At 43.2% G+C, this 72,089-nt stretch overlaps 1 protein-coding gene across 2 annotated transcripts; it reads left to right on the forward strand.

The window, feature by feature from the left end:
- Positions 1 to 17,856: 17,856 nt before the first annotated feature.
- GATM (glycine amidinotransferase) lies at positions 17,857 to 39,441 on the forward strand. Of its 2 annotated transcripts, XM_084641865.1 has the most exons (10): positions 17,857 to 18,008; positions 19,921 to 20,139; positions 27,647 to 27,842; positions 29,500 to 29,690; positions 31,403 to 31,540; positions 31,831 to 31,995; positions 34,072 to 34,135; positions 34,255 to 34,371; positions 34,892 to 34,981; positions 38,395 to 39,441. In XM_084641865.1, the coding sequence occupies exons 1-9, from the start codon at positions 17,940 to 17,942 to the stop codon at positions 34,948 to 34,950; spliced, it is 1,218 nt and encodes a 405-aa protein (XP_084497991.1). In that variant the 5' UTR covers positions 17,857 to 17,939; the 3' UTR covers positions 34,951 to 34,981; positions 38,395 to 39,441. The 2 variants fall into 2 exon arrangements, with proteins under 2 accessions (XP_084497991.1, XP_084497990.1); XM_084641864.1 differs by lacking the exon at positions 34,892 to 34,981.
- Positions 39,442 to 72,089: the final 32,648 nt, after the last annotated feature.

Consider the following 72,089-nt stretch of genomic DNA (forward strand, 5'->3'; position numbering starts at 1 on the left):
AGTGTTGTAGGTCTGGGACGATTCCCAGTGGCTGCGAAACTTTCACATGCTTAAGGGCAGTTTCATGGAACTTTGTGACTTGCTTTCCCCTGCCCTGAAGCGCATGAATACCAAGATGAGAGCAGCCCTCACAGTTGAGAAGCGAGTGGCGATAGCCCTGTGGAAGCTTGCGACGCTAGACAGCTACCGGTCAGTTGGGAATCAATTTGGAGTGGGCAAATCTATTGTGGGGGCTGCTGTGATACAAGTAGCCCACGCAATCAAGGATCTGCTGATATCAAGGGTAGTGACCCTGGGAAATGTGCAGGTCATAGTGGATGGCTTTGCTGCAATGGGATTCCCTAACTGTGGTGGGGCCATAGACGGAACCCATATCCCTATCTTGGCACTGGAGCACCAAGCCGGCGAGGACATAAACTGCAAGGGATACTTTTCAATAGTGCTGAAAGCTCTGGTGGACCACAAGGGACGTTTCACCAGCATCAACATGGGATGGCCGGGAAAGGTACATGACGCTCGCATCTTCAGGAACTCTGGTCTGTTTCAAAAGCTGCAGGAAGGGACTTTATTCCCAGACCAGAAAATAACTGTTGGGGATGTTGAAATGCCTATATGTATCCTTGGGGACCCAGCCTACCCCTTAATGCCATGGCTCATGAAGCCATACACAGGCAGCCTGGACAGTAGTCAGGAGCTGTTCAACTACAGGCTGAGCAAGTGCAGAATGGTGGTAGAATGTGCATTTGGACGTTTAAAGGCACGCTGGCGCAGTTTACTGACTTGCTTAGACCTCAGCGAAACCAATATTCCCACTGTTATTACTGCTTGCTGTGTGCTCCACAATATCTGTGAGAGTAAGGGGGAGACATTTATGGCGGGGTGGGAGGTTGAGGCAAATCGCCTGGCTGCTGATTACGCGCAGCCAGACACCAGGGCGGTTAGAAGAGCACAGGAGGGCACGGTACGCATCAGAGAAGCTTTGAAAACCAGTTTCGTGACTGGCCAGGCTACGGTGTGAAAGTTCTGTTTGTTTCTCCTTGATGAAATCCCCTGCCCCTTGGTTCACTCTACTTCCCTGTAAGCTAACCACCCTCCCCTCCTCCCTTTGATCACCACTTGCAGAGGCAATAAAGTCATTGTTGCTTCACATTCATGCATTCTTTATTCATTCATCGCACAAATAGGGGGATGACTACCAAGGTAGCCCAGGAGGGGTGGTGGAAGAGGGAAGGAAAATGCCACACAGCACTTTAAAAGTTTACAACTTTAAAATTTATTGAATGCCAGCCTTCTGTTTTTTGGGCAATCCAAAAAAATACAAAAGGCTGTGAAAATAAGGCATCTGGGAAAGTCTATGAAGACAATGAGGACTTGTCTATAGAGGGGAAGCACACTACCTAGGCCACAGGACATCAGCCGCAGCAATAGTGTACACACAGGACAGCTGTGTCCTATTTCAATTCACACCATTGTGTACACATGATGGGGGCCTGGTGGGCACAAAGGGCATAGCATTGTGGGTGAGTATCCCATGGTCCTTTGTTTGGATGCTGAGCTGTGGGCACTCTGAAATTTTTCTTGCTGTGCATGGTAGGATACATAGTAGAGGCCAGTGGAATTTTAAGACGTGGGGTCAAACTCCAAAAGTCCAATGACTCTGCTCCCTCTGGGCCGTGGTTCCTCTCTTTCCGGGCAGACAAGCGCCGCTCTGAGCAAAATCATCATTTTTGTATTTGCGGTCAGGCTGACTCTGATTTCTGTTACACTGATGGCCTGATTCTAACTTCACACTGCTGTTACACTTGGCCAACCCCAGTGATTTCATTAGCGTTACCCCTGAGTTGCACCAGTGTCAGAATCAGGGCCAGAGTTTGCAGCCATGTTACTTCATTGATTTCAGGCATTACTGCTGATTTGCATTGCTCTAAGGAGACCAGGTTTACGATGGTTAGCAGAAAGTTGATAAAAATGTTAGTGTGAGAGAGCAGAAGAGGGCAAAGGGTGGGATTGGAGAAGGAATTTTGTGTTTCAGAATACTTACAGAGTAAAGGATTCAGGGACATGAAGGTATATTGCTGAATTGCTCCAATACCATAATTTGAAAATTAAGATCTTGCTTTTTGAGCACAGTCTAATGTACATGCCAACTGTAGGGGCTCAGACAAGGCCAAGTGAAGCTTCTATAGCAATCAGGCAGATTCTCTCTTCCTTTCTGGAACCCCAAAGGAAAAGTGACTGCAAATTCATTCAACCTGACTTCAGCTGTGCTTACAGCGTGTCTGGCCACTCCTTCTGAAGGGTAGCCAAGTACAGTAGCTAGTTCTGCCCTCGAGCTTAGAGACTGCTAGTGTCAGCAGTGTGCTTGGATACTGCACAGGTGTGTTGGAAGAGCCACCCTCCCCAAGCACGCCCAGGCACAGGCAACCCAAAGTTAGCGCTAGTCCTTACAGATAATAATAATCAGCTGTCTAGAAAACGGAAAGCCTCCGTCAGCTCATTCATTGGCAAATCCACCAAGAAACTCCCCAAATAACTCTAGTAATAGTTACAGGAGTGCATGGCCAAACTGCCACAAACTACAATTTCTGGAACTGCTTTGGTGTCAAGGAAAATCCAACACTATTTCTTAGTCTCCATTCCTGTTCAATAATTTTGTTTGGGATATGGGGGTGGGGGGGAGGGATTTGTCAGATAGTTGCTCAGTGCATATCGTTGAAGCTGTATGTAGATTAATTGCTAGGACAGAACTATGCACTGCATCCAGCCAGGGAACAGCAGTCCAGACTAGCACAAGGATTATGCACCACCTAAACCTATGTAATCTCTCAAAATAAGGCTCACATGGGATCATAGGTGCTGGAACTAGGAATGCTGGGGGTGAAAAACAATTAGCAAATGAGAAATGAAACAGTGTCTGGTCCACACATGATTTTGGAAAGGGCAGCCAGGATCAGGGGAGAAGGGTTCCAGGTAACCAGGCATATGGCAAAGCATGAACAGAGGTAAGCCATGGGGTCTGAGGAGTTTCCCCGGGACTCATTGCAAATGCAGGGGATAGGGAATTGTTTGGCAAACGTGTGCATGTTAGAAGCAGAAAGCCAACAGACAGCGAGAGGAGCAGTCTTAAGTGTGGCCCTGAAAGGGTGCAGAGAGGGAGAGAGCTCCTTGGGGCACAGGACTGACTGGAGAGGCAGGCTATGGAATTGTGAGCCTGGTGCTGTTTGTTTCTACTGTGTTCTACTGTGTTCAGGGAAACAGGATTTTATTTACAAAGAATGTACAGAAACAGGATTGCATCAAAGAAGTACTTGACTCATATCATCAGTTTCTTCTCTTGAAGGAAACAACTTGGCAAGGCTCTCACTACTGGCTTACTGCTCAGGTCAAAGGGACAATATAATGCAGAAGAAACATTGACACTAAGAATACTAAAATATAAGGACTGCAGAGTTTAAAGACAGTACATTCTCTAGTTCATCCTAAGCTCTCATGCATGCATAAAAAATTAATGAAAATCACATGCCTCCTTGTTTTATATTTTTTTCTATCAGGAAGAAAGTGAAAAATGGACTTTTGTCTCATTCTCCATAGCAGAACACATAGGTATCTCAAGTGGGGTACCCCAGAAATGGGTGCTCCCAAAATTAGTGAGCATTTTTGAAAATATGATCCCTAACCTATTGGTCTCTTAGGGTATGTCTACACTGCAATGAAAAACCTCCGGCACCGAGCCTCAGAGCCCAGGACAGCTGCGTGGGGCTCGGGCTGTGGGGCTAAAAATTGCCATGTAGACACAGGCTCCGCCTGGAGCCCGGACTCTGAGATCGTCTCCCATCATGGGGTCCCACAGCCCAAGCTCCAGCCTGAGCCAACTGCACTGCAGTTTTATAGCCTCACAGCTGGAGCCCCAGGAGCCCAAGTCAGCTAACCCATACCAGTAGGACTTCTATTGGAGTGTAGACATATCCCGAGGGCCCAGTCCTACTCCCCATGAATTTTGCTATTGATTTTAATAGAAGCAGGACTGAACCTTTAGTTTCCCCCTCTGCAAATTAGCCTAAGTATATTAGCTTACCACGGGGTGCTAGGGCAAGGATTAGTTAATAACATTTGCACTGTACTTGGAAGAGGCAGAGTGCTAAGTACAGTATTATGGTTATGTGACAGTGATTATCAGCCTGATCCAATGCCCGTTGAAGTCACTGCAGATTCTCACTGACTTCAGTGGGAGTGGGATTAGGTGGTAAGAGCTCAACCCTTATTTGTACTCAACCTTGGACATTAGAACCTGCCTTATTGACAGAGGACGCATTGTCTAGGTAGTTTATTCACTGCCCTTCCGTACTCTGCTCTAGTGCAGGACTCGCTCTGTTTTTACTTCAGGGGGTGATTTTAGTTATTACTAATTTCAATGATCCGTAGAGGGCTTGTTGTGTTAGCACTCAGGTGTTTATTTACAGAGTTAGTTACATTATCCACATATAACTAGGATAGGAAAAAATGAAAGAAAAGCTAAACCAATGAATTAACCCTTGCATCATGCCCCAAAGTTTGCTCTGGTGAACTGCTCACTGTTTTATCACAAATAAAATTACTGTTCTTTGCATAAAGCACCATGTCATATTTAACTTCCAGCAGAATGGTCACCAGAGTGGGGCAAATAGTGCTTTAGTCAATACTGTACTTGAAGGGCTCTGTGTCCAGCAGTGGAGCTGCCCTTTCATATTGCTCTCCTGTGTTAGAGCCTTGGTGGGAATTAAACTCAAATCCTACAGGCCCAGAAGTGAAAATGCTGCCAGCTAAGCGGTACAGATAACCCCTAGGCCCAAAGTAATGCAGTTATTTAATATAGTAATGATCCGCCAGGGGTCGCTAGAGGGCAATTTATGCTAGGCAGGTGTCAGAGTAGCAGCCCTGTTAATCTGTATCCGCAAAAAGAACAGGAGGACTTGTGGCACCTTAGAGACTAACAAATTTATTTGAGCATGAGCTTTCATGAGCGACAGCTCCTCACTGTATTTTCCACTGCATGCATCCGATGAAGTGAGCTGTTGCTCACGAATGCTTATGCTCAAATAAATTTGTTAGTCTCTAAGGTGCCATAAGTACTCCTTTTCTTTATGCTAGGCAGTTTATGTTAAGGTAGAATTCAGGACATATGCAATTAAGGGGATGGTGTGGGGACAGAGAGCCCCGGGAAGCTATAAATTCCCTACATCTACTTACCACATGAAGCTCTTGGCTGGAACTTTCTGTGGAAACTCCTAAGTGGAAGAAAGCTGTGGTGTCAGCCTTCTCTCTTGTATTTCTTTCCTTAACTGGCTTGGTCAGGGGTCCTTACATTTGCCTGTAGATTGATCAAAGGTTAAATCAATTTCAAGTTATTTTTAATGTCCAGTTTGGAATTGGCTTTCAGATAATTTATGACTGCGAGTAGTTCTTCCTAAGAGAAACTATGTTAGCCATAATGAAGTTCATCTCAGAAACCTTAGAGGTAACTGATATGAAACCCTAGCAGCCCAGTGATAGTGTTCTCACTGCCATATGAGAGGTGCCAGCTTTAACCCCTGGCACTGGACTAAGACTGCATTCCTGGCACAGAGCCTCTTGTGCCTTGGATGGGCAGGAGTGAGATTGCTGCAGAATTGGTGAGCTCCTCTAGAAAGGGGAGGGGAGTTTCCTTCCCCCGAAGAGAGTGATCACAATACAAGGTGATAAATTGTGGGAACCTTGTTTGAAGCCACAGGACAGCCAGGGAGAAAATATGATACTGGCATTATCGGATATCTCTTGTGCTAATTTAGTGTAATGTTACAGCTTGAGCACACTGCAGTTTTAGCTTGGTCTACCTGTTGTGGCACTAATTCACCTTGCAGAATTCCCCCTATTGTTGCAAGATGGTGGCCTTGCTTTGCTACATGTGTCTGATTCTGGGAGTACAATTTTTTTTATGAATCAGGAGATGTTAATCATTTAGACAGAACATTGAAAAGAGGATTGCCCAAACTGATCCTTTCAGCAAGATTCCACTGTACTATGACAGTTTGAAATAGCTATTGAAATTGGTGGGGCCAGGTTTTTAAAACAGCTCAGCTCATTTAGACACCAAAATAAAGGTCTAGATACTCAAAAGAGCTCAGCACACCAGTTACTGAGTTCTTTGAAAATCTGCCCATAAATGTCACAGTCAGAGGCGCTGCATGCTGAGCACTTTTGAACAGCTGTCCCCAATGTGGACAATGACCTCTTTTGAAAATCAGGCCTCATTCTGTGTGGTATAAACATATCATTAAGATAGTTTGACAGTCGTTGCTTTAGAGAATGTGTATTACCCAAATCTTAGCAACAATTCTTGGTTGACTATGTTAAAAAAAGATCCTACCTAGGCAGGCCTACCAGTATTTTTCTTATAAAGATATTTTCATTAGGTTAATTAGGGTTTGAAACTGTAATTTTGTTATAGATACAGAGCCAGAGTCACTCCAGGATTATACCAACAGGCACTAGGCTACATACAGGTGTAGGAACCCCAGTGGTAAAAAGTCCCACCATAGAGTCTATGGTAATGCAAGGCACTTGCAACTGTCTCCGGACCTTCATGTGTCTGGAGAAGCCCCAAATGTGGTAGACTGGGGAGGTCTAGGTCATCCTTGTCACTTTTTCCATTGCTGTCAATGAAGGCAGATGACATCTGACACGTGTCCAGTACAATGTTATTTTTGAACTGAGACCAATGTTAGGGCCTAATTCTGAGCTTCTTACTCAGGCAGAACGCCTACTGAAGCTAATGAAAGTTGTGGCCCAGCAAAGTGTTCCGGATCAGACCATGTGTATAATTTGTTTCCAGCCTACAATCAAAGCAGGCTTCTATTTTAGCTTAGGTAACTTTTGCAAGGAGCAGTAATATTAACCATAGTCACAGAGGCTGCCAGCAGATCATCAAATAATGGAACTGACTTATCAAAGTACAGTATTTTCTAAGAAAAAGAAAGGTGGGGCGGAGAAGGCTTTAGTCTCACAGCCAGATTTACTGAGCTGTAGCAAACCCTATTGAGACAGCTTGTTATAATTCCAATTTAGTCATATTGGATGCATGTTCTGTGGCAATTAATGGGAGTAACAGGCCTGTGCATCATCAGAGAATAGTGCTAAAGTACCATGGGCTCCCATTCAAGGTAAAATTCCTTATCCTAACAAAGGAAGGAATTATTCAGATGAGTGTGTGTTACTGGCTCTGTTCCTTCTCAGGGCCCTATGCTCCCACCCACCACGAAGTGCAGAGTGGAGCAGAGATGAATAGATGAGGCAACAAAGCTGCCAGGAGTGGGAAGAGTGGTGGTGGCTCTGCCCTCCTAGAAGCCTGCAGTGGCCCCTTCTAGGGTACTGTGTGTGTTCAGTACTGACAGGGTATGTCTACACTGCAGTGTAAGTCCAGGGTTCGAGCTCAGGCTCAAGCCTACCTCCTCCTTCTGTCTACACACAAACCATGCTGATCCAGGGCTTGGACCCAGGGTCCCAAGTCTCCATGAGGGTGGAGGATCTGAGACTCAGTCAAGCTGGGACCCAGGGCTCAAGCCCTATTATTTTGCAGTGTAGACACAACCCCACTGGACTCGTGCTCCTGGAGTCTGCCAAAAGTATTCCACAGTCTCACGGGCTGACTTCCTTTGTCCTCCAGACAGTCAAATTTTGTGGACAGTCAAGTTTCCCACACTGCATCATGTAGAGAGGCCACATTTGGGGAGGGCACTAGGAAGTCTGGGCTATGAGTGGTTGAACTCAGGCCCACATAATTCAGCATAGGTACTTGAGCCACAGGTTGGGACCCAGGGTTCAACAATTCCTAACCTGGGATTACAAATAAGTGGAGAGGCTCAAGCCCTAGGTTAACAAGCACAGGTCTGCTAATGCTGGTCTTACATTGCAGTGTAGACCTACCCTGCGGCTCAGTATAAGGGAATCGTATCAGGATGGGAGGAGGAAGGAAAAAAGCTGCTCTTTGTAGCATGCTCCCCAGTGGAAATAGGGGAAATACTTCTGGTGCTTTGTGCTGTCCCCTCCCAGCAGGGGAGGAGTAGGTCTCGGGCTGAGTGGGGAGCCAATGGCAGCATGGTTCCTCAAGAAGGGAACATGTATTGCTCCTCTGCAGAGTAGTGCAGAGGTTGTGTTGCCAGAGCTGCAAACTCCTGCAAAGACTCTTCCAATAGGAGGGACGGTGATTTGCTTCCAGCTCACTGGTTAAAGGAAGATAATACCATTTTCCTGGACTCCAGTCGCTCTCAATGACACTGCTGTAATTCTGGACTAACTCCACTGACGTCATTCTGTATTTACTCATGAGTGAGAACAGAATTTGGTCCACTAGCCATATTCTTTACCCAGCGGCTCCCCAGCTTTATTGGCTCACATCCGACCTTCTTAAAAACTTGGTGTGCAGTGACTGGGTAGAACATCAAGCTCATTTCCCCCCAAGTGATACACGTGCTACAGTTTGGGAATCCTTGAGTCCACTTAATGGGCACATTATGGAGAGGCAAATAATTCCCATGAATACCCAGCAGAAAACAAATCTGAGCACTTTGCAAATTTTAGACCCAACCATGCTGCGGAGTATGTCAGAAAGAGGATATATATGAGATTTTATGGGATTTCAAATGTCCCCGCAGCCATGAAGTTCTCTTGGCAGCCCTGACAGAAAGTATTGTTGATACTGTACTGGCCACTGGAAAGTGTAGGCAGTTCATGTTACTGGGAGCATGGGAATGTTGGTATGAATGAAATATATCCCACTGAGTGACTTGCCTTCTGCTGTATGACCTGCCTGAACGTTTCAGCAGTCGGTACTGTAGTGTGGTAGAGGGTAAAATGTCACATATGACCACAAACTCTCTTCGTGTTGGAATACACTCCATCTCTGTCACCTCGCCCTGTGGTAGAAGCTAAAACAATATTTACATGTTTTTTAGAAATAATGTTTACATATATGCACATATATTAATATTGAAATTGATACACAAATTTGAAGTATACATCTTGAAATGTGCTTTATATGCATGCTTTGGTTATATTTAATAATGAAATTGAAGAGGCAATTATAAGGCAAAAAGGTCTGAAGAAGTAAAGCAATAATTGTATAAAATATAAAGTAATACAATTAGAGATATCTTTATCATACTACTGGGATGAGTTAAGAAAATTTTAACTTACTGCTACATAACTTGTATGTAAAACACCTGCAAAGGAGTCATCCCCTATAAGACAGGAGAAGATTTAACTAGTTTTTCTCCTTTTTACTTCTTAAAGATAAGAAGGAAATTATAGTTTTTTCTTTATATAATTTAAACCTTCTAGAATGCAAGGTGAGAAATATTTTGCCTTCTCCAACTGGTACACATGCTGGTTTGCCTTGAAAAAGTATGGTAAAGTTTTTCAGCTCTATTTTTCACTTGTATTTTTAATAAATTACAATAAAAGAAGAGCTCTTTTTCTCTGATTTTCCTTTTTATATGCAGGGTAGTTGTAACATGTCTGTCCCAGGAGATTAAACAGACAAGATGGGTGAGGTAATATCTTTTATTGGACCAACTTCTTCTTCAGAGCTCTGTGTGGCTCGAAAGCTTGTCTTTCTCACAGTAAAAGATGTTACCTCACCCACCTTTCATTTTTATGAGTGATTAAGAACAGGGAAGTAAAGAAGTTTCTCTTAAGGTCCCCGTGAAGCCTACATAGTATTATTTCCTATATGGCTTTTGAGCAAGGTTTTACATTACATAATGCTTGGATCAAATGGGAATCCCGTTCCATGGATTTTGAAACATTTAAATAGGAATGTTTTTTAAAGATTGTGTTTTCATAAGAGTCACAGATAAAATATATTAAATTAATATATTTGGTTTTAAATATTGCATAAAAGAATACATGCAGTGATTATTATTAAAATGTATCTTTACCTATTGAAATATGAGGCTACAAGGGAAAGTGCTTAAACTGCAATATTGAGATTCTGAGATACATTTTGTGCAAACTTGGGCACCCCAAAGAAACAATTAAGGATCTTCAGGAAATTTGAAACTAGATCTTAAATATACAAGTAATTAAAGCAAAAATATGTTATTGGTTTTTTTAACTGCTAATCCTGAAAATTCAACCTGGAATCTGAGAGTCAGGCAGAGTTCTTTCATCTTGCGCCATATCTCCAATAGTAAAGGTTCTGCAGGCCAAATTCTGTCCCAAGTGACATGCGTTCAAACCCTCAGGTATAATTGGCTGGAATTTAATAAACAATTACAGTGACTATGCACTAAAAAGACTTGAACCCCCTCACAGTGGTGCTGGCTCTGCAGGGCTAACAGAAGAAGAAAACTGTACAATATGATGGAATGCAGGTGGAGAAAAGTTCTGTTAAGTAAGTAGGTCCCATTTTCATAGTTAAGCATTTTTAAATTGTTCAGCAAAAGAGAGTGTTCTCAATCTTCTTGAATACTAAAAGCCACTTAGCTCAATTTAAACTTCTAAAATAAATGCATATAAAAACATGACTAGTTGAGACAAGACGATTTGACTCCAGGTTCTTTAAATTAGTAATACAGCAAAAATACTGGTCAGACAGGCTCATCTGTTGCTTGGCCTTTCACAGCAGGCGCCACAGGGCACATCAGGCATTGCAACTGTAAATGGTTACAGGTGTGCTCACCTGTTATGGTGCTGTGGAACATATGTGGGATAGATATTCTCATTAGCCAACAGTGCATTCCTTTAAGACTTCTGTTTCTCTAACAGGTATATCTTTAATGGAAGAGTCTACTGACTCCAGAGGGAAAGACCATACATGGTGATGGACAGCTTGAGTTTATACTTAGAGCTTCACTCACTGTGACTCTTGCAGTCAAGGCTAACACCAATATGATAAGTATCTGCAACTCTTTCATTACAAGGATATAATTCTGAAGCATCTTTTAACTGGAACTGTAGTATCACATCTGACTCACTATCTAAAATCCATCAAAGTCTGGTGAAATTTTTACTTCCAATTCTATCTTTCATTTTGGGAAGTAATATTACTTCATTTTCATTCATTTGTAAAATGCTACTATGAAAACTAAAACTTTTAACAAGGATAATTGCAATTTGATACAAGATCCTTGTTTTTAAAAAAATCATACAAACATGTTGATTTATATGTTAAATATTGTTAATATAATGTTAAGGTTGCAAACCAAGTACTCGTAAGTTAGGAATGCTAGAATTTAGATTCCACCTTTTGTGCACTAAATGAGGCATAAACCCTATAGAAAAAAATGTGATTATGTAATTGAAGACTACCATAATTCATACTTATCAGAGGGCTGAATTAAGTTTACATGGACAACCTTAATTCAGGCATTTTCTAACTGTTGAGAACTTGAATTTGCAATCTTACTAACATTATTTTAACATTTTTTTTGGTATGCAATTTCCTACCTCTATTAAGAAAGAGTTGCACGGGGTTTTGTTTTCTAACAACCCCATCACATATCATCAACAGGTTTTGAAGCCTGGACCTTCAGCATTGATCACTACTACTAGAGCTAAGAGACTAACAACAATGGAGGGCAGCAAGAGGAACCTGCCTTTAGAAGAGGATGAGTGGGTCAATATGGAGGAGTGTGCTACTTCTTTAAGGAACAGACTGGAACCTGCAACCAGAACAGCTTGGCTGTGATCAAAGAGGTCTCCTGCCCAGCCCTGGGCTATTAAGCAGGAAGAGGAAGCTAAGCAGGAGAGAGAGAGTGTTAACAGCTATATTGGTTGCTGTGGTCTCTTTTTTTCCAGACTTTAGGGAACTAGCCTGCCAAGCTTAGAGGGTTTGTTTGCTGACTCTAAGTTTAGGAGCTCTGAAGTGGGGGCCCTGAGGTAAGGGTCTAAAGAACCTTGTTAAGGCTGCTCTGTCCCTGAGATGTTCTTAAAGGGGATACATTTGTTTTGGTTTCCCCCTGTTTGGATCCTTTATAACTATATATTCCTGAATAGCTGCATTTTTACAGACCTCCTAACCAAGGACATAGGTTTGGTAGATTAAAAACAGCATGGCTGAGAGCTGGCTCTGCCCCTATAGAGATTTGGGTTCCAGTTGCTGCTTGTGTGACTGTTTAGTAATGCCTTTCTGAATAATGAGTGCTATGAAAAGTATAGCACTTATTAACAGTAGTGAGACTTATACTCATGACCTTCTGGTTCCCAATCCAGTGTACCTTTCCCTTGGCTAAAGCAACAGCAGTCTGATGATCAGTTTTGTCTGTAAGACTTTTGGCACCTGAGAGACTAACAATTTTATTTAAGCATAAGCTTTTGTGGGCTACAGCCCACTTCATCAGATGCATAGAATGGAACATATAGTAAGAAGATATGTATGCATATAGAGAACATGAAAAGGTGGAAGGTGCCATACCAACTATAAGAGGCTAATTAATTAAGATGAGCTATTAGCAGCATGAGGGGGGGAAAAAAACTTTTGTCTTGATAATCAAGATGGCCCATTTCAGACAGTTGACAAGAAGGTGTGAGGATACTTAACATGGGGAAATAGATTCAATTTGTGTATTGACCCAGTCTCCATTCAAGCCCAAGTTAATGGTATCTAGATTGCAAATTCTAGTTCAGCAGTTTCTGGTTGGAGTCTGTTCTTGAAGCTTTTCTGATGCAAAATTGCCACCTTTAAGTCTGTTATTGAGTGACCAGAGAGGTTGATGTGTTCTCCTACTGGTTTTTTAATGTTATCATTCCTGATGTCAGATTTGTGTCCATTTATTCTTTTGCATAGAGACTGTCCGGTTTGGCCAATGTACATGGCAGAGGGGCATTGCTGGCATTTGTCTGTGTTGCAATCTAAAACTCAGGTCTGTGTGGCATGCTGAAGTGAGATGCTATGGGGCATGCTAAGTGATGATAGAATATTCAAGGATTTTAGTGGTCAGCTTCTAGCAAGTTCTATGGAGCAAAACATGGTGGGGTGGCAATTTTTGACATCTTATAATTTGTCTAAATATCAACAGATTTATTTTTTTCATAGGGAAAAATCCCTGACCCCAGGATTATCCTGCTGCCAAACTTCAAGTTCATGCAAACCATGAAGGTGCTGAAAATCTTTTAGGAAACCTAAATATAGGGATGGCTACTAATTGCCCTTAGAAGCTTTTATTTTTGATAGAACTGGGGTGTGGAGCGGGGAAGTGATTTAGAATAGAACAAACCAAAACTTTGAGATAAAACAGTACAGATTTAGGACCTGAGCCTGCAAACGCTTTATGGATTAAATTGCAGAATTATAGGTAAGGAGCAACATCTGTAGCTCACAAGTCATAAGATCTGACCCTGCATTTGGGGGTGGAAAGAGGGATTAACCTGTCAAGTCCTAATAATAGTTATAGAAGTTGTTAGAAAAATACTGTAATATAATAGCTTCCACAGTAGACAGTTTTCAACCAGGAAAGAAGAAATGTTTCTTGTGCTAAAGAGCACACAGTCTGTAAGGCACTTGAGGGGAACATAAAGGTAAATAGAATTGAATCACCGAACTTCTTGTAAAATTCAAAAGTTCTAGAGCTGCTACCTTCAGTCTTATCCAGCTTCTGGTTACCTTTGTGATTTATAAAGCCAGTTTTATATATGGGTAAAGTCCTGCTTTTTGCTGTGTTCAGGCTCTATCTTGCTTCCAATGGAGTCAGTGGCAAAACTTCCATTCTCTTCAATGGTGTAGGATCAAGCCTTTATTGTGCAAGAGGCAGGGGAGGGAAGGAGGGTATAATCATACAAACGGGTAGAATCTCTCCTCTGTGCATAAGAGTATACTGGGAGGAATGGCCTACCATGATGTTAGTCACAGCTTCGCCCCTGCCAAATTACTGGGAGAGCTGCACACGCACCAAGTTGGGTTTTAAGGTATTGTTTATTAGGTGGCCATCTTGGTCTGGGATAAGAACAAGGTGATCTCCATGTTGTGACAGGTTCTTGTTCCCCTACACTAAGCAAAAGGCGGGAAAGTAGAAAGAGCGGGAATCTGTTGTTGGTAAGCAACCAGTTCCTATAAAGGCAGATGAGGGGAGGGGCCAGGGGCTCTTGAGTCTTTGGCGGCTCAGCTGTCCAACGTGCTCTCTCTGTAGTGTGGTACCCCGTTTCACACTGGTTACTGGCCTGTAGTAGCCACTCTCTAAACAGAACTGTAGTTTTGGGGTTTGCTTTTCTTTTGGGAAGCAGACTTGCATGCGTGGACTCGGTCCAATTAGTTCAGACTTGCAACCATAGAAGATGCAGCAAGGGATGGGGGCGGGGGTGGCCTGAGATAGGGTTACATACCTGTCTTCTACACCTGTGATCCACTGTTGGTGTCCATCGCTGACTTCACTGATCCAGATTCTGCAGCCTCTCCATCAGCATCACCTGTAGAAGGACACCTTTGCCTTATTGAGTGTTTGTGCATGTGTGTGTTTTTATTCCAAATCTCCTGAGTCTTAATCCATCCTCCCTCCCCTTCCTTCGCTCTCCTTTAGTAAATAAAGTGTTGTTGTGAGTTTACATTCACGTGGTGGTTTCTTTTGTTCCAGTTCTGACAGATGGACTTAAGGGGGGACCCAGTGGGAGGTATACTGTAAGGCTCTCCTAAGTTATCTTGTCAGATAGGCCCCCTAGAAATCCTTAAAATGAGCTTGATCCAATGCCCCCTGAAGTCAATAGAAGAATTACCATTGACTTTAACGAACATTAGATAAAGGCCCATGCTCTAATGGGGGTCTAGTCTCTTGGAAGAGGTATGAAGGAATGTAGGGAGTGATGAGCAAAGAAATACAAGAGTGACTGGTTCCCGTGTTAGCATTAAGTTGAAGAGTGAGATTTTTTTGAAGTGTCCTGGAAGCCAGTGAAGTGAAGGAAAGATTGGGGAGATAGCATTACAAGTATCAAGGCACAAGTGCATGGCCCAAAGAGGGCCCAATTCTGCAATCTTTAATATTTATTCATATGAGTAGTGCCATTTAGGACAGTGGGATTACTTCTGCAGGTAGATGCTATTCAGTGTGAATGTAAGGTTGCAAAGTTAAGACCTAAGAGAGACAATTGGGAAGGGAAATAAAAGATTTTTATCTTGGCTGCACTTAAATTAAGATTGGCTTTCATCCAAGAGGAGGGGAAGGCAAGACTGAATTATGAGGCATAGGCAAGAGAAAGCGCCATTACTACAGACTGTGAGTAGGAAAAAATGTCACTCAGCAGGAAAGTATATAGAGAAAAGTGTACAGGATTCAAAAAAGCACCCACTGCAAGAAGTTGGCCAGGATTGTCTTCCATTAAATACAAACACGGTAAGTAGGAGAAGAAATACTGCAGTGCTGAGTCAAGAAAAACTACCTATACCAAGTTGATAAAGAGTAATCCAAAGTTCCAAAAGTAGCTGATAAGTCAAGAAAGACATGAAAAGAAAAGAGACCTTTGGATTTAACTGCAAGCCAATCATTAGCCCTTTTTAAAGGAATTATCTGAGTAAAATGACCTTAGCAAAGACTGAATTGGGAAGGATGAAAAATCTAAAAACTTGAGAACACACAGGATAAACTTAGTTTCTAGAAATGAACTGGAGAAAGGAAATTGGTTGGTAACTGGGACAGAAAGCAAGAACAAGAAAAGGATTTTTTGAAGCTAGTGGGAAGAATAGCCTTTTGGAAGCAGAAAAGATAGAGACTGAGAAAAGGTGGGTATTGATGAATCGTGTTATAGAGTTAGATGAGATGCAGAATGCAGTTTTGCAGTTGGTATAGGGCAGGACAAAAGGTCAGCGTCATGTCAGCTAAATATGACTAAACCTTGGTCCAAGCAGTCTTGGATCTTATTTAGCTGGTGGAAAGCTGAATGTCATTTGCTCTCGTCTATACTGATCACTAAGGCCCCAATTCAGCACAGTATTTAAAATATGTGAAGGGAGCAATCCCACTGGCCCTTTCTTCACTAGGAAAAAGGTGTGATGTTAAAGTCCAAGTACTGACAAGGCAAATTGTAGCTTTAACACTCTATCTGGTAGAGGTTTCAGAGTAGCAGCCGTGTTAGTCTATATTTGTAAAAAGAAAAGGAGTACTTGTGGCACCTTAGAGATTAACAAATTTATTTGAGCATAAGCTTTTGTGAGCTACAGCTCACTTCATCGGATGCATTCACCAGCAGGAGAGCGGGTAGGGGGGGACCTTTTGCAGTGATGATCAAGGTGGGCCATTTCCAGCTGCTGGTAATAGCTCACCTTAAGTGATCACTCTCATTACAGTGTGTATGGTAACACCCATTGTTTCATGTTCTCTATGTATATAAATCTCCCCACTGTATTTTCCACTGAATGCATCTGATATGAAGTGAGCTGTAGCTCACAAAAGCTTATGCTCAAATAAATTGGTTAGTCTCTAAGGTGCCACAAGTACTCCTTTTCTATCTGGTGGAGGTAAATCATGTTACCTTGATTAGCTAACACATCTTAAAACTATAACTGACTTGTCTCTGCTAGGATTTTAGCATATTAGATTTATTTGTAATGTATGTAAACTTTTTTTCCTAGTGTTGACGTGGCCATTGATTTCAAGGGACTACTCATGTGGTTAAGTGCTCTGCTGAATTGGGGCCTACGTCATGTTCAGTATCACATCAGTAAACTCATTTGTTCAGAACCATGTCCGAACAAGGTAAAATTTTATAGTGTAGATGAGGCTTAGGAGAGACATGAGGGCATAGAGTGGAGGGAACATGTATTAGGTCATGCCCTGGTAAATAAGAGACACTGTCAAGGGATTAAGAGTGAGAGAAGGATGGAGATTCATAACTACTTTTGCAAAATAACATGGGGGGGGGGAAAAACCGTTTTTTGCCATATCTGATCTTTTCTTCTGGAAGGCAAAAACAAATAAGATTTAAAATTTAACTTGTCTTGTGTAAACTTGAAGAGTGAGGATCTGCAAAAGAATGTCATCAGGTCAGGTGAGAATTACAGGTGACAAGAGACGAAATGGAGAGCTGGAGGGAAAAACTTTGAGGTAACAGTTCTGTTGAAATCAAAAAACTTTGTGAAACTGTGTTGATTTTTCCACAACTTTGTTTTGGGGAGAGAGAGTTCTAATGGTGGCAAAACTTCCTGACACTCCTGGAATGAAACATTTCAAATTTTCCCTTTGAAACAACTTTTTGTTTTGAAATCATTTATTTTTGCATTGTTTATAGTATGATGTAAAGTAGAAATCAAAATAACATTTCAGTGTTGTAAAAATGAAAACTTTAGATCAATCCAAAATAGTTCTCTCCCCCCCCCCCGAATTTTCTTTTGCAGAGCATTCAGACCAAAAACAAATATATGTGAAATCTCAGAATCCTCCATTATAGGGGACAGCTCTAATTAAGAGCACTGGTATTAGCTGATCGGGCAGAGACTAGCATGAGAGACTTCTGGAAAGTGTATGAAATTGCAAAGAGGAGCAGCGTGAAAACAGACCAGAGGCCCGGACTCGCTAGTTGAAGTGAAACAGACCAATGTATTGTCAATCAAGCTGTGGGGAAGACACCCTAGAGAGCAACAATAAGGATCGTTAATGGGCTGGATGACATTGATCACAGGGGTTGCCTTTCATCTTGGGAGAGCACCAAGCACCCTAGTGACCAAGGAGACCAAGGTGGTGTTAGTGCTTGGGCCAAAGGGATGTGCCCTGGGGCTGGCAGGGAAGGTTGGAGGGGGCCCCTTCTGCGTCCCCTCCTGCAGCCCGGCTGCACAAAGGGAAGGAGCCGGCGGCCGCTCTGCTGACAGCGGCCCCGCGGCAGCCAATAGGGAGGGAGCGGGAGGCTGGAGGGTGTGGGAGCGGATATAAAGGCCGCGGGGAGCGGCTCGGTCCCTCGCTGGGCGCTGCACAAGGGCTGGGCTCGTTCCCGGGGCCAGCTGCGGAGCGATGCTGCGAGTGCGGTGCCTGCGCGGAGGGAGCAGGGGGGCCGAGGCGGCGCATTACATCGGGTCCCGGGTGGGTACCGAGCCCACCCCTGCTGCAGGGCAGAGCCCGGGGGGCGCGGGCGCGGGCGCTCGCTCTGGGGACCGCGGTGCTGGGGGTGCAGAGGCGGCTCTCTGGGTGGGCCGTGTGTGCAGAGTCAGACCGGGGGCTGTCGGGGGCTGCCCTGGAGATAGGTGGGGGTTATTGGAGGGAGGGTAGAAGGAGGTAGGGGCTTATTGCGGGGGCTCTGGTGGGGGTGCAAAAGGGGGCACTAGGAGGTTATTGAGGGTGCAGAAGGGGGCACTTGGGGTCACTGGAGCCGCCCTGGGGTTATTGGGGGTGCAGAAGGGGGCACTAGGGGTTACTGGGGGTGCGCTGGGATTCATTGGGGGTGCAGGATGGGGCACTAGGGAGTTATTGGGGGTGCTGAGGGGACACTTTGGGGGCTGTGGTGGGGGTGCAGAAGGGGGGCACTAGGGGTTACTGGAGCCACCCTGGGATTATTGGGGGTGCAGAAGAGGGGACTATGGGGTTACTGGGGGCTCTCTGGGAGTTATTTGGGGTGCAGGAGGGGTACTTTGGGGCCTCTGGTGGGGGTGCAGAAGGATGCACTGGGGTTACGGAGCCATCCTGGGGTTATTGGGGGTGCAGAAGGGAGCTCTGGGTGGGTCATTTGGGGTGCTAGCATGGTATGCATAGTAGGAGCAGTGAGCGCTCCCCTTGAACCCAGCTGGTTCACGGTTGTTATACAAGCCACATCTCTCTGGCTGGGAGGAAGCCTCCTTTCTCCCCTTAGCAGCTGGGCAGAGCCCCCCTGGTTATCACTGGGGCTCCCGGTCCTTGAGCAGAGCCCTGTTTCCATTCGCTGCCTGCGGGGGCCAAGCTGCTCAATTTAGGGAGAGAAGACCCTGGACCAGAGCCTTATGCTGAGCTAACCTGGTCTGGAGCAACCTGGCGTAACCAGCAGCAAGGCAATGACCCTGCTGAAGCTGGGAGCCTGATTCCCACCCTGCATGGTGCCTTGGGCTGAGGAGGGGTTGTGCTGACCCAGCAACCACTCAGACCCCCCACCCTGTAATGGGGTGTGTGTGAACATTAGCAGCTCCCTGCAGGCTCTGCCACATTTTGTGTGTTTGCTATGGCAGGAATAGACCGACTGGCTGGCTAGCAGCTGGTAAGCGAACAGCTGGGGCTCTGGGAATCCATCCAGGGGACTAGTTCAACTAGTGGGGTTTAGGTGGCTAGGGAATTGCTTAGAGCACTGTGAGAGTGGGGGAGAGGCAGTGAGAATCTAGGAAAGCCAGGTATACATAAACTTCAGTATGCAGGGTCCAGGCTAATGTGACTGAAGTTTCTATGTAAATCTTTGGAGGGTGGGGAGCTAGTTTTTCAGATTACACATTTTTCTTTCTGTTTTCGAGCTACAACAGTCTACGTTTTGATGTGGAAGAAACACAATTAATGGAATATGTTTAACTTGCTACAATTTCACTTCCAGCTTTGAAAAGCTTTATTTGTATTGTGCCCAAATCCCAGTACTTTACATTCCCATTCGTCCCCAGTTCTGCAGGGCACATACAATCCAAATTAGTGAAACAGGTACAATAGCAGCTGTTGCAAAAGTAACTTTGCCCCATTCATCACTCCTGTTCCTGCCTCTATGAATCTAGAGGGGGCCAAATTAGCTGTAACTGTTGAAGTTTGACCATTAAACAGTTAACCATTGTCTAACATGGGTGTTTTTTCCTTTAAAGGTGAAATGTCCTTTAAGATTACAGTGGTAATAAAGAACCTTTATGGTGTAAAAAGCCTTTTGGGTAAAGCAAAGTGCACTGAAAATATTCTGTAAAATACACTGCGTACTTAATCCTCCTCTTATTTTTGTAATAGAGTTGTGTGTTAGAGCTGATTTGTTCCTCTCTCCCTCCCTCCCCCCCCCCTTAAGCTTGGAAGATCCTTTACAGGATGGGTGCAGCGAACTTTCCAGAGCACCCAGGCAGCTGCCGCCTCCCAGAATTCCTGTGCTGTTGATGACAATAAGGCCACTGCCCCTGTTCCCGAGGACTGCCCTGTCTGCTCCTACAATGAATGGGACCCCCTGGAGGAAGTCATTGTGGGGAGAGCTGAAAATGCCTTTGTCCCTCCTTTTTCTGTGGAGGTTAAGGTAAAATTCTTATATTGAAAAAACTAAAATGCCTTTTTATGTATAACATCTTTTAGTTTTCAGGTATATGAGTACATACAGAGTTAACAAAAATAAGTTTAAAAGTAGAGTTCAAAATACCTTAATACCAGTGTTTAACCAACGTGCTGCTCCTAGAACAACTACATTTTTTAACTCAAATTCTAGAGTTGATAAAAATTGTGGCAATTATTAACTTGATTATTATGTGCATTATTCAAGTCTCTTGTGCACAGTCTGAAAATGAACTAAGGTTGCAGAAAGTTTGAAAGCTACCTTTTTCTTCTCTTCTACTGATGACCCTCATTTGCTCTTTGGCCAAAGGCATGTGCTAAGAATCAACACCTGTATTACCACTTGCTTGTTACTATAACCCAATGTAATTAGGTTCTCGTTTACTTCCTGATTCTGGACTAGCCAGGGCATCATACTGGAGTTATATGTACTGTCTTCAAAACAGCCATGTGATAAGGGTTCAGGCAGCATCCAGATCTGTGTACATAAAAGTTCAGTATTTTTCAGATTGTGGCTTTGGGTTTTGATCCTACTTCTGTTCTGACGTACTCCCTAGTAGAATTAGTAAAGCAGTTTCTACGGTATAAGTTAGGCCAGATGAAAACATAGAGGAGGAGGATTATTCTGGGCAGGTGCATCTGCCTTCTGTTGCTTCTGGCTGAGTGCATGGCTTATAGTCATAGCCAGTCTGGCCACTGACACTGTAGGCTTTGAGACAGAGTATAAAGTTCTATCTGCAAGTTAGGATGATTGTTTTATTTAAATAGAAAGCTCTTCACTGGAAATCCCAGACAGTAGATACAACAATGTATGGAAACGTCTGTTTTCCAAGTGTATTTTGAATTAAGGTTGCAGAACAAACATGATCTAACCCTTGGCTCTCAAATTTAGTTCTATTTTCAGGTGCTTTATTTCAACTTATTTTTTGGTGTATATGTTTAAAATCTTTCATTAATTACAAATGAACTGAAATGCTTTAAAAAGAGGAATTAAACTACTGCGATGCCAAACTTCTAACAGGATTTCTGCTCACTTACTTATTCTGAAAGTGGAATGAAAAGGTTTTTAATCTCCAGAAATGCAGTTTAGAGATTAGACCATCAGGTTTCAGGAGAACTGTAAAGAATGCTCCTCCCCACCTCCAAACGTAAGATTCATTCACTACCCCTGTCTCCTATCATGTGGACGCTTGGGGTAAAACCCTGGCGCCACTGACTGGTTAATGGAAATGTTGCCATTGGTTTGAATGGGGCCTGGATTTCATCCATGGAGAGCAGCAGCTTCCAGCTCTTCATCTTCCAGTTTTGATACCCCATTTCTGGCCCTCCAAAAGATTCCCAGTCTTCCAGGAAAAGAAGGAAATCAGAACATGCTATTTATAATGTAAAAGAAAAAGCAGACAACAGCGTATTTTAAAAACATCTGAGGTCATATCTATATGTCATGAAGGAACTCTAAAGGGCATGAAGAAAAGTTTTGTCTTGCTTTGTTGCTGATTTTTGATATTATGGGCAAAATTCTATCCTCTTAACGCTTGCCAAATCCCCTTAACTTCATTAAAACGACTGTATTTCTAAGGCTGGTAAACATTAAAATACGTGCTGCTGTTGCTACTACATTTTAATCCAGTTCTAGTGCTTGCTTGAGCATTTAATTTTAGTGAACAATTTCCCCCATGTGTCAGCTGCAATATCTATCGCATAGTGAGGTATGTCAAGTATAGAATTTCATCCATAACTCAAAAATTTCACATCTTTGGTTAAAGTACTAAATTCTCTGGAGGAAGTGCAGACATACATACTGTATGTTGTTGGAAGCATTCATTGGCCTGTTGTTCTGAAAAGCATCATAGTTCCATGTATTTAAACAAGTCCCCATAGAACATGGGCAACTTTCATAACACTGCTACCTTCAAGAAATTGAAAGTATAGTGTAATGAGTCTACTCTGCAAAGGAAAGACAGGGGGCTTATAACCCACTTGGGAAAACTCCAAGAGTATCTGGAACATGTCTAGTGAGTGAATACAGAACTCCCAAGTAAGACACATTTATGCACATGTATTTTGCTTCTATAGTTTTTCTTTCCTCACTGCAGTTCAGCTGCTGATATACTGTGTCTCATGCAAACTACTTATTTGAAATAGTTGTGCAGTAAACCCTGGCGGCAGTCACTGTATCCTATTGCAATTTGTGAGGCTTGCTTTTGGCATTCACGTCGGTCTTTTGGCTGTAATCTGTAAATGATGTGCATGGCCTAAGAAGGAGGAAAGAATGAATAGAACCATGGTACCGCTACGTGTCTGAGATGAATATAATTAGAGCTGGCACTGAATGAGCACCTGGGTGGTATAAAGCATGTGGAAGGATCTCCATAAGCATCAGTGCCATATTTGGGATAGCGTTAGAAGGGTAATACGACAGATTTGCTAATTCACACTAATAACAAGGAGATCCTTTGTGAACTTAAAAAAAACCAAAAACTCCTCACATCCTGGATGTGGTCGCATGTGGTAATTCAGTTTTAAACTAATATTTGAACCCTACAAGTATTTTATACTTCAGCATATGCTAGTAAATATTTTGTAGTATATTTTGTGAAAATAATGAATTCTTAGTAAAGAGGCCTTGTTACAGCTCTCTGATATATCTTTATTAAGTAGAGAAGAAAGAGTTCACTTTGTGCTAATTATAAAATATTGTATTAACAAGCTTCTGCATTATTTTGACATGAGTCTCTTTCCTCTTTATGAAATGTCTCTCTTAATCTAGTTTGAACATATAACTGGAGAACATTAACTTTAAATCAAATACATAACTAGATATGAAATGTACTAAATTGTATTCCTTTTCTTTACTCAATATGAATATTTATAATAGACTTTCACCAGTAATGTACTTCCCATTTATTGCTTCTCAGGTAAGTAAATATAAATTTAACCAGCTGGAGTCATTAGTGAGGTCACAATACCATGATTAGAAACCACAGTTCACTACACAGGAAGTGATGTCAAATGTTGGCTCTGACATCATTAAATCTGGTAGAAGCAAGATGCTTAGAAAGGATAGAGCTTCTTTTTAAACAGGTTCTGACAGTGTGAAATAAAAATAGGGCAGTTTAATAGCGTTTTGGTAACATTTTTCACATTGTAGCCATGACTCTTTCAGGCTCTACTGAAGTATCCTAGCTTTTATGTAGGTAGCCAGAAGTAAGAAGGTATAGCTGCTTCATCTGCATATCTGTCACCTGTCTTGCAATATGGCTAGCACAGGTATTACTCTCCCATTTCAAACTTGGTAGCAGGGAAGGGAAATGTGAACAGGCAAGGCTGGTGATAGAAGGCAGAATCCAGGGTCCCATGTACTTAAGATGGCCGCAGTCTCCCAGGAAGGCTAGATTCAAAACTTCATGGGATGCCTTGTTTCCAATAGTGAAATCTTTGTCAGTACCCGGGTGAGTGTGAAAGAGGGGGGATGCAGAGGAGCTCAGGAGGCGGAAGCTATTCAAGTTCCTCTGGTATGGTTATTGAGATTGTCCTGCCTATGAACTATATTTCTTGCTTCTTGAGCTGTATCATGAGAAGCATAAAGATCAGTGTAGTATCAGACAGGAAACAATGTCTGACTGGACTTGAAGGCAGGAGTGGCTCTAGCTGTGTTGCTGGCTAGAGCAGAAAAATGTGTTTGTGGGCCCCCGCCACCTAGTGGCTGAGCCAACCCACCCTCCCTCGCAAAACCTGCACTAGGCTGGCCAATCAGTAGAGGAGGAAGGAGGCTGGGAAGGGAAGGGGGGAAGCTGACCAATCAGAGCTGAGCAAAAATGGCTGGCCAATCAGAGCAGAGGGAGAAAAAGCGTAGTGGTGTGATGGCATCCTCTGGAAGTTGGTGCCCAGGACAACTGCCCTGATCACCCATCCCTAGAACGGGCGCTGCCTGATGGTATCAGAGGACTCAGTGTTGTGGCCAGCTTTGGGAGAGGGCAGAGGACTATGCAGAAGTGTGCAAAGTGCACTAAACGTTCTAAAAGCATTTGGTCAATTTCTCAGGTACAACAGAACACAAGTCATGGGGTGCTGTGCAAAGACATTCTAAAGCTCTTTGCTCGTCTCCGATTCTGGTGCTGCCCTGCCAGCTGTTCTCCCTGTGCAATCAGAGCAGCCCTCAGACTGCTCTAAGTTTTCACAGGGACTGAAATCTCAGCCCAGGATCATTGTGATATAGGGACATTCCTGCCATGCACTCTTTTCCCCAGCTATGCTCAGAGCAGGGATGGTGTGTGGGTCAATACAGGATCATCTTTACACTAGGGTTATCTAGGCTGGTTAAGACAGTTTTGTAACCAGATTGTGCTATCAGTGTGGTGATCCATGCTCATAGGTCTGTTCTGTTATTTCTTGGGAAGGGGAGAGAGGGAAACAGAGTGAGACAATGTATAGCAGGGGGAAAAGGGGCAAGGACTTTCTAGTCTTCACTGTGCCCAGATATATTCTTGGTGGCTCTGGAAATAACTTGCATGTATCCTGTATGACAAACTTGTCTTGTTAACTGAACTGGATTCCATTGGAATGCTGAGCACTTCACATGATCAACACGTGTCTTCTGAACAGCTGGTAAAGTCTGAGAGGTGATCAAATTACCCAGACCTTGCCTGGAAAAGAAAATAGCTTTGCTCACAAAAGGAAGCAAGAGGAGCTGCTTGAACCAGTGGGTAGGGTGGCCCTGCAGAGGCCTCTGTCCCTTCCATACCCAGGAACTGAGTAGTGTGTTTGGACACATAGAATTTTAAAACTTCCTTGTGAGTGGCTGGATTTTTTCCTTCACTGCTGTAGGACCATGGCAGGAGTAAGTAGGCAGGCAGAGCGTCGAGTGGCAGGGTTGGCTAAAGTCAGTCTGGCAAGCCTCCGATGGGCACCATTGCCTATCCCCCTCAGTGTGGTCACAGCCCCATCTCAAGGCTGTATCCCGCCTGCTGTGGCCCTGCTGTTGCTCCTTGGTAGGGACTGTTGAGGAGGGCTCACTGTCACTCCTGGTCAGGCAGGCTGGCCGGTGGTGGTATCCCATGAACATCGTTCCCTGTGTGCAGGGGAGCCGGAGCCTCTTGCAGAGGAGGGAGGTCCCAGCTTCCATCTACTCCTCTCTGCATGACCTCTCCTGACACCACTCCAGAAGAGCCACAATGGGTTGGCAGCTGTGAGGGCCCCATACATACAGTCCCTTACTGCGTAGGCATTCCTCTCGGAGCAGTGGGTTTCAGAGTTAACAGCCTTGTTAGATCAATAGGGCAGTTCACACCCCTCATAGCTGTTGTTTCTGGCTGTTTGCAGACTGAGGCAGACCAAAGCACCAGTGATCCTCTGGTCATGTTTTCTAGCTTTTTTTTCACCATTGTAAGGGCTAGAAACATAATCCTTCTAAAATGAAAGCCGAGACTTCAAAATCATCACAGGTTCAGGGGCTCCAGGCACATGGCTATAGTGTCTGTGTTAATCAGGGTCTGACAAGCAGAAGTGAATTAACCTTCTGCTCCTTCCCCCTCCAGAACACTTTTCTTTCCCAAAAGTATGGGCATAAATCCCCTTCTGCCCCACTGGGGGAGCCAACTATCAGACCTCAGGATGCTTTCAGAATCCCTGACATCAACAGAACTAGTTCATGACAGTACTGAAGTGAGAGACTATGAGATGTGGTGGCTGAATGGAATAAAATAAAATTAAAAGTAAAGTAAAAATTTCTGTGGGGTGAACAGGGTAGAGGGGAGCACAGTAAATCAGTGAAACAAGTAACAAAACCTGTACCACTGGCATTTCCCCTCCAGGTCATTCTATGACTGTTTGTCTGTTTGGCCTTTTTAAATTATAAACTCTTCAGGGTGGAGTTACATGTCTGATGTGTTTGCACAGTGTCTGGTATAATGAGGCCCCTGTCTTGACATGGGCATTTGGGCAATGCTGGAGAATAAATGTTAAGTAATAATAAAAAAGCAGTTTAGAAGGATATCTGCTCTTAGTCACTTCATTTTGCACTCACGTAGGGTTCAAGTCTTTGTTCGGACAGACAACTGCCACTACAGCTTTTCAAAGCAGTTCTTTGGTTTTTGCACATGTACAGAATGCCCCCATCTGTAGCAGACACAAGTGTTTGCATATGTGAAAGAAAAGTGAACCCCAGTACTATGTTCTTTCTTTCAGTGGAGTGGATATTTTTTCAAAACCCTCAGTCTTGGTGCTGTCTTAATGCTCCTACTCTGAGAGAATCTTTAGATTTCAGGCATGCGGGTTGAGAGATGTTTGTAAAATGAAAAATGGTAACAGATGGTGTGGATGAAAGCGTCATGACCGAACTCAGGTTGCCATAACGCACAGATGGATTGATTTATTCTTTGGTATGTGGCTTTAGTCAGGACAACCAGTGAGGTCAGCCAGTGTGGTGCTAGCCCACTGAGGGCTCTAAGCAGGAATATTTTTGCCCCCTCCCCCCATAAAAAAAAAGGCAGGTTCTTATAATAAAAAGCAAGTAGTGGGTCCCTTGATCTGCTCAGGCCCTAAGCAATTGCTTAGTAGGCTTATGCCTAGTGCTGGCTCTGGAGGTCACTCTGAGGGGAACGCTTTCTGAGTAGAGGGAAGTATTTCTCGACTTAGATTACTGGTCTCCTTTTATGGTGACAAGTAATAAAGTCACATGGAGTGGACACATCTGTATAAAGAGATGTAAGATGAATGGATGAAATAGCTTGAAAATTCTCTCTGAGAGATAAACGCTGAACTTGCAGGTTGTGAAGAAATTTATGCTCTTCTCACATTCCAGGCCACTTTTATTCTCAGGTCTCTTTCTGCTATTTGTAGATCTCTTAATCTTGGCAGCAGACAGTACTTGCAGACTGTAACTGGTGTTGGAGCTATTTATCTTCTGGATGTCTGAACCTTCTCAACATGTACTACTGAAATTTAACTCCAGAGACAGATGTAACTGTTGGCTGAGCCACACACCTCACTGACCATGCAGAGGCAGATTGCCAAAAAGTGGTCTTCACGGAAGCACGTATGCTTTTCAAGAACTGACATGTGCAAATGGCAGGCCATAGAACATAGATGCACAAACCACATCAATTGTACACACAAATAGTATTTAAAATGTTATACACGTGTTAAGCGCTGCCAACTCCTGTCCTAGTGGCATTATCGGCAGTCATGAGCCTTCTCCTATTCCCTTGTCTCGAGTCCCTAGATGCTAGAGGGTCCTGTAAACCACTGACAGTTCTTTCTTTGGCTCCTCGGAAGTACTGCAGAAATAGCTACAAAGCTTTTTGAGGCACAGATGAGGGATATGAGTTGGCAAATGTGGAGTCAATAGAGAAACAAGGTTGAGAAACCTTTCACAAGAACAGTAATGTGTAAATACCACAATCAACTGCACTGTATAAAGTATAACCAAATATCGCAGCATTCTTATGGCTACTTCTGTCATCTTTTATTTTCAGGCCAACACATATGAAAAGAACTGGGGATTCTATCAGAAGTTTGGAGGACAGAGCTTCCCCAGAGATCACTTGAAAAAGGCTATTGCTGAAATTGAAGAAATGTGCAATATTCTGAAAATGGAAGGAGTAATTGTTAAGAGGCCTGAGCCAATTGACTGGTCAGTCAGATATAAAACACCTGACTTTGAGTCTACAGGTAAATAGCATTCTCCAGCTGAGGTACTTACACTATATCTGTTGGGCACCTAGTCCAAGGAGTTAGATCCTTTCCATTTTACTGTGGGATGGGCTAGCAGGCCTTTGAGATCCCCCCTCTAGTTCAAGAGCTTCTATGAAATCTAAACACTGCTTACAACATGGATCAAAATGACAAATAGGTGAAACTCTTGCACCACTTGCTGTTAGTGGTGACGGAGCTGCAGGATCTCTCATTATTTTAAATGTCAAATGTGTCCTTAGATTTATATTTTTTTTGTTTGTTTCTATTTTAAACCAATGTTTCTCAGGAATCAGGGAGTGACAGTGAAAACTCCTAGCATCTTAGACAGGCAAATGATTTTTCTTGTAAAAGGTTTTGTCCATCTTCCTGCAGTAGAGTAGGATTGTCTTGTGAACTGGTCACCTCTTTTGATGGTGCTTTAGTGGTCTGGTTTGGCATGTTATACTAACTTCCTAGTTAGAAAAATTGTCTAGCGTTTTTAATTTGGAGTTTGTGCTCACCACTTACTCAAATGTAATTCCTCAATATCTTTCATTTCTCTCTTCCATTTTTCTATTTTTATAAAAGGGGCGAACCCCTTTCTCTCACCTAAACGTTTTAAATTAGGCATTTGGGGAAGTTCATTAATAATTACCCCAGTTAAGTTGCATTAACCCAGTGATACTCTGGACATTTGTAGATTATGGGTAGCTTTGATTTGGTAATGAAACAGGCTTTGGGCAACTTCAGATTGCTAACTGCAGTGAGGTGTGCTATCTGGTTTAAAGGGACACTACCATTGGGGAAAAATGGGGAAAATAATCAGGAATTGCCCTTCCAATTTTTATGGTTTAAAAAAAAATTCTTTGTGGCTGTTTGAAAGCCCACACAAATAGGGGCAACAGGAACAAAATGACGGCCCACAGTGCCATCCAATGGAGAAAGTGAACAAACTGAAAGACTTGAAAGATTTGAGAAACGTTTCTCTAATCTTTCAATTCTAGTAATTTTAGGTGTGGTAACAGAAGATTTTTAAAAGTTTTATTTTTTTTATTTTTTAAACAATCTTGTCTTTTTAAAAATAATAGACATTCTTGCCTGTAGCACTCAGTATAGTTGTCAGTCCCAGAGCAGTGAGTTAATCTTTTATCCAACCAACTTCTGCTGAGGAGAGACAAGCTTTCAAGCCACATGGAGCTCTGCTTCAAGTCTGGGAAAGGATTGTTTAGCGTAAGTAGTTAGCATGTATTCTAAGGGATCATTCAAGGTAGAGTGACCCATTAATACCTTTGCAGTCATAGGACAAAAAGGGGGCATTGGTGGGTTGCAGCTTGTTGTAATAAACCATAAATCCATTGTCTCTGTTCAGTCCATGATTTTAATGTCTAACAAAGTTTATGAATTTAAGCTTCAGGCTTGTCTTCTGAAAGTGTTGTGCCAATTTCCTTTGAGTATGAGGACTGATAGGTCAGACGTAGAGTGGTCGCTTTGTGAAAAGTGTTCATCCACAGGCAATAGTGTTTTAGTCTTTTTATCATTTTCCTGTGAGTTCATTCAGGAGTGCAGTGATTGTCTCGGTTGTAGACATGCATCCCTAGGCTGAAATAACTGTTCCAATAGCCTAATCAGTTCTAATGTGTTTTTTTCCTTGTAGGTATGTATGCTGCCATGCCAAGAGACATCTTGTTGGTAGTTGGAAATGAAATTATCGAAGCACCAATGGCTTGGCGTGCTCGTTTCTTTGAATACAGAGCATACAGGCCAGTCATCAAAGACTACTTCCACCGGGGTGCCAAATGGACAACTGCACCCAAACCCACAATGGCCGATGAACTCTATGACCAGGTATCACTCTCACCTTGTCTTCATAACGTCAGGGGACGTTTTCACAAAATTTGCTTTGGCTAGTTTCAGCCTCCAGTTTAGGTTTGGGAAACTTTACAAAACTATTAACATATTTCTTTTAATGTTGAAATAAAAAAAAAATCAGTATTGTAGGTTTATTGTGTGTGGGAAGTTTGGTGAGGCTTAAATGGGGCTTAAATGTTCTCATGCAGTGTTCCTAGCCCAAACTCCTTAGCAAGAGCTGCCCTAAGTGAGAACCAGATGTGAAACTGACAGTGGTTATAGCTAAATAAGTGAACCAGTCTATTTTCATTATCCAAAGGGGGAGAAATGTAAAAAACAGCCTAAGTGGTGAAAAGTAATCTAGACTTCTCAAATCTGCAGACCTGATTTAAAATATCAGGTCATATTGTTGTGATAAGTAAAGAATTTTTTTTTCCTTTCTAAAGTTAACCAGGCCTTGTCCGTAACACTTATCAGCTAGAATAATCCGTTGTATTTTCCCTTATTGAAGACTCTTTGGCCCCTTCTCTGTTCATTAAGGTGAAAGATGTTCAAAATTAAAACGCTTATCAAAATATCGTTTGCTGAAGACATTGGTTGGGACTTTTGAAATAATTTTCTTTTTGAGTTTTGTGTAATGACTTAAATCTCACACTCAAGGAACTCTATCTTAATTTAGGGTGTAAGCCCTCCTTTACTGCAGTTACAATACAGCAGAAGTCAGTGGATACATAGCATGCAGCTGCTTTCCTTCAAAGTTCTGCAATGACTCTTTCTATTTTATACCCCACCAAAGGCCAGTTTCTAGGCAGTTTTACATACTGGCTTTCACAGTTTTGGTAGCTATCTAAAGTCCTGAATATTCCGGGGCTGACTACAGAAGAGAAATCTTTTACCTTCTGCCTCTTTGTAGTAGGTAAGATTGGTTGTGTGGTGGCACTTTCTCAGTGTTAGTGGCCTGCCAGAGCTGGATTAGACCGCCCTCACAGCATATTTCAAGACATATTTATTCAGCTTCTTTTGTTCTTTGCGGTATATTCTGTCTTTCAGCAAAGGCATCAGCACTTTGGTGCCCACTCTGGGTAGTGTCACATGATTTGTTTTTAATGGTACTATATCTCTTTGATGCTATAAGTATTTAAAAAAATCTCAGAAGGTCTTACCTTCTTGGTTAAAGTATTGCGTGTTTGGCTAGGGGGTTGTGACTTCTCCATTCTAAAATGTGACAAAAGCACAAAGTGCAACTTTGTTAGACTTTTAAGCCTGCAATTTATTTACCCCACACAGTGTGTGCAACAATTTGTTAGGCTGGCAGTTACACAAGGGCTTTTTGTTAACTGAGCCACATCCTATGTCCAAGTTTGGTAATCTCAGTCCAGAGAGAACCACTGTCAAGGGCAGTCCATTTTTTGTATGCAACAACTGACTGTATTTCTTTATTTAAAGCACCACCTGTTCCTGAATGCACTTAATAAGCTGCTGATTACTCCAGCTACTTGAAGGTGTACGCCAATGATCCTCATTCATGCTTTCTTTGTTTTCACTCCAAAAACAAGAAAACCGCTTTATCTTCAAGGAACATGCCAGATACCAATATAAACACAGCTATTTTCTGAACTCCAGCATACTTGTAGCATCAAAGCTTTCCCACTAGTAATTCAACCAGGCTAAATTTGTTATGTTTGCTTTGTCTTCTCTCTTACAACCAGGATTACCCCATCCGCTCAGTACAAGACCGACATAAACTGGCTGCTCAGGGAAAATTTGTGACAACTGAATTTGAGCCATGCTTTGATGCTGCTGACTTCATTAGAGCTGGAAGAGATATTTTTGTGCAGAGAAGCCAGGTAGACAGTCTGCTTCCTATAATTTCTCTATATTTTAGTTACTGAATTTCTCTAAAGGTAAAACAGTATAGTTGACAGTGAAAGTGAAAGTTATCCTACATAAATAGGATGTCTGACATGCAAGATGAGAACGCAGCATAGCTGACATGATAGGTTGTTAGTGAGTGCACAAATTGTTTTTATAATAACGACATCAAATAATTAGCATTTTTTAAGTAAGCAAGACCAAATGTTCGGTATGTCGTAGCTTATAAAGCTAAAACCAAATCTACAATCGGTCACATTTCCAGGTTACCAACAATTCAGGCATTGAGTGGATGCGGAGACATCTTGCACCAGAATATAGAGTGCATACTTTGTCCTTTAAGGATCCTAACCCCATGCACATTGATGCCACGCTTAACATCATTGGGCCTGGCCTTGTGCTGTCCAACCCAGATCGTCCGTGCCACCAGGTAAGACCGTAACAGTGTATGGGGGGAAAGAAACAAAACTATATTGCGGTCAGCTTGCCTGGAGTGAATGGCAGCGTGCAATTACTGATTCATAACCGCGTGGTTCTTTTTCAGTCATGTAAATTCTTGTGCTCTAGCTGCTAGATGCCCTCAGTCAATCTGAGGGCAGGGATTTGCATAGTGATTGGGTGGCTGTGAAGAATGTCTTTTAAATCTGAATTCTGAACTGAATCTGAATTCATTGGAACTCCACCTCTGAGCACAACAAAAATGATCCAGTTCAGCTCTTCCCTCCCCGCACCGCTCCTTCCTCCCCCTTTAGAAAGGACATGTGGGATACATGTAACTTCACCCTTTTATTATGTGGGTAGACTGTAAATATATGAAAGTTGCCCCTTGCATATTAGGTAGCATAGAATCTCAAGGAAAATATATAAAATAGCTATTCTATTTCTGTAGCATTTGCACGTCACTTATATCATCTCCTGGGTCCAGAGACCCCTTAGCTCTTCGGCTGGATATTTTTTCTTTGTATTTATTCTAAAAGTCGTCTTGTCTGTCAACAGTTACTGAACAGTTACTGAAGCTGTACCAGTAGGAAGAGAGTTCAGAAACCTCTTCCCCATTCAGCTGTGAAATAACCCCGAGAAATACTTTGAAGGGAAGGAGCCAGGACAAACATAGAAACCCAGCACATGCTTTGTTATAGGATTGGGGGTTAATACTTCTAACCAGTGCAAGGGCAGAGGGAAGGAGGGCACATTTCAGTTTAACAACATACATATTTGTAATGTGCTCGTACCTGGGGACTGCAGTCAGAACTCCATTGTGCCAGGTACTGTACGGGCACAGAACAAAGATAAGACTGCCCCTGCCCCCAAAGAGTTACTGAGTTTACAGAAGCATTTTAGACTGTAACAACCAGGATGTGTTGCCAATATTTGAAGGCCCTCCCCACGAAAGTCTCCTGCAGCTTAGACTGCCAAGCCTGTGTACTAGAGATGAATGTGCACACAAAGATTGGAAGGTGAGGGAGCAGGATTTTTTTTCTCATAATGCTGACCACAAGAGGAAGCAGTGCTACTTGGTCAGTTTATGTAAGTACACTTGCTGGGAATGTCTGTCCTTTGTTTCTGAAAACTCTGCTGAGTATATTGATGGTATAACACAGTCCCATGTAGGACAGAAGCAGAGCTCCTTTTTAGCAAGGAGATCCTGCAAAAGCACCCTCCAGCATGTGCTGTTCTGTGTCCTGGACTAATAAATACCTGTCAATCAGGAGTTTTCTTTAGCCAAATTGTCCCATTTGTTTTGGGAAGACATTGTATAGTTAGAGTAAATATTGTGTAGTAAAAATAAACTATTCCCTGGAATGCCCATAGACTGGTGCTGTTTGTTAAATAAGCTGTACCAGGATTCAGTTTATTCCTGCTCCATGTTTTCTGTGAAGCATGATTCATAGGAAGAATAGCAGTATATTATTCTGCAAAATTCCGTGTCCTTAAATAGAAGTCTCATTGGGGGAAGGGATAGCTCAGTGGTTTGAGCATTGGCCTGCTAAACCCAGGGTTGTGAGTTCAATCCTTGAGGGGGCCATTTAGGAATCTGGGGTAACAATTGGGGATTGGTCCTGCTTCAAGCAGGGGGTTGGACTAGATGACCTCCTGAGGTCCCTTCCAACCCTAACCTTCTATGATATAACTAGTCCTTTGTGCAATAACACAAAAGAAATACTGCTACAAATATGCAATGAAATACCATTTACCGTTCATAAAGCCATTTTAATCAGTGAGGCTGAACTGTTTTTACATGAAATCTCGTCTCTTAAGCTGTATATCTGTAGTGTGCAAAATCCACAAAAACTAATGCTGATACTTTAGTGATGAAACTTTGAAAGAATTCGTAATTGTGCTTACATGAAAAGTGGATTTGTAGAAGGAACTTGAATAAGGAGAGGGTCGTGGCTTGGTAAATTGGGGAGAGGGAGGGTGTGCTATGAAGAAGAGCATGGACAAGATGCACAGAGTTGGGGAGGCAGTGATAAAATACTGAGTGTTTAAACTGAATATCTTTCAGATTGAATTCTTCAAGAAAGCAGGCTGGACAGTGATTCATCCTCCATTGCCACTTATCCCAGATGGTATGTTGAGTTCACTCTGCTACTGCTTCTTTTTAAAGACAGATTGGTTTTCAGTGTGTAACGCAAAAACGATACAAAATGTATAACTGCAGTACTGAGAACCATTTTAATGCTTTTAGACCACCCACTATGGATGTCTTCAAAATGGCTCTCCATGAATGTCTTAATGCTGGATGAAAAACGAGTGATGGTGGATGCCCATGAGACTCCAATTCAGAAGATGTTTGAAAATATAGGTATGTCCTGATTTTGTTTACACACTAAGCTTGAAATGGATTATCTTAAGATGTCAGTTATGTTTGTACCTATGAACGAAGGTTGCACTCTTAACAGGTGGTACAAATAGCACTGTACCTTTAAATGAAAGAACTCTCAACTGCTGAATTAATGAGTGAGAACTGGTCATTTAATTACTTACAGTACACCACTCACTTACATGAATGTGGTTAGAGATTTTTGTAAAAAACATGAGCACACAACTAACATCAATGCATTCCAATAGCCTTATTTATCCTTTGTAGCCAAGCTCCATTTAAAAATTTCGAGTTTCAGTTTGAAACATTGTGTACTTTTGAATTCTTTTCAGAGAACCTGAGAATACTTGACAAAGGTATTTCAGCTCCGTTAACTGTCACAGGAGTGACGGTTTCTGGGAATAACCCTGTGGCAGGGTAAAGTTCATTCCTCCAACTACTGGCATGTGGAAAAGAGGAGAACTCACACTAATTATCTAAAATGAATTTTATTGCATATTAGGAAGGGGATGGGGAACAGCCTGTGAAAATTTGCTGCCAGAGAAGAGATGGAGTCAATGAATCCAAGTACCTCAGTCACATTTGAAAAAGGGTATGCAGAAACTTAAATCTTAGCAATAAGCACTGGAGACACATTCTATACTTGTGAGGAGATAGCTGGCAACTAATCATGGAATCATAGGACTGGAAGGGACCTCGAGAGGTCATCTAGTCCAGTCCCCTGCACTCATGGCAGGACTAAGTATTATCTAGACCATCCCTGACAGGTGTTTGTCTAACCTGTTCTTAAAAATCTCCAATGATGGAGATTCTACAACCCTGCCAGGCAATTTATTCCAGTGCTTAACTACCCTGACAGTCAGGAGGTTTTTCCTAATGTCCAACCTAAGCCACCCTTGCTGCAATTCAAGCCCATTGCTTCTTGTCCTATTCTCAGAGGTTAAAGAGAACAATTTTTCTCCCTCCTCCTTGTAACAATCTTTTATGTACTTGAAAACTATCATATCCCCAGTCTTCTCTTTTCCAGACTAAACAAACCCAATTTTTTTCCCAGTCTTCCCTCATAGGTCATATTTTATAGACTTTTAATAATTTTTGTTGCTCTTCTCTGGACTTTCTCCAATGTGTCCACATCTTTCCTGAAATGTGGCGCCCAGAACTGGACACAATACTCCAGTTGAGGCCTAATCAGGGCCAAGTAGAGCAGAAGAATTACTTCTCAGATCTTGCTTCCAGTACTCCTGCTAATACACCCCAGAATCATGTTTGCTTTTTTTTTTTGCGCAACAGTGTTACACTGTTGACTCATATTTAGCTTGTGATCCACTATGACCCCCAGATCACTTTCTGCAGTACTCCTTCATAGGCAGGCATTTCCCATGTTGTATGTGTGCAGCTGATTTTTCCTTCCTAAGAGGAATACTTTGCATTTGTCCTTGGATTCCATCCTGTTCACTTCAGATAATTTCTCCTGTTTGTCCAGATCATTTTGAATTTTAATCCTATCCCCCAAAGCACTTGCAGTAGTAGTAGCATTCACGGTTTCTGAATTATGACAAAACTACAGTATTTTGACTGAAGCTGTCAGGTTGTCTTTTCATCTCTCAGTATGTTTTTTGTTTGTAAGTGTTCAGACTCACCCGGCGGCACCTCCTGCTGGTCATCCTTGGGAATTAGCTCCATTTCCAGCCCAGAGCACCCTCCACAGGCTGGTGATCTGCCTTACCACTGGCCCCTGGTCCATCCCAGGACCCAGTGCCCTTGCCTTGGGTGCTGCCACCCTGGCAGTACCCCCACCCCCTGGGTCTCCCCACCCACTATCCTCACATTGCCTCAGTTGTGGCTACTGCCAGTGACCATCTAGTCCCCGCACCTGGGGCGGACTGCAGTGTAAAAGCCAATCATCACAGGTAACAAGGGGTTTGGACTGGCTGCCTTTACCCACCCTCAGGCTGCCCCTCTGCAACCCCAATATCTATATGGGCCTGGGACCAGGCCCTGCAACCCGGGGAGTTGCTGGCATAGGGCTTCCCAGCTCCTGAGGCCTTTCCCTTCCCAGCCCTGCCTTACTCTAGGTCCCCAGGTGAGTTCCCCTGCAGCTAGGCCTATCTCTCTCTCCAGCCAGAGAGAGTTGGACTGAGCTTCTGGCTCCCAGCCTTTATAAGGGCGAGCTGGGCCCTGATTCGGGCATGGCCCAGCTGCGGCTACTTCCCCAATCAGCCCAGCTTCTAGCCCACAGCCCCAGCCCGCTCCTGGACTATTTTAAGCCCTGAAAGGCAGGAGCAGGTGACCACCCCACTACATTGTTTAATTTCTGTTAAACAGACTGGAAAATAAGGCTTCAGTTTGATCAGTGAATCGGATTCTGACCCCACTACAACTGGAGAGAGTCCAGAGGACAGCAACAAACATGATAAAAGGCTTAGAAAACCTGTGAGGAAAAGTTTAAAAAATTAGGCACATTTAGTCTTGGGGGGGGGGGGGGAAACGACTAAAGGGGGACCCGATAAGTCTTCAAATATATTAAGGGCTGTTATAAAGAGGATAGGGATCAATTGTTCTCCATGTCCGCTGAAGGTAGGAGAAGAAGTAATGGGCTTAATCTACAGCAAGGATAATTTAGGTCAGTTTTTAGGAAGAACCTTCTAACTATAAGGGTAGCTAAACCCTGGAATAGGCTTCCAAAGGAGGTTGCAGAATCCCCGTCATTGTTTTTAAGAATAGGTTGGACATACAGCTATCAGGCATCGTCTAGATTTGCTTGGTCCTGCCTCAGTGAAGAAGGCTGGATTTGCTGACCTCTCAGGGTCCGTTCCAGCCCTATGTTTCTATGAAATTATGCTAGCAATGATCATATGAGCAGAACTACTTCAGTATGAGAATCAGGAAACAGCTGATTGCTGCAAGCGGGAGGCAGGGGAGAGTTGCTGATCCGTGGGGCCGCCGGCGGGTGGGAAGCACTGGGGGAGGGTGAAGAGGAGCTGATGGGGGGGCTGCCGGCCCACCCTGGTTCTAAGCCCCCACGGTCAAACAACATTCTAAGCAAACATTTCACAACTTTAAATGAGTATATTCTCTAATAGATCAGTGACTTAACAACGAAACATTAACGGGGATGACGTTAAGTGAGGAGTTACTGTATAGTGCTTTGAAAACATAAAGCTCTTTTGGTGCGAGTCAAGGATACATCCTTCAGACTTGAGCTTCACTGACTGAGTTGCTGGACTCAGAACAAATAATTTCCAGTTCACAAACTTGCTATCAGTCACTTTATAGTGGTGCAGGGAAAAAACCAAACCTAACCAGCTCTTCTGAGCAGCCAGTGCTCCGGAGTGCTGCAAACTCATGAGCTATTGAAGTCTCTGGAGTGAGAATGCACACTTGAGAAGTTTTCTGTGCACTGATCTCAGTCTGCCTTTTGGTGTTTTGTGTGAGCAGAACTGTAGCTCAGAAATGGAGCTCAACTTGTTCCCAGGAAATGAGTTTAACTGCCTCTTTCTCTTGCAGTGCACCAAGGAAATGTGTTGTAAGCTCTGAGCATATTTGAATATCAGATTTTAAGAAAGTCACTATTTTAAAAGAGCATATTCTGTATCTACTAAACTCCAATCACTCATGCTGAGACACCTGTAGAAAACAATCCTAAATGCATATTGGCTTTTCTGATTCTTCACATTCCTACAACAAAGGCTGATTTTTTTTGTTTTTGTTTTTTGATCAGGACATTGTAACACACACCAGACAATGTCTCACTCCCGGCACTGTATTTGGCTGAGGGTGTGGCTGGAATAAACAGACTATGTTCCTAACTTTCTGTACTTTGGCTAGAGGTTGAGTCAGTACTGAGCAGAGGAATTCTTAACAAATGGGAATGAAATATTTCATACGACACACATGCAGCCGTGTGCGACCTCTGAGCATTGTTTAAAATTCTAACCAGTGCCTAACGTGTCAGTCTTTTTTCTTTTCTTTTCATGTTCTCCAATGTATATTTTTCACTTACAGGCATTTCTACAATTAAAGTGAATATTCGCCATGCCAATTCCTTGGGAGGTGGTTTCCATTGCTGGACATGTGACATTCGGCGCCGTGGTACCCTACAGTCGTATTTAGATTAGTCTTCAGCCAGATGAGCAACCATGGTTCAGCTTGTGTGAAATAAGCATAGGAAACGAACAAACTTACTTCCACTTTTCTGCTAAAACAAATGCATGAGCTGTAGTGCTTGAGCAATGGTGTCCCTTACAGTGGTCTGAACAGGTATTCCACTCTTCATAGTAGGTAGATGCATTTGAAACTACTCCCATCAGCACCACAGGTCTTCTGGCTGACTTTTTGAAAGATTTTCCTCTGTTTGTGAAGCCACTTCAGCTTGGCTTCAAAAGTAAAAACTTGACAATACACTTAAGGCTCTTGCTAGAATAGCTTGACCACTAATATTAGACATCTACCTCTATTTAATATGCTATCAAAAAGGCAGCTAGAAATGTTAGACCTGAGTTTAACATTCATTTTTCTTTCCAATCAGTGTTTGTGTGATATATCACAATTTTTAGTACTATTAAAACATACTTAACCACCCAGAGCTTATATGGAACCAGATAATTACATCATTATGTATAACACTCTTTAGATTAGTTGGATTATACAAGCATTAAGGGAAATTCTTCAGAATTATATTAATCTCCTCAGTTATACTTTGAAAAAATCTGGGTTTTTTTACTTACCTCCCATGTTCCAAAAGTTTCTACTATGTTTTCCTCTTCTAGAGTATTTTATCCAAATGTATAATGCTTCACTGACCACTTTTATATTGCTGTAACTGGTTCTCTTATTTAACTCTTTATGTGTGCCCACGTGATACCTGAGATGCTATCTCTGCAAGTTTCATCTTGTGAATGTGTTTACATAAAATGTATGGTTTCTTAATAAACTAAAGCTAATGAGCAAATGCTGGATCTGTAATGAGAGCACACATGATGCTGGGAAACAGTTTTAATGTTGATTACTGGACATGTATTTTTTATGCTAATAAACTTTTTTGCATTCACAGTTTGCATTCACAGTTTAAGCTCTTGTTGCAAGTTTTACACAGAGATGAGTAAATGTGAGGTGCTTATTCTCTAGCCAAGACAGGATAGGCTTTTCTGTGTATGATAAACTCACAGCTGATTTGAGCTATGAAGAAATGCCCATTTATTAAGAACTGTATTTCAACTTGTACCTTACATGGACAATGCATTTTGTCCCTTCCTTCACATCTGTAGTCATGTTTCTTTATCAGGGAGTTTACTGAATTAATAGTATCCTCTAGCACAGGATAAGGGGAAAGTAGGCAAAGTTAAATGAGTCTATTTTTCTTGGCAAGCCAGTGCTGCTTAGAAATGTGCTCTAGTAGTAACAGGGATCTCTGAATTTTCCTGGGGCTTGGCCCTACTCATTTGATAGCCCCTGAGAGTTTTGCTATTGACTTCAATGGAAGCAGGATTGGACTTTTAGTCAATTGAGGTAGGTGGGTGGAGGGAGCGGGTAACAACCATTCTTCTTTAAAATCTCTCTGCATGGCCCAGTACTGAAAGTACACATCTGCATTGTACATTGTCTAGAGAGCTTCATATAATCATAAGATATGACTGAGGACACCGTAAGCTCCAGGTGAATGAAGGTGGTACACCTGTACATGTGTATGCCTTATGCCTGCAGCACTAAGTGATCTACTGTACATGTTCACATTACAATGTACTATAGGCATGAGTATTGCCACCTACTTGATCAGAGACTATCCTCCAACACAGCCCACTGATGCGCCAGCAGTGCCCCTTTCTGAATACACCCAATACCTATTCATCTCCATCTCCATCCCATCCAATCGCATCTTCTTAATGTGGGTCTTCCATCAGTCCTTTGATTTACAGACAATTAAGGATGTGCTTGAAGGTGTAGCTTTGCTAAATGGATTGCAGGAACTCTGTGTGTCCCCAGTTTCCCCTCTTTTGGCTTTCTGATTGTCCCCAAAATCAGTAGAGTTCAGCTTATTGATACCTAGAGCATGCCATGTAATTTTGGAATTGATCGGATGTGACATTTAAAAGTTACTGCATTGCAGACAGACAAACTGAAATGGTGTCGAGTTGAGTGTAAAGCTAATGAGGAAAGGCCTAAAAAATTAACCTTTGTGTTCATTTTGCAAATTTGTTTTACTTTCTAGCCATTTTGAGGGAAAGCTCTAGACTAACTTTGACCCTCTGTGTTCGTCTGGACTGTAATTACTGTGTTTCACATACTCCCTTGCTTGCAGGCTGTTTCTCTGTAGACATGTGATATATCTCCATGAAACCTCATGCTTCTATTTGGCCCTAGCCAGATAAGTAACCCTAACTAAGCTTTGCTGAGTTTTAAAGAAATAGCAGGGCACATATTTCTCTGAAGACAAATACGTGAGCGCTAATGCTGGTTCAATCCTGTCTCTACAGGAGGTTTGTAAAAGCTCCTTATTGATTTTTCTGCTCAAATGAGGAAGCTGAAACTACTCACACATCAGGAGTGAAAATGCTGTCTGTTTTTTTCAGGCTTCCTTTTTTAATATTAAAAATTTTTTCACCATGCTTTCACTTTTTGACCTTGGCAAAAGCATATTTCAAAGTTTCTGATGCAATGGTTTGGCCTTTGGCTTTGATTGCCTACTTCTAGTTTGAAGGGCAACTTCAGGAATTAGACAGGTTTTCTTTTCCTTTTTTAATCAGGAATCTTGTAACCTTCGCTTAATGCCTTGCTTTTGTTCAAGAGAGAGACGGTACAGATTGGCTTTTCATGAAACTGAGATTTATGCTTTCCTGGGTCTTTTTGGATAAGTTGAACAGAATGTAAATATTTAGGAGTCACTATATGATATAAAAGGGAACAGTTATCTATCTCAATTTGTAGTTCCCATGATTATGTTTACTAGGGTCTTTATACAATAGAGTAAATGCCCACACCCAATTAACAGATATTATTTAAGCACTGTTAGATACAAAATTTCTAACTTTGCCAGATATTTCAGCTTTTTTCAGCTATGAATCCTGCATCCTCTGTATTCATATGTAACCTGCAGCTGCCCTTATGACACCAGCCTTCCTATCCTCTGAGCTATCAGTATATTTCAGTGGCATTGTGAGGCTATTCCCTGGCAGGAGCACTATAGGGATCCTAACCCTGGTGGTTTTTGCTGGTTTTAGGATCGCCTCACCAATGCTTCTCTCAGCTAGGAGATGGAAGAAAGTGGAGTTCTACCTCCATATCACCAGCAGCTTTCCCTTCAATCCTAATAGTGATGCCAGGGTGAAGAATGGAGATCTGCATGCAGAGGAGTCATTGCCACCTGTTTCAAGAGGAAGATGGCTTGGTGGCATAAACATGAAACAGGGTTACCTGGCCACTTATCAGTTCTAATCCCCTCTCTGACCCTGGCTTCCAGAGTGGCCTTGAACTAGTTATTTAACGTATCTGTCCCCTTATGTGCAAAATGGCAATAACACTTAACTACTCCATAGGCTGTGATGAGGATTAAATAATGAATGCCGTGCAGTGCTCTAGTCCAGCGGTCCTCAAATGCAGTCACCATGGCTGCATGTGGCCACCAGGGGCTTTTTGTGTGGCCACAGCCTCTTGCGTGGTGATGGGGGAGGGAGTGGGGCAAAGCAATGGCCCCTCCCTCAGGCCTGCCAGCAGGGGCTGGTCTCTACCCCCTTCTGGAGCCACAAACACTGTAAGAGCAGATGATCAGTGGGAGTTCTCCACCTTCCCGGGGGCAGTGGAACACAGGCTTCATCCCTGGGGTGGTAGGTGGCAGGCTGTGGCCTTCCCCCAGCCACAGGGCTTCATGCTCTAGCCCCGGGATCACCCCCACCCATGTCACCCTTGGCCCCCACTGCCTACTCCAGCCTCTAGCCATGCAGTGGGACCCCATAGTCTGGCCTCAGGCTCACCTCCCACCATTTCCCTGACCCCTGCTGCCTCCTCCAGCCCTCCATCCAGACCCCCAATTGCCACTGCACCCTGCCTCCCTACCCATGCCCCCATGCAGGGCTTAATTTGTCCCCCAGCTTGCCAGGACTGAGTAAAAAGTTTGCTGTGAAAAGTGATTTTAACAAATTTCACTTTTCAGAGTAGCAGACTTACTAGCTAGCAAGTCTAAAAAAACCCCCAACAACCACCAAAAAAGCAAAACATGCAAAGCACCTTATTTGTGTTTCTATTCTGGTTAGGTCCCGTAAAGAATAGAGACAACTATAGATTATTTTGTCAGACTTATTTGTTATTCCTAAAGTTAATTGAGTATTTTAGAAAAAATGGTTAGATTGGCCACCAGCAAGAGTTGGTGGCCACACTCTGAGGCCACCAAAATTTTTCTTGTGAGACCCCCAGCTCTAGTCTATAAGTGCATTGTGTTGTTTGGAAGCCTGTAGTAGAATTCAGGAGCATATTATGGGTTAGAGGAAGACATGATTGAGAACTCTTGCGCTACACAATCTATTTTGTAACTTATACGGCAATGTTTCCCCACCAAATGACCTTGTTTCTACATCTGTTTAGAAATGTAAATAGTGTAAACAGAGAGCGAGAGGAGATAATGTCTTTTATTGGACCAACTTCTGTTGGTGAGAGAGACACGCTTTCGAGCTACACAGAGCTGCCCTTCAGGTCAGAGTGCTGTATAGCTTGAAGGCCTGTCTGTCTTTCACCGACAGAAGCTGGTCCAATAAAAGATATTACCTCACCCACCTTGTCTTTCTAATAGCCTCAGACCAACACAGCTGCAACAACACTGCAAACACTGGTATAAATACACATGTCTGTATCACCCTTTTACCAGTGTAAAGCCACACTTATTCTCTCAATCATTTCATAGGTGCTGGAACTAAGGCTGCTGGGGGTGCTGCCAGCCCCAGACCCCCAGGCTTGAAGTAGTAATAACAACCCAAATACATGGTTTCCACCTTCAGCACCCACACTATAAAAATTGTTCCAGCACCACTGAATCATTTCTTTCCTTCATTAAGTGCCTATATCAGATACAGAACATTGCTCTGTCGAGCTCCCTAGCATAAATCTTTATAGGAAGGGTGTTTTAATGGAGCGGGGTGGAGGGAAAACCACCAAGGACACATTTTAGAGCTCTGGCATCTATTCTAGACTAGCCAGTTCAGTATTTCAAGTGTGCAGGATCTCTCCATGAAGGGCTAGTAACATTTTTTTGAGCCAAAAATGCGAATTAGCACTTTAGGTTACTTAGAAAAAAAGAAAAGTAACTGATTCTTTGGAGGCTGAAACAGTAATGCAGAGAATGAAAGAGAGAGTGAGCAAACTGACTGAAGGGCCATAATGTATATTATTGTTATGGCAGATGTCACCAGGTGGCACTGTTACAAATAATCTTCCAAGTTCTTTTTCTTGGTGTGCAAGCAACTGTTTATTCTTGAGAAGTCAAGCTGTGTTGCTTTACATTTTGATTGTGCAAGGGAGTTTGCTCCCAGCTTTGGTGTCTGATTACAGATATTTCTTGAGGCAGAGTTGTCCCTGTGACATGGGCACTGGCATTGGGTTGAGGTTGCTAAAGAAAAGATTGCCCAGATGTTGTTTGACCCACCTCTGTTCCAGGACTAATGGATGTAGTGTAAATAAAACAAGTTTCACTTTGATTATCCCCAGATTCCATGTATTTGAGTTCTCCTCCATTGGGAAGCTGACGTGCAAGGCTACTTCTTCTGCTCAACAGAGGGGCAACATAGGTGTCAAAACTGGACAGTGATGTCAGAAGAAAGAGCAACAGTATTAAGGAACATGGGATGGGAAGTTAATTAGATGGAAGATTTTCAACACAGACTAGTTTGTGCTTTTATCTTCTACTTTACTTTCTTGCTTTTAATGCATTGTGTGCTACACTCAACACACATTCTCCACTTTTGTCCCCCAGATTAAACTGTAGGAGGTGTGTTAAGGAAGAAACTAATCCACTTCCTCTGGTTAAAGGAAGGATCATAGTTACCTGCCCTGAATACAGGCATTTGCAGCATAGCAGGGGTGAGATGGGCTGAGCCAGCCAGCTCAGCTGCAGAGAATCAATTAATCCAGAGAGCCAGTGTTTTTCTCCCACTTTTACTTTGGAACTTGTCTGAAGCAAGCTTCACTTTAGCCCTTTCCCTTGGACTTTGGCTGTAGGAAGCTTGTTGTATTTGTGCTGGTGCTTAAAGAAATTGGATATGCTTTACACTTGGATAATACTGATGGTATATACCCCAAAAGTGTAAAAACACCTTAATCTCCACCAGAGAGAGGACATGGAGCGAAGGTAATCTCTTCAGAGCAGAGATTGTCTCTTACTAAAGGTTTTAGACCTCTAGGCATTAATGTAATACAGATATGAAGAATGGGTAACAGTTGAAAAGACTGGATTGTCTGGAATATGTTCAGTGTGTTGGTGTATTAGAAGAGGGAAGATAACGCATTCTCTCTTGCAGATAGTTTTAGGCTGAGCAGTAGTAGAGGAAGTTAACCTTTTGGTTTATGTGCCCTTGTGGGTATGTTTTTCCTGTTTGGTTTAGGTATTCTTCCTCAATTTTGTGCCTTTGGGCATCATTAATATTGAGTACCCAAACTCCAAAATGCTGTCTAGATGCTTACAATGGATACTTGAGTAGCTAAGTGCCCAAATGTGAACCCAGTTATCCTAACCTAGATGCCCAAGTTGAAAACTGGGCCTGCTATAAAAATAAATTCCTCTCTTGTTGCACACTGTGCTGGTGGGGAGTGACCCAGTGGGGTGCACAAGACTTCTCTACACCAAGAGAGAGCATCACTGTATTGCATTGTCTGTCCTAGTCTCTCCCAGGCCAGTAGGATCTTTTGGAACAGAGAAGACTCTTTCAGTGTGTTTATATAAAGAACCTGGTATCATCTGCTAACCAATTTCTAGGAGAACCCCTGTTCTGTGGCACTCATTATGTCTCAAAAGTATCATAATTTGGGACAATTTTTTCCTGCTTTGTGTCTGCAAGAAAATGACTAGGACTGAATTTGATGGACAGGAAAAGCTTTTGTGAAAACTAATTATGTGTATTTACCGGACACATTCATTTTTAAGTGGTCTACGGCTTATTGGTTAATAATGTTGGATATGTGGCTGACTGACAACATTTTCAAACAGACCTCTTTGTGAAAATACCAGTAACTCCTCAGCGTGACAAATCCCATTGCCACAGTAGAACCAGGTCAGTCTGGTGAAGTAAGTACCCATTGTACAACAGGTCAAACTGTTTCCTTGCTGTCCCAATATCTAGCAGTGATAGGGAGATAGATGGAAGCTTTTTAGGATGAAGGTAATTCTTTCTGGTGAGAAAAAGCAGTTGGAGGAACTTGTAGGCCTCTAAGGTGCCACAAGTACTCCTGTTCTTTTTGCGAACACAGACTAAAATGGCTGTTACTCTAAAACCTGTAGCTATGGGTAGTAATGGTTGTATGTGGTAATTGGTAAAGTGCTGGAATGCAATTTAGAAGTGTGACCTGCATTATTCTATATGCTAACCTAACATTATTCCGTAAAATGACGATAAACAACAAAGCTTACCTTCTTTTATTTAAGATAAATTCCCCAACAACTTCCCAATAAGTGATTGCGTAGTTCAGGCAAACTTTGGGGGAGACAAACAGGCACTGCAGCAAAAGTTTAAGGTCAAGTTATAGGCCATGATTCCCATGATCCTCCACCTTGCTGGATGTTAAATGCTACCCAATCAGATGGCACAAAGCAGTGGAGAATCAAGCCCATAACGTTTCTGCCTGAGCCCACCACTTTGAGAGCACAACTATAAGTTACATCTCATTGTGTATATTCTTTCCACCCAAACCCATGCACAAAAAACATATTTTTCAGAAAAAAGAAAAGGAGTACTTGTGGCACCTTAGAGACTAACCAATTTATTAGAGCATAAGCTTTATGCATTCATCTGATGAAGTGAGCTGTAGCTCACGAAAGCTTATGCTCTAATAAATTGGTTAGTCTCTAAGGTGCCACAAGTCCTCCTTTTCTTTTTGTGAATACAGACTAACACGGCTGTTACTCTGAAACATATTTTTCAGACTATTTCAGATGGCAAAAAAGCAAGTGGTTTCTGTGCGTGAGAGTACAAATGTGTGCAATGACTTGCTCTGTAATGTTCTGCCTCTGAACTGAACCTCTGAATGATAGCTGGCCCACAGCAGCAGGGAAACCCAGCAATATTTAAAGGTGTAGATGCAGAATGCCAACTCCCTTCACTTGCATAGCTGCATCCACCACACTTGGAGCTATCTGCTCGTGGTAGGTTTGGAATCTCCTGGTACAGCGTTATTACCCATCTTCACTAGTGTCTTCAGGGATCTAGTTCAGTTACTGCAGGGAAGAGAGGTGTATATACACTCCCTTTTTTATTAATATTGTAAGCATGGTGTTACCTTCTATTTGAAGCTGTGGGATTGGAACTACGACTGTTGGAACCTGCTTTGAAGATTGGGGGTAAATATGGAAGGGGGAAGGGCTGGCTCTGTATCATAGTCCCCCCTCCCTCAGAAGCCTCTTCCTGAGAGCTCTGTGGCACTTGGGTCGTATGTGAGTAGAAGGTGCAGCTTGGGCTAGGATATCCTGGAGCTAGGGAGCAGCGGCTCTTAGAGGCATGCTCCCCTGCGCATCCCGCACCTGTCAAGTAGGTTATGCATGCAGGAGTTCATGTGCTTGGAACTACATTAACTCCTCATGAGTTCCCTCTGCAGTGCTGCTGCATGTCCATGGAGTAAGGCAGTCCATGCTGTCTTGAGCAGGGGGTTGGCCTTCGCAGCTGTATGGAAGGTGCCCGAAGGGGACTGTGTTGTAGAGTAGCTATTCTCCAGCCCAGTGGGTCCTGCCCCCAAGGACCAATGGAACTCACCCAGCATGTAGCCATGTGGAGGGCATTCCCCAAGATTTCGGGGGTAAAGAGAGGGGGCTGAAGGAGACCTACTTCACATCCTGGGTGTAAAGTATGGCGCTGCATTCCACACTGACCTGACACTCACTCCATTACACTGCACCCAATGCTGTCTGTGTCCTCTTGTATCCAATATGGTTGCAGATGCATTTTAAAACTTGTCCCTGTGCTCTGGGATGGGAGTTAATGGATCTGCTGAAAGATCATTAATTTTGGTGTCATGTCTGCATTACTATAATACTAGTAAGCCTGAGGGGACCCCTTTTCATTTCTCTTCCCTTAAGCAATCAAAGGTGAATATCTTACTTCAAAAACATGCATTGTGCTGCTCCTTAGCTCCAATCTTTTGGGAGGCACCTACTCCACTTCTGGGTGCTGTTAATATAACAATATGGTAACCTTGATATAACTCCAGTTCCTGTTAGCACTGACGCTGGCATTGCTTCTACCCAAATGACCCAACTTTATTACCCCCCATAAAGGCATATAAATGGCTGCCTTTTATTTTCTTTCTTCATTCCATAGCTTTCCCCAGAGCTTCCTTGGTTTCCTTTCCCCTCTCACCCATTTCTCCTTTTTTCCCACAAGATGGTTCCAATATTCTGTCCTCACCAAGAGCGCTGAACAGATGAGATGACAAGCTTCGTTGCACCATGTTCTCTCAGGCTCTGAATTCATCATGAAATAATCCATTGTCCCTTTCACTTGAGGATCTCAGTGCTTTACAAACATTAATTGAGCCTCACGTACTCCCCTATGAGATAAGTACTGGATATAAAAGGGGTTCCTTACCTGCCACCAAAATACAGTTACCTATAGGGTGGAAAGCAGCAGCGCAAAAACGCTACTACAACAATTCAAACTACCATTTGAGACAGGAAGTGACAAACACATTTTACAACTAAAACTATAGGCAGTACATAAGTCCAGGCCTGTGAGGCTAACACCTCTACTGTAAGAAGCATTAAGGGACTGAATGAAGACACGTCGTTAAGTACATTAGTTTGATGTCTTCCCTGAAAGGTTCCCCCCCACCTCAAACAACACATTGCCTGCTGGAGAACTGGCTTAGTACTGGTGCAGAAGAAAGAGTGGCACCTTCTGAGTCACCAAACCACTTCCTGGAGCACTGGGGTGCCCATGGGGAGGATCTCTCATTTGTTTTACTGACCTAACCCAGCCTTTGGCTTGTTATGTCCAAGGGGATCATGGCCTATCAAGGTCTGGATATTTGCACATCGGTCTGTACCCAGCCTCAGAAACTAATGTAGAGACACAAGCTGGAAACAGGTGGGGCTCTTGACCTCTAAAGTGGATGAAGCTGGGCTAGAGCAGCGAAATATATGGTTTTATAATGGGAATGCTGACAAACTCTCAATGACAGGAACTCTAGAGGGTGCTGTGGTGATACCATTAACTTTCCCCAAAAATATCTGCAGTGACTTTGTTTTTGTCTTGCTCCTTTGACATTTTAATCAGATTAAATGAAAATGTCGAAATGTCACTTGGAACATCCGCCCCCAGGGTGGTCTCTCCTTGTCTGGGTCACTATGGTTCAGGTGTGGTGAGTAAGAGGCATCTTTGACTGCTGGGGAAGAGGTGGGAGCCTTTTTATGCCAGCTCTAGAAGGCATATTTCTTCAGTTGAGCACTGAAAATTACTGCTGTAGTCAGGCAGAGGTGTCCTGTAATTTAAGCTTTGCGTAGGATGCTATTGTGATATACCCATGCAAGGCAAAATTCAGCTTTGACATGTGCCTCATGAACCCCCCACTGGCTTGGGGCGTAAGCCAGCAAAGAATTTGTCCCCTACGCCTTTAGCTTTATACATATGGCCAACAACCAGATTCATACCCTCTTCTCTTTCAAAACTGTCCATAGGATTCATTTCTATCTTTATGTTTACAAGAAATTAATCTTGACTTGCAATATAGCTATATTATGACCAAGACTACAATGAGTGAAGGATTTACTGAGCCGTTTCCGCCCCACCCATCATGTCATATTTCAAGGGTATACGTTTGAGTTAATGTAAATGCAATTCTTACTCAGAGCTACAGAAGCAACTGACAGTGACCAAGAGTTTAAAGGATATATAATGAGAAAAAAATACCCTTAAGAAATTCCAGTTAATTAGGGCAGAATCCAGTGTAAATCCCCTTGGAGCTGAAATTCCCTATGATTCACAACTTATTTGTTCTGCCAACTGAAAACTCAGTTTGATGGAACGTCAACTGGTGCCATTTTAAAAGGAAATGTAGACTAAACAAGATCCATCCTTTTTGTGCCAGTCTGCATTATGGCCCTGATTCAGCAAAGTGCTTAAAAAATTAACCATCTCAGCTGACCCCATTACTACAGGGCTTTTATAAATGTATCAGGAACAGGGTTTGGTCCTGCCTATGGTGCAATACTGAGCTATTTTACAATGGAGCTGGGGTCTTGTAATTAGGTCTCCTTGCACAGCTGATTTCATAGAGAAGATGGGGGAGGGGCTTTAGTTATTCTGTACTTTGTTCAACAAGCAGAAATTTCACTAACAAATGTCTGTCAGTGCTGTGACAGACATTCAATGCCTGATGTTCTTTTAAGCTAACAATCAATAACAAATCCTTAATATCACATTAAAAGCACCATCTATTGTCACTTAAAATGTCAATATTTGCCTCATGCTTATCACCAAGTAGTACCTAATCTATCACAGACTTTTCCCCATCCCGTGTTCAGGAAATAACTGCAGGATCTCAGGATCTCTGCAGGATCTCACTCTGGGAACTGTTAGCAAATGTGGACTCCCTCCCCGACCCTTGCCCTTTTAAAAAGTTCTAATGATTTGTAAAATAGAAACAAACTTGGAATAACAGAAATTAATCCAAATATGGATATCTTATAACGTAGAGCTGAAGGGGAATCGGTTCTGACATGTCAGAACGAATACAGATGTTTGACTTTTCAGTGGTGGCTGTTGTACCGTGCTATATGAGCATGTATATGCCTGCCCCAAAGACCAAACACTATGCTCCCCACCAGCACATGCTTACTTGCGTAACTCTAACTGAATTCTGCAAGATAGTTTGCAAAATGTTCCGGAGAGGGACTCTGTCCTCTTTATTTGTTCTCCAAAGCACACTTCTGGTCACGGCTAAATGTTTTTCTTTTAATGGGTAGAACTGAAAGAGTTAATGATGGAGAATTTAAAACTCTGATTTAGATATGCCAGAATGTCATCTGATGTGGTTGCTCCTCTGTTTGAAAATTTTCTTAAGGTATCCTCTGATGGAAGGGGGGAGAGAGAGAGACCTCTCTTTGGACCAAACCATCAAGAAGAGGTAACCTATTGGCAGTTCCATCTCAAACCTACAGGAAGCGAGGGTGAGTTGGCCAGAGAGGGCGAGAGAGAGAGGTCGTGTGATCTGCAACTCTTCTCCTCAGACCCAAAAGAAAGTGAGTTCAAGAGGAGGCAGACACTTCGCCGAACAAACACCTTCTCATTTCCTGCCCTGCTCTTCCCCTAGACCCTCACCACAAGAGTAGACCAGGGTGGAACATCACAATGACTAATCTGAAAAGTCCATCTTAGACTCTGTGCCAATTTAGTACATGGAGTTTGATACAGATACATATGGATGTTTTGTGAGCATCCATTTGCTTGTAACATGACCTGGTGCCTTCGCCGTTGTCTTTTTACCTCCATCTGGGACTGAAATTTCAAGGGTTGTTAACGCAGAGCAACCAGTGCTGACCAAGGGTTGTTACTATTGAAAGACTTTGCCTTAGCAGTACAATGGGTATGCTAAAGAGTGCACCCAAAGCTGCAAGAAATCACTTTTTCCAGCCTGGATTCCAGGTGGGTGGTAACAAAACAATAGGTCACTTGATTGGCGGGAGAGGGGGACTTTGAGGCTGCCCAGGAGGGTCAGATGACATAGGTGACTGGAAGATATAAAAGGATAAGACCTGCTCTTATGAGCTAGCTCTCCTACCAAAGCAATGAGACCAGACAGGGTAAGAAGAAGGAAGGACAGGAAGAAGCTCCTGGGACCCTGAAAAGACACTGATCAAATCCCAAATTGAAAACTGAGGCAGGGTTTTTGCATGCTGTTATTTTTGCATGGGTCTGTAACTCTCCTGTGGTTTGTCTGTGAGTAAAGTGTGTTTTGGTGTAGAAATCCCTAAACTTGAGTACCCCTGCAGGGAGCAATCTTCAACCCCTGGGGAGACTTGTGGAGCAAGGGGGGGTTCAGTACTGGTCCTGAGGCCCTGAGGCCCAGAGCCCCATTCCCTGGAAATGGTACCAGACAGAGAGTCTGCGTCTCGGGAGTGGGCCTGACAGGCCAGAAATCGGGACAGTGCCTGGACGCTGCTCAGACTCTGGGCTTAGAAGATTGCAGGATCCAGGGTTTGGATCTAAACACAGCAGCTAGTGAGTGCCCTGCACGGGGAACTTGACTAGGATCTGACTCTTTTTCTAAAAAAAAAAAAAAAAGAAGAAGATGATGATAAAAGGAGCTGGTAGAACCCCCCACAAGGGATCACCAGCCTCCAAGCTACAGCTGGGATGTTCAAAGGCGCCTCAGGGTGAAGTGGAAGGGGTTACTTCACTCCTAGTGCTGTTGTAACTGTTGCAAACTTTGTGGCTCAGGAGTGGGGCCTACGCCGTCTTAGGGTTCAGGAGTTGTGCAGGGGGTTCATTTGCATGAGCTTGTCTCCTCCCACTGCTGATCTGCCATTCGCTGCTGCAGTGGACTCTTCTTTGTCCTCCTGGCCGGCTGGCCTTGCACCAGATGACTGACTTATTCGGCATTGGGTATCTAACTGCCCAGGGTTTGGTTTACATGGTTCCTGACCTACTGGGCATACCTTAAAAGGACAGTGAAAGATGGCTGTTGTCCCTCCAATTTGAGCAAAGATGAGAGTGAGGGTTTCAATTGCAAGACCTGGAAATTTTCTGCAGAGCAACAGCCTGTTAAAATGACACATCAGCACTACACACACACCTGTTGCAGAGTGACTTTTCTGAAGGCCCAAAATAACGCTTCATAACGCTTCCAGTACCTTCCTTCCAAACCTCTTTATAAAGCACGATTCATCAGAGGAGATCAAAGCACTTCAGAATGATGGGAAAATATTGTCCTCATTTTACAAAAGGGGAAACTGAGGCACAAAAGGCTAAGGAGCAGATTTTTTAAAGGTACTTAGTTAAGAGACTTGCCCAAGTTCATCCAGGAAGTCTGTGTCACAACCAGGGAAAGAATCCAGATTGTCTGAGTTCCAGCCTTATGCCTTAACCCACAAAACCATCCTTCCTCCCCTGAAAATATGGTAAATGGACACTGGGCACGAAGGGCCAGGTCGCCTGGAATACAATGATTATCTGTCAGTTTTCACAATTCTACATTGTCTTTTCATTGTAAAGCTAAGTAGCGAATTACACTGTGCTATTTACAAATATCAGCATATTCCAGTTACCTTTTTACCCAAAGACAAGCTGTGCCTTTTTACTTTACCCAAAGACAAGTACGGTACAGCACAAAATCAGATTTCTTTTCTAAACAAGAAGAAATTCATTAATGCCAAAGCCATCAAAATGCTTTAGAAATCAAGACAGGGGGCACAGCAAATACTTAAACCCTACAGACATAGTGATTTCTGCTGTAGCTTAATATGTATCCCTTGAGTTCAGCTTGCAACACTTTTCTAATCAACAAACAGATTTACATTACGTATCAGGAGACAGTGTGTTCCTGCTGCAGCTTATCTTGGGAGGGGGGAAAAAATCAAATCTTGGTTAGTGTTGACTAATGGCATTGAAGTTATAGCTGGATGTGGACTAAACTCTTCTGATAGATGTGTGTACTTACGGTAACAGCTTGCTCCCAAAAGGTGAGGGCCTCTTAGATAAACGGGGAATCTGATCAGGACCTGGAATTAAAGGCCTGTGTAGCCAGGGGCCCAAACCTCATGCATGTGTCTACCTAGTGGGCTGATCTTGCTCTTCCTCTACTACCCTGTGTTGCAGGAGCTTTCTCCTTGGTCTGGAGTGCTGTCAATGTCATTGAGCAGCCAGCACTGCATGGCATTGGGCAAGCTTGAAGCAATTTCTTCCCTCCCAGCCTTGAAGCTCAATGTTCTTCCCTGAGCTAGCTCTGATCTAGCGAGCTTGAATAGCAATTGGAGTGAAGCTGCAGCAGCATATGTGACGCACAGGCTAGCCACTCGACTCTATACCCGGGTGGGCTGCTGCAGATTCCCTCCTATTGTTATTCAAGCTAGTTAGATCAAAGGTACCTTGGGCCTGTCTGTGTATGCTGCAATCACACCTCCTGATAGAAGTGCAGACATACCCTGAGTGTCTGTACAGGGGTTTCAAAGTAAGGTCACCCTTCTGATAGTGTACAGTTCCCATCAGGGCACTGTACCAACCCCAAATCATTTTAATGGAAACATAGCCCTGTGAAGTCTTGCTGACTATGGTGGCGGATTGTAAGACTGGGGTTAAATTCCAGTGACTTGACTGTCTGTCTAAAAAGAAGATATTTAGAAATTCATAACTGGAAAGAACTTGAAAAGTCAAACGCAAAGCAAAAGAAAAGACTCGTTTGCCCTCTTTTCTGCTCTTTTGTGATGGATAATGACAGCTTCAGAAAAATGTAGAAGGTTTTTCTGCTTGTTTTTTAGATTAGAAATCAATCCCTCTCTGCACTTCTAGAGCCCCTTCCAGCTGAGGCTCCACAAGTGCTTTCCAACATCCCTGTGAGGTGAATATTACCATTCTCAATCTACAGAATGGGAACTGTACCCCCAAAGAGACACTGATTTGCCCAAGGTAACACAAGAAGCTTGGGGCAGAGCTGGGAATGGAAGCCAAGTCTCCTGATTGCCAGTCCTGTGCCTTGCTGCAAGGGGGGTATCCTTCCATGCTGACTGTTTCTTTTTTTCTGGAGGCCTTTGCAAATCTTGGAGGATCTGGAATGTGTCACTGCAGCAAGAGGTAGAAGCAGCTTGGACTAAGGTCTCAATCCGCAGCTTTATAGCACATGGCAGGCCCTTCAAAGACTGCCTCAGTCCTCCAGAAAAAGAGAATTTGGATCTGATATTCAGTACTAACACCCACAGTGAGGTGGGGAAGCATTGTCATCCCTGTTCTACAGATGGGAAAAAAAAAACACCCAGAGAGTAATGTGACTTGCCCGCGGTCCCCCAGGAAGTCTGTGACAAAGCCAAGAATAAAGCCCACGTTTCCTAAACTAGTCCTTTAATAAACTATAACAAGTAGGTTATCCTTCCTGCATTTCTGCACAATTGGAAATCAATTTCTAGTATTCAACTGCAATTTTGCCAAATTTTCAAAGGGGGAGCCTTTTATTGGTTTTGAATTAAAAGGTGGCAAATCCAAAATCAGGACAAGGAAGTAGATTTATTTTTTAATGTAATCCATAATTAAACTGTGGAACTCATTGCCATAAGGGGTCTCTGAGGCAAAGATGTTCACAAGATTCAAAAGAGGGATTGGACATCTATATGGATAGCAAGCATACCCACAGTTCTAATACTTTATGCCAGCACATTTTGAAACCTAGATTAAGCCTCATGCTTCAGGGTTTAAATTAAACTCTAAATAAAGGGATGAGGATAAGATCTAATGTGGGGAACAGATTCTCCGACATCTGCCTAATGCAGGGTTTTCTGTGCCTTCCTCTGAAGCATCTGGTACTGCCTATTGCTGGAAACAGGACACTGAACTAGCTGGGTGATGGGTCTGACCCTCTATGGCAATTCCTATGTTCCTACCAACATTTATGGAAGAATTCTATGATTACTAAACATCATACTGGAGGGAGAGGAGGGGATCATGTGGCTGCTATAAGAGGTTGGATCACTTCTGTTGGGCTAAGGTTGTTAATGGCAGATAGTTTTTTGTAATCGTCTATTCATCCCGAGGGTGGGCTGGCAAACAAGAACTCTGTTTCACAGAAATTTTTTTTTATGTTTCAACATTTATTTCTGTTCCAAAGCAGAATGGACCCAAGGTCTTTCAAAACGGGGTGGGGGGGGGGAGAGAAAGAGATGATGGAATAGCCAATAGCCCAGTAGCTAAGGCACTCGTCTGAGATATAGGAAATCCAGGTTCAAGACCCTGATTTGGATCAGGGACTTGAAACTGGCCTTCCCACATGCCAGGAGAGTGCTCTGACCCCTGGGCTATTGGCTGTCCTGGGGTGGATTTGTCTTTCTGATTTTGACCAGGAATTTCATCCTGAACCTGGAAAACCTTCCTAACCAAAGTTTTGTCAGAACTGATACATTTCTGCCAGAAGCTGAGTTTTCTACCAATTGACATTTTCTGACCCCCTTCACCACCCCAAAAAAGTTGAAAAGTTCCCAACCAGCTCTAGTTCTCATCTTGTGTTTGTGGGTTTCTTCCTCACGAGACATATCAGTAGTTTTAATACAGAGAAACCTACTCCTACGCTTTGCTGGGCCCTGCGCAAAGTCATAAGAAAGGCCATACGGGGTCAGACCCAAAGTCCATCTAGCCCAGTATCCTGTCTTCTGACAGTGGTCAATGCCGGGTGCCCCAGAGGGAATGAACAGAACAGGTAACCATCAAGTGATCCATCCCCTGTCACCCATTCCCAGCTTCTGGCAAACAGAGGCTAGGGACACCCTCCCCACCCATCCTGGCTAATAGCCGTTGATAGACCAAGTCAGATGTATGGCGCTTCAGACAGATTTCTGTAGCTTGTGCAGCACGTCTGAGTGTGAGCAAGGTAGAAGGTGAGGGTTTGGCAGCTGAGCAGACTGGCTTCATGCGTCAGCTAGAAAGAATAAAATGCAATTCAACCCCTTTGTGTGGCTCGTTGCATCAGTATCTTACACAGTAACAAGATGTGAAATGAATCAGCCCAGCTTGGTTTGAATTCCACTTTCTTTAATAACCAACCAGCAACAGGAGAGCTCTGTCCCCTTCCTTCCTGTCTCCTTGCATCACAGAAGTCTGGTGCTTAGTGCACAGGATTAGCAATTTGGGAACCTGGGGTCTATTCCCACTCCCAGTTCTGATTTGCTGCATAGCATCAGGCAAGTTCCTTAACCTCTTCTTGTTTCTGTTTATCAAATGTGCTATTGATACGTCCCTGTCTCTCAGGAGTGCTATGGGGCTTATTCCTGAACACTACTAAGCAGTTGTTTTGAGATCAGTGCTCCAGGGTAATGATGATACTCTTCATAGGTAGATCTCAAAGCTCTTTGCAAAGTTGTCCGTCTGTATCCCCAGGGAAGTGTGGCACAGAATGGGGAAGTGACTTTCCCTAGATCAAACAAAAATCAATGTCACAACAAGGGATAGCTCTCAGACCTTTTAATGTGTAGGGCCTACCCACTGGATTATGTAGCAAAAGCAAAGAGTTCTTCCAAAGAGGTCAGAGAGGAAAAATCCAGGCCATTACCTGCTAGTGCTGCCTGTTAAGTAGAACAGTTCACTTTCCTAAGCAGGCAGTTATTCACTTTTCCCTACTATGTGATAAACCTGATCTCATTCTCTTGTGCGAAACAGGGAATTCACCAGCAGTTTCTTTTTGGCCTCTGCCATCCAGTGTTACAAGCAATACATTTCACAATTGGACATTATTAAGGCAGACAGACCCAGTGCCATGAATGGATGGGCTTAGTTTTCTAACAAACACTGAAATGGTCCAGGATTCTGTACATAATTATTCTGTTAAAAATTACCAGGCATCTTTATGGCCAATACACCCATTAATTGTGTCATCATTATAATTACCCTTTTGTTCCCTGCACTCAGTGTAAAGGTGCCATTCAAAAATCAAAACATTACCATGAACCAAATAATGCAGCCAAATCTAATTAATTTCTTGCACAGCAGAAAGGCTGAAAAGTTTGTAGACTGATTCATCAAATGAGAATCTTGAACTGCAAATGACCTTTAAAGAGAAACCAATTAAACACAACAACAGAATCAAAGTAATTTAGAATTTCAGGCTGGCTTGCTGCCTCCTTTGTTTTTAGAATGAATGAATTCGGTAGGGAATTTGTGATCAAGAGGGAAGACCTTCCTTCACCCCTCCCACCCCACAGACAAGAAGCTCTTTATAAGGAGTGGAGAAAACAGAGGGACTATGCCAAAGGAGTGAATTGCAGTGAACAGCAAATATGAATATCTGGACAATGACTAATTTATAAGGTATTATTATCATTTATATATATTATTTATAATATTTTTGTGCAGATGTCCTTTTTTCTCACACCAAACCCTCTTTGCAAGCTCTGCATCAGGCTGATCTGTCTGACCAAAATGGGCTGAATTAATACTATCCTCTCTCAAGTATCTGAGCTAAAGCTGGGGGAAATGCTAAAATGTTTTGATGAATATTCAGTTCAATTCGCTTCAGCATGCAAATTTCACAAGTGTAAATGCTCCCCAAAAGTGACTGGATGCGCAAATATTTGTGGAAGGTGAATTTAAAGTACAATTTCTGTGGGTATCTGCAGCAGCAATCTGACTGTAAGACTTATATCATCCAGTCTGGGCACGGAAAGTGGGGGCCATCCAATCATAACTTCAGACAATAATTGAGACTAACTAATTCACGTGTGTTCTAAACTGTCTGCTGGCTGGCTGATCCCAGAGGTGAAACATGTTCATTACCAACTATTTGCACAACTCCTACTGTTAACACTACTGCTGGGCCAGCTGATGAGGGGGCTGATGATAGTATCAAATATTTCGCACTCGTAGAACACTTTTAACCGCTAAATGCTTTAGGTAGCATTGTGTGCTGTGACTATGAAGATGAGGCCCTCTCTGACAAGCTGCGGTGCTCTGTCAACTGCATGTTGTTTTTCTTAACATAGCTACGCTTGTATATATTATGCATGATTTTTATTTCGGGAGGTAAGACATTATTCTTAAGTGGGGAAGAAAGAAGTGGGCATGTTCCAGTAACCCACACTGGTGGATGTGTGTTACAGGTCCCTGTCTGAGCCTGATCCGTAGAGGATGTGAATAATTTACAGCCCAGCTTCAGAGTCTTGGCTCTTCAGTTCAAGCTGTGGCAGCTCATGCTTTTAGCTGTCGAGGTCACCACTTCAATCTCTGGTGTGTTGGCCACGCTGGCAGCCATCACAGTCATTCACACTGGGTTTTGTTGACACTCCTGCATAGGTCAATAACAATGTGGCTGTAACGCTGACCTTTTGATTTGGCTTCCACTGCCACATACTCTACCCAGCCCTTAATATCAACCGAACCTGTGGTAGAGATCATGCTTTCCATGCTCATTGCCTCTGCTTTTCTTTCTGGTATAATTTGTGTGACTGGGCCACTTACAAAAGAGAACAAGTGCCTCCAAAATGGTAGCTCCATGTCCCTGCTTGTTGCCAACCTGAAATACAGCGATACGATTGAATTAAACAAAGGGCCCTCTCTTTTCCTGAAAGGTCAAGAGTAGCTGGGGAGATAACAAGAACTAACTTGCAGCATGTGCTGTCGGTAGTGAGACCGAGGGTTTCAGCACAGGAGCCAGTCTAATTCCAGAAAGAAAAGGAGGACTTGTGGCACCTTAGAGACTAACCAATTTATTTGAGCATGAGCTTTCGTGAGCTACAGCTCACTTCATCGGATGCATACCGTGGAAACTGCAGCAGACTTTATATATACACAGAGAATATGAAACAATACCTCCTCCCACCCCACTGTCCTGCTGGTAATAGCTTATCTAAAGTGATCATCAGGTTGGGCCATTTCCAGCACAAATCCAGGTTCTCTCACCCTCCGCCCCCCCACACAAATTCACTCTCCTGCTGGTGATAGCCCATCCAAAGTGACAACTCTTTACACAATGTGCATGATAATCAAGTCGGGCTATTTCCTGCACAAATCCAGGTTATCACCAGCAGGAGAGTGAATTTGTGTGGGGGGGTGGAGGGTGAGAAAACCTGGATTTGTGCTGGAAATGGCCCAACCTGATGATCACTTTAGATAAGCTATTACCAGCAGGACAGTGGGGTGGGAGGAGGTATTGTTTCATATTCTCTGTGTATATATAAAGTCTGCTGCAGTTTCCACGGTATGCATCCGATGAAGTGAGCTGTAGCTCACGAAAGCTCATGCTCAAATAAATTGGTTAGTCTCTAAGGTGCCACAAGTACTCCTTTTCTTTTTGCGAATACAGACTAACACGGCTGTTACTCTGAAACCTCTAATTCCAGACTTGCCGATCCCCACGTAGTTTGCAGGGAGACCTACAGAATCTGACAATGTCTCAGAAGGAGGATGGAGGGGCAGTGAGAGAAGTGGCTAAGGTACTACCTGTGGGCTAGGCTAGTGTATAGCTCTTTTTTGGGCCACGGGGGACTCGTCTTCACTGCGAAGTCAACTTGAGTTATAAGTCAAGTGTTGCCCCTAACTTGAGTCCTATCCACCCTCACAAACCCTTAATTCCACTACAGTGGTGCTATTAACTTCAGTTGGCTGGCCTGAGAGGGCATATAGGCTAAAATTCAAGTGAATGCAACTAGTCAGCTGCTAATATAGCCACTCTGTAGCGTGGAGGCAGGCTAGGGTCACTTGAATGCCAATAGTCCTCCAATGCCTACTCACAATTCCCGTTATGTGCCCAGAAAGGACTGACGGATTCTAACGCAATTCACAGGGAAAGCATTCACAGCGCTGCTTGGGTTACTGCAGGGTAAAGAACCATGAAAGGTACCCCCCAGAAATCTTCGACCAACACACAAGGGAGTGCAGAGCCCATGTAAGCACAGCAGCTCAAGGGTGGTTTCACAGTGTGGCTGCTCTCCATCGAGCTAGGCTACCGCGAGAGGAGTACTCGCGTTAACTCTGCCGTGGAGAGAGAGCCTGTGACGATTCATTCCTCCAAAAGATTTGGCTGCTGGTGACTAACTGGCAAATGCAAAAATGAAGACTCATGCACGTGCCTGATAGCTAAAGCTATTTGAGTACTGGTCTGTCTGCAGTACACGCTACACCCCAGTTTTTCTACATCAGGTTGGGCTGGAAGGATGATCAAATAGAGGAGAATTTTCAGTAGAGCTTTCACATTTTCCCCCCTTCTTGCTGCCCTATAATTCTCTCCTTTTTGCCTGAAAGCAAGAGGCAAACTGGAGTTAACTAGGTAATTAAGGTTTGAAGAGGTGTAACCGGGGTCCCAGTGGGAGCCAGCTGAGATCACTCAATTAGGGTGAACTGAAAAGAATGGGGCAGATAATCCCCAAAGCTGGTGGATATTTTCAATACTTAGATTTACCAAGACAGCATAAAACAGCTTCTTTATTACCTCACTGGTTGCCCAATAACACAGTTCCCTTGAAGTAGCCCAGCCTCAGGCCTCCATCCAGGTACCCAAGTCAAATATGAAGATTTCTGAAAATCTTATTTCATCATATAAAAGAAAAGGTTCTACAAATCACAAAGGATCGTACATATTGCCTCCCAGGTTAATGAATATTCCAGATCTTACCCAAATACACACTACGGCCTATTCTTATTAACTAAACTAAAATCTATTAAAAAAGAAACAAGAGAAAGTATGGTTAAAAGATCAATGTACATACAGACATGAGTTCAATTCTTGAGGTTCAGATACACAGCAGAGATGGTGAGCTTTGTAGTTGCAAAGAGTTCTTTCAGAAATAGTCCATAGGTTAGATTTCAAATCTTTATATTTCCAGTCAGAACTGGGATCTCAGTCCTTGTGGCTTAGGCTTCCCCTGCGTGAAAGCTCAAGCAGATCTGAGATAAATAGGATCAGGATCTTTTATATAATTTCAGGTTTTCTTTGACAAGTTGGAGTTCCTTGGGGAACAATAGATAATCAGGGCATCTTTTGAAATGGGTCCATCACCGGTACTTAGCTATATGAATTAACATAAGACAATTGCTTGTTCCTCCACCATTCACCGATGATTTGCTATACATTTCAAAGAGAGATGAATACTGAGATATTGCATGTTTAAAATTCATTTAAATGCTAGGATGTTCTTTTGATCTCTGAATGATCAGAATCAGCATAGACAGGGATTGTTGACTACTACCCACATATATGTAAATACACAAAAACACAAACATTATCTCCCCACATGTCTTTAAGGGTTGAATTTGAGTCATTTATTTTGCAGGATGTTTAAACCTTTTCTGACCATGCATCACAAGCGGATATTGGAAATTGATCGGCACCTCCACTTACGATGTCCCATAGCGTGAACAAGTCCTCAATGGGTGAAGCTAATGAGAGCTGCTCAGATAGGCTGGTAGGAGCAATGTAAGAACCTAGAAAGAGGAACTCAAAGTCATTCAGAACAAAGAACAACCCCTCAGACTGTATAGTTGGCCTGTGGAGTCCACTCCTGCAGGAGGTGGAGTCAGATACTGTAGCTGGATTGAAAGGCTGGCTATTGCTGTCCTCCCTCTCCTTCCCTTTTTTTAGATCTGGAAAACTCCCACATACTGACTCTGTTTTCCCTGTAACCCTGCTTTGCAGGCAAGGGCTGTGAATGCAGCTCTGATGACATCTGGGAGCAGAAGTGATTAAGAGAGTGCCCAGGGGTAAAGCAGTCAGGGGAGTACCAGCTGTTGCTAGGGTGGAACACTGTTTGTGGGAAGTTACAAGGTCTCTGCTTCCTTCACCTCCAAAGCAGCCAGTGCGGTGAAGTGGGGGGACTTCTGCAGCCCAGCTGCTGCCAGAGCCCACTCCTCGTCTCATCTCCAAGTTTATCATGGTACTTTGGATGGTTGGTTGCCTGCCTCTGAGGTACAGTGATACTCTGAAGTTTCAGACATACAGCTGGCTACAGGAGGCAGGACACCAAATCGGATGGACCATTCATCTCAACTAAGTTGTCAAATCCTGTGTTCCTTATGAATGGTACAGAGCACAGAACCCTGGTTCTAACACATTGTGCGCACATGACTAGCTGAGATGGTGCATGCTCACCTTGAATTTGTAGGGCGATGGGGTTAGTAGCCTGCCTGCCCGTGGACAGAGGCAGCAGGTTTGATGAGAAGCAATTAACATCTTCAAACTGTTGTGCAGTTAACTAAGCCTTGCTTCACCCTGGTGAGATAATGGAGCACCACAAGCCCCATTGTACGGATGGGGAAACCAAAGATACAGAGAAGTTAAATTTTCTACCCAAAGTCACACAGAGTCAGTGGCAAAAACAGTGCTAGAATTCAGGAGTTCCTTTCTCCCAAGATCACATCATAATCCTTAGATTTGCTTCCTCTATGGATTCTTTTTCTTCTTGTAACCTTACACTTCTGGTTTTTCTTCCTAGATTTCGTTAATTATTTGAAGTGTTTGGTTATGCATTTGTTTCAAAGAAATGCAGTCAATTTTAAAAATTTCATCCTGCTGTTGATTTAATTTACCATTTGCAGTATTAAGACTGCTTCATTAAAGTGATTTACAAGTGTCTCTTTCAGAATCCAGATTCAGCAACCGATCATCTTGTAAAGTTTAATCTTAAAACCCTAAAGAATGGTTTAAAATAAAACGAAACTGCCAGGAAATTGAAATTGCCCATGAAAACAAACTTGATTAATGAACGTAAGAACATCTAATCTATTGTGAGATCTTGGGCAAGGCACCTATGGTCTCTTGGCTTCAGAGAGTCTGCATGGCACAGGCAGGAATTAAACCTGGATTTCCTGATTCTTACTCCTGTGCTTCAAAGGGACACTCTCAATGTGAATATTTTCAAACTGACTGTTTTTTTAATACTCCATGTTTTGAGCAAGCAATATATAAATAGTATGTCCTGGCGATTCAAAATCAACCAACCAACCTATGTAAGGATTTTAATTGCTTCCCTGTAAATGTTTATAAGGATCTGTTCAGTGAGGGACAAACTGATAAAAGTAACTAATTACAAAGAAGAAACAAGTGGCCTTAATTTTCAAAAGTGACGAATGATCTTGAATGCCTTCGGTTTTGGGTGCCCCACCTGAGACACTCAAAAAGAGACCTGATTTTCAGAAAGCGTGGTGCAAACAACCTCTGAAAATCAGTCCCCTCTTTAGGTGTCTCCTGTTGGGCACCCAAGATCACTAGTCACCTCTGAAATTTTAGGGCCCTGACTAGTCACAATGCGCTGCCAAATGCACAAATAAACAGACTGTTTCTCCATTCAGTCTTTTGCAAACTGCTTTAAGTTAGTTGTGTTGGCTGTTACTTGCAACTACAGCAGGAACATTTTCACACCGAAATGTGACATTTCAAGTTGACCGTGTCCTTTGACAACAAGGCTGTTTTTCCTCCATATAAATATATTGCTCACGAAAGCCCACTTACTTCACCACCTTTTGACAGAGTCCAAATCTGTTGACCATCAGGCTGTGCTGCAAAGCCTCTCTATTTATCCAGGTTTTTGTGGAGGGGAGTGGGTTAAAGAGGGATTGTCTTTCTTAGGTCTGATTCTGCAAACACTTGTGCATGTGCATAAATTGACTCAGGTGCACAGTCCCATTCAGTAGAATAGGACTGCTCACTTGAGTAAAATTAATCATGTGCATAACTCTGGCAGGATCGGGACCTTAGTGTTTGAGGAGTCTGGACATAACCTTATTACCAGTAGGTGAATATTGGAAATTTTTTTGCCTGAGATTGTGAAGGCTCAGTGCTGTTGGGCAGGCTAATTTTTTATAAATTGATCACAGATAAGAATAGAGGGTCCTCCCCCCTCCACCCCAAGTTACTTTAATCTAACAAAAATATTTACCAACCCAGGCAATAAGCTGAATGTAAGTTGACTTTATTACCTTTAGTGACGTGAAATGATTGGTTGCTGGGTGACCTTGCTTCTGATTTTATGGTCTAGACTAGCTCTAAGAGCAGAGAGGTGTGGCTACACTATTGAATTAGTACTGAGTTGTCAAGTTTCTCTTGAAGTGACCAGCGGTCCAGTGTCAGTGCTGTGGGAGTACTGGAGGAGCAATAATCTGATGATAAGCATTTTCCATTTGTTATGAGAGAGATCTTACTTGCAGATCAAGGCTGAGGAGATAAATACCTGACAACAGGAGCTGTCAAATCCTGAGAAAGAAAAGGCCGTGCTTCCGTGCCCCTTAGCAAACCTGTGAAAACCTGCAAGGAACCATGATCTGAAATCTTGGATTACACCAAGTGAACATAAAAAGCTTGTGTGCTATTTACTGAAATGCTTTCCCAGACTGGAACACCATAGTCTGAATGGAGTGGTTTGGTTTTGTGCAGAGGGTTATTTGAAGTGTTTTCGGTGGAAATCAAAGCTTGTCAACTAAGAAGACATGGAAGAGAATGAAGAAGTGGGTACTTTGAAAAGCAGCTCTGTCTCTAATGGTCCTTGGTGCAAGGTGAGGAAAATAACTTATTTGTTTAATTAAAGAAAATACTCTATCCTTGTGGTGTTTACAAGTGACTTCAGCAGACCAATACCATTTAAACACACAACCTCTGTACCAGCCATTCTAAACAACTGGGAAAAAAATTCCTTGGAGGAAGGCTGTGCTAAACTTTAGAAATACAAATTAAATGGTGAAGTTTGTTGTTACACTGGAAGCTTCAAATATCTGAGTACCTGTTTTTTTGCTACAGAAATTAATGAAACTGTTTTTCCAGGTGTCTGAACTCCAGGAAGCTCTCACAATTATAGCAAAGCTGCTCTTTGGCACTTGCAGGTCAAATACGTTAAGTAAAATCCCAGAGAGCATAACATATGCATTACTAATGCAAACAAGTCAACTACTTAACTTCATGTCTGAGAGCAAACTTCTAATATTCTACCAAAATTCCCTAGACACAATTAACTTTACTGGTGAGAACAGCTGGGCTTCTTGTCAAATCTTGTACAAAGACATTCTGAGATTGTGTTGTTTGGTTGTATTTGTAATTTGATAGCATGTAACAACATTGTCCTCAGTTCACATATAACCATAGCAGTAATGTTGACATCCTGCTTTGCTCCTTTATATTTAAAAAAAAAAAAAAAAAGAAAAGTCTTGTTTCCTGTGTTTGAAATTTGACAGATTTCCAATTTGGACAGGTGAATGCATTTATATTAATCTCATCCTGTTCCATGAGATTCAAAGATTAAGGCTTCAGGCGCTGGGCATTCAATCTTGATTCTGGTTTCCTGTAAAATATTGATTTTGTCGTCGTCGTTGTTGCCGTCCTTTAAGAGTCTTCAGGGGGCTAAATATGCTTGGAGTGACTCATGGTTGAGCAGGGAAAAAATATGAGCTTAGGGTATTGACTTGTTAGGAAGTCACAGCCCAATGCATTCACAGGGTGTGAGATGGGGGGGATCGGTGACGTAGTGTTGCTGCAATTTGTGGAGAAAATATTAACTAGTGTGACACTCATTCTTGCATAGTCCTATGTATCTAGTTTTGACTCCAGTGCAAAATGGCATCAAGATACTTTTCCTGGTGGTAGTATTAAAGATTTTGAGAGAATGTATCTGGGAAGCTTGGACCCCAAAGAGTAGTTTTGGTATTTGATACCGCCTTCAAAATGTTCGTATTGAAAACGGAAGCTGACTTTTAAAAGGAAAGGTCTCAATTCTACACCTGGTCAAATAGTTAAGAAACAGTATTCACATACATTCATTCCCATTCTGAACAGCTGTTTGATTTGATCATCTTGTGTGTGTGTGTGTGTGTGTGTGTGTGTCTGTATGCAGTCTTCAGGTTTTTGTTCTCATGAGTTTTTAAGGAATCACTGCTCTTCAGGAGAATCCCCATATTTACGTGCAAACAAGTATTTGTTGTTGTTGCCATTTACTGCTCATTATTCCTTACTTTCCTGTTTAAACAGCTTGATATCCAATCAGGGAGCAGAAACAAAACTATGTGACTTAGGAGACCAGTCACAAACTACAAACAGAGAATAGGGACTAATCAAAGTGAGCAATATTCAAACACACAGCTGAAAATTGTTCATCCAAACTATTTGGCAAACAAGTTACAGATAAAAATATGTTCACAGAAATCGGGATCGGTTTGCAAACAGAAAAAAGTCTGTATTCAGTGGATAACTTATTCACCAGCACTCCTGATATCTAAAGAAAATCTTAGGGTAATAAATGAATTAACTATTTTGAGGGCAACCTAATAGGTCATTCTGCATCTGTCCCCCTTTCTCAGTAAGATTTTTTTTGCGTACGCTCTTAGACTATCTGGAGCCTTTTAGGAAGGAAAAATTGAGTGCCTGGGAGCCTCAGCTAGATGCAAGATTGCAGTAGGAGTGAATATACTGAATAATAATAGAGTGTTTTACAGGTCTGCAAGTTTGGAAAGCAGGTCAAGTTTTACATACTCCTATTTGTGACCTTTAAAATATGACAGTCCCCTCTAAAAGTTATGGATTTTTATACATTTCCATGAAAAATAAATGAGAAAAACCTAGATGACATTTTCAACTCTAGTTAAGATGTACTATGGTCTTATTAATTTTTCATAAATGTTACCGCACATTTTCTAACTAAACATTGACCTTACTAGCTCTTTAAGACCTGATTTTCAGTTCTAGCCTTCACCTGTAGGGGCAATTTTGTACCTGCAAATAACTGTCTGCAAATTGTTACTAGTTAGACATCTACTTGTTTGTAACCCAAAGTCAAGTAGTTAGAGATCTGTCTACTAAATTTTCACCCACAATTCATTATGGTTGCAAAAATGAATACAAGTGTTTTATAGGCACAAAATTGCACCCTGGAAACTGGAGGCTGGGTTATGGCCCGATGTAAAACATGCCCCTGTATCTGCCAGTGTGCTCGTCACTGTATAAGATGCTCCGAAAGATGCTCTCAGGAGCTGATAGTCTAAAACATTGATTGAACAAGATGCACTGGGAGACGGTACATATTCCCTTTCCTCCCATTTCGTATACTGTTAGTGCAGGGAGGCCATTTTGATTCCTGTTTGTGGGCCTTGCACAGAAATGAGTCTTGAGGGGTAATTTGAATGACAAACTTGGACTGGAAAGTTGTTTCATGGTATGGAGGAGCTATTGAGTCTGGCATTACAAGGCAGATGAAAGAAGATCATCTGACACGTAGGTTGAGAAGATTAAGATGGGCCCGGGGAAACCAGTGAAGTGATTCTAAAGAGGGGGGTGCTGTGGTCTGATCAGGCAAGGGTAGTAGATCACACACTTTAATATTGCCAATGGATACATTTCATGGAGCTAGATATGATCAGAGAGGTAAGGATCATGATATTTTCATGAACTGGCCTTTTGGCTTTGGAGACAGAAGTTCAAATCCTGTTTCAAGTCACAAGTGAAAATCAGTGTGTTGGTCTTTTATTGGTCCTTATTTGTGCTTATTGTAAGACCATCAGATAATCAGGTAAACTGTCAATCTCCGCTCCAGAGGGATTTAGGGGAAGGGTTTTTGCAAGCTTGAATGGCTGTGATTTGGACCACATGCATGGAGAAGCGTACACAGTATCTGGCTCAAGCCGGTGTTGTTAGTACTTCCATTTTATACATACTAAATGCACTTGCAGATTTTTAAATAAAAAGAAGCTGGCCATTTATTAACTCACTGAAATATCTGATTTTTAGGGAACAACAGACTACAAAACAAACTGGATTTTCAGTCTACTCAAGGGTGAACAGCAAGCTTGTTTTCAGGCATAGTTAACTTTCTTGTTACATCTCATTGCAGGGTGTTTGGGCCATAGTTCACTTAATTTTGTTTTCACCTTTAAATACTTCAAATGCACATTAATTAATACTTTGGAGTGAGTGTTAATTTGACACAAGTACACAATGGTCTTGGCAACATAGCTGAAGGCTGGAAAGATTAGCTTGCTAAACACCTTGCACATGCTCTTGAGGAAACTCTTCAAACATGAGCTCTGGTGCTTAATTAAATACTTACACTTTGCCGTTCTGTCTCAGCTCAGATGGAAGCAATAGCACCTACTGTGTTAGCTGCTTCACAGAATATCTTCCATATGAAACTGGTATAGTAGAAAAAACTTTGTGGTGGAAATGACTGTTTTCTCTCCCTGTTGTTGTTAATGAAGAATAAATGTGCATAGTAATGTTGTTCCTGTAAGCTGCTAGACTGAAAAAGTAACTACGTAACATGATTGTCCACTGGGCAGCACTACTAAACAGATGTTTACCACACCACTGTAATTCCCTTTCCTGTGGCATTCATGGTGCTCCTGACACTTAGAAGGGAAACCCATTTTTGGGGGTTGTATGACAAATATTCCAACCCCATGCAGTATCTTCGGGGGACTGTGCGATTGTGTTGTTCTCCATGGGGGAGGGTTCTCACAGCTCCTCCAGGAACTAAAAGCAGTGGGGGATGAGCTAGGCTAGTTGCTGAAACTCTAAACAATTCCAGAGAGCGAGATCCCCTGCCCTGGGTGATTTGCATATACTGGTTCAAACTGGGTTTCCCAGAGACTAACAGACAAAGGCCTTTTGGTATAAAAAGCATGAGTTTACACTGACGCTGAGCTTTCTTATCTAGCAAACGGATCCAAGGCAGCCCCAATCCTGCTGAAGTGTCGGAAGGAATTTGGCCTACTAGGACCCCATAAGATGATGGATGTTTCCATGTACCTTTAGTGTGCATTTAAATCTGTTTATTGTTGGGGGGGAGGTTACATGTTTTCTCTCTAATGCTTTTACCTTAAATAAAGGTACTGCTGAGAAACCTGTGTGGTGGCTTGTAGTGGCTGGCACACGCTGTTCATAGCTATGGGAGAGAAAGCAGCACACAGGTGCTAGCCATTAGGGAGATTGGCTTGCTGGGGATATCTCTGTATATGATAGGGAGCTGCACAGCTTTAAACCCCCTGGTCAGAAGGGAGTGGGACAAGGATCCCTATCCAGAGACAAGTGATGGCTGGAGGCCTGAGATCCGACTGGGTGGTCCTGGAGTGGACGAATACAGAGGCAGTTTACCCTGCAGGGATTTTCAGTACTGCTCACTGTTGGTCTAACTCTGCTCCCATTGACTTAAATCAGGCTTACATTGATTTCAGTGGGAGCAATAGCAATGCTGAGTGCTATTGAAAATTCCATCCTAGGAGTCTGATCTGTGAGGTGCCGAGCAGCCTCCCCTCCAACCACTTCCTAGGTGCCCAGTGACTGGCAGGATCAAATCCTCACTTACTGGTGGTGTTAAATATCCCAGGTTTAATGGCGCCCTTTGTCACAGTAGGAAAATACTCAGTTCTGATGATAGCTCTGTTCCTTGTAATGCTGAATTGAAGTCACTACACTCAATCCAAGCTGCCATTCTATGGGAATTCGGTTTTGGACCTGTACTAACAGTCATGAGTAAGAAAAGTGAAGGAGTTTTGGGGACCTGACATGAAATCCTAACTAGAATGGAGGAGTTCTTGTTTTGCCAGCTCCATTGGAGATGGGGATGGTCGGTCATATAAAGGACTCTGGTCTTGCAACTAGGGTGTGCATTGAGCTTATACAGGCTGTGCCATCAAGAAGCCACCTGAGAGAGGAGCTGGCTTGTTCTCCAGAATCAAAAAGTTCACTCTTTTCAATGAAAGCCTCTAGCTGTTCGGGGTGTTGAGAGAGCCTTGAACGCATGCACTGAGTGTAACTGATGCAGCGACATCTCTCTCTCTCTCTCTCTCTCTCTCACAAACACACACACACACGTCACCTGCCCAGTCAAGAAGGAGCCAAACCCAATGAGTCTATTGGAGTTCATCAGATCATCTGAGGCCCGTCCCCTAACAAAGGGGAGCCAAGTTCAAAAAGTCAAACTCCAGGAGCCCAGCAGAGCCCATGGGTGCATTTGAACCTGGAGGAGAAGCTGAGCCAGTGGCTCTGGGACACTTTTTATAGTTGCGGGGAGGGGGTGCTGAGAGCCAGCTAATGAAAACTGTAAACCAGCTGTGTTCAAAAGCAATGGGGAAAAATGCAATTCCCGCTCGCACCACACGGGTGCAGCATAGCTCCCGGTTTCTCAAGAATTGCAAAATAATGTTCGCTTTGTTCTGATGGCACCAGCAAACATTTCACAGTAAAGCCTAGGGGGTGCTGCAGCACCCCCTGCACCCCTAGTTCCCACGCCTATGAGGTGAGCCCAGACACCAGGTGTGATTATATTTTGAAATCTCTACAATCTGCTGAGGAGGGTCTCATGGGTGGGGCTTATTTTGTAGGTGGAGTTTGGAAAAGTACCATACTTCTCTCCCCCGCATCCCAATCTTTGCCACTATATAAAACAAGTTTAAATTGGAAGTTACAGTATCATCTGCAGCATAGCCACTTGCTTTTCCTCACCAGTCAGCGGCCACAGCCCAGATATTCCTTATGGTCCTTTCAGTTATTCATGTAATTTTAAAATGAGAGCAAGTGAAACCCCATCCCTTCTGAAGAGAGACAGCTCCTCCCTTCAAACAGTTGGTAGATAAGTGTGGCATGACACCTTCAGGTTTATCGAAAACTACTGGCAGAAACACTGAAGCCCTGCACCAGGGGTCTAACTTTACAGCTTAAGAGGGAGAATTTCCTTGTGCTTAGCTCTTGCTGTGAATCCTCTGTGGAAGGACAGGCAACTTCCAATGTACACTTGTGTATCAGACATAAATAGCCATATGCAGAGAAGCTGGTGGAGTCTGACCAAGTGTCTACTCCAGGGGTGGGTAAACTTTTTGGGCTGAGGGCCACATCGGCAAATAAAAATTGTATGCTCAGAAAAATTAGGGTTGGGGTGTGGGAGGGGGTGAGGGCTCTGGTTGGGGGTGTGGGCTCAGGGGTTGGGCTGGGGATGAGGAGTTTGGGGTGTAGGAGGGTGCTCTGGGCTGGGACCGAGGGGTTCAGAGGGCGAGAGGGGGATCAGGGCTGGGGCAGGGGTGTGGGAAGGGGTGCAGGTTCTGGCTGGGGGTGCAGACTTTGGGGTGGGGCTGGGCATGAGTTTTGGGGTGCAGGAGGGTGCTCTGTGCTGGGATCGAGGGGTTTGGAGAGTGGGAGGGGGTCAGGGCTGGGGTAGGGGGTTGGGGCATGGGGAGAGGCTCAGGGGTGCAAGTTCAGAGCGGTGCTTACCTCAAGCGGCTCCTGGACACAGTGGCATGTTCCTTCTCTGGCTCCTATGCGTGGAGTGGCCGCTGACCCTGCTGGCACCGGAGTGGGGCCATGCAGCTGCTTCCGGGAACCCCATGGTGCGGCCCCAACCTGGCGCCCCAGCCGCATGGTGCAGCCCCCGACCCGGCGCCCTGGCTGGAGCACCGGAGCGGGACAAGCCCCAGACCCTGCTCCCCAGCGTGAGCTCACGCGCCAGCTTAAAATGGCTCGTGGGCCATAGTTTGCCCACCCCGATCTACTCTAAAGATAGAATTCAGCTCCAGGTATGGGGCAGCTAGTTCTTTAGACTGTGAGAGAAGGGAGCAAAATATATATTGCCCAGAACATGCCTTTCTCTGCACTGGGCCTGAGCAAAGCACTTCCACGTGTGCCTAGCTTGATGCATCTGAGTACTTCTGTTGAAGTCAATGGCCCTACTCATGTGCTTACATTCTTTGCTGGACTGGGGTCTGGTTCTATCCGCCCATAAGCAGTAGTGACAGCTCTGATGTAATCTCATCAGTGCTGAGGCCACTTTAAATTCCCTTACTGGGAGAGGTGGGCCTGAGCTATAAAATTTGGATTTGAACTTTCCCAAAGCTTTGTTGGGTCTGGATCGGGCCCATCTCTCAAGGCTGTGC

The sequence above is a fragment of the Lepidochelys olivacea genome, assembly GCF_965140295.1.
Source record: "Lepidochelys olivacea isolate rLepOli2 genome assembly, chromosome: 10".
NCBI classification, from domain to species: domain Eukaryota; kingdom Metazoa; phylum Chordata; order Testudines; family Cheloniidae; genus Lepidochelys; species Lepidochelys olivacea.

Coding starts and splice junctions, on each gene's coding strand:
- GATM (XM_084641864.1), top strand. CDS start 17,940: ATGCTGCGAGTGCGGTGCCTGCGCGGAGGGAGCAGGGGGGCCGAGGCG. Junction 31,541..31,830: donor TTTTTGTGCAGAGAAGCCAG/GTAGACAGTCTG, acceptor TCACATTTCCAG/GTTACCAACAATTCAGGCAT. Junction 34,372..38,394: donor GAAGATGTTTGAAAATATAG/GTATGTCCTGAT, acceptor TTTCACTTACAG/GCATTTCTACAATTAAAGTG.